Genomic DNA, 70765 nt, shown 5'->3' on the forward strand with positions numbered 1-70765 from the left:
AGTGTGGTCTTGTGGTATCAACAGCTATTGGTGAAGTGGTGGAGGAATGCTATGTGAAAGTCTTTGAAGTAGTAGATGGAATCGGCAGGAAGTCTATTAATCATCTTTGCATTGAGTCGAAAAGGGGGTCAAGAACTCTTAGCACTTTACGTCATCCGTGTATTAATGGAGGATATCTACATCTTTAAATTTGAGATCACTCTTCGTATTCTCTGATTGATGGGGGTTGAAAATGATTTGACAGTTTGTCTTCCAATATTTCTTGGGAAAATGACATACTTACTCGTTCGAGGGAGCTACTAGTCATAGGAGCTTTCCCCTTTCGAATATTTTGATCTGGCGTGTCTCCAGAAGATAATCCTTAGGGCCTTTCCGGTCGACCCATATCATCTAATAGTGTGACGAATATTTTGATCGCTCCTTCGTATTCTCCGATCATTGGAGGTCGAAAATGATTTGACAGCTTGTCTTCCAATATTTTTTGGGAAAATGACATACTTACTCGTTCGGGGGAGCTATTGGTCATATGAGCTTTCCCCTTTCGATTATTTTGATCAGGTGTGTCTCCAAAAGATAATCTTTGGGGTCTTTCCTCTCGCCTTTTCTCTTGACTCATATCATTTAATAGTGTGATAAATAGTGTCTGGTGATACTCAACCTGAGAGGGTGACATGGGCGGCAGACCGATCAGTTGCACAGGCGCTGACATGAAGCTGGCTGGAGGAGAAGGAATCGGTTGTAACCCAGTCGACTCTTCCACTCGGGTCCCTTGCTCGGTGTGAGGGCCTATCAATGATACAGTCGAGTCATTCAACAAAGGACACCCGACTGTTGCTTGCTACCATTGCACTAATCTCTGTGCTCGAGCGGTTATTAGCAGCTCCAAGTCTTTTTGCGACAAAGTAACTATAGTGAATTGTCCAATCTCTTCCATTTTCACATTTTAGCTTCAGGCGAAGTTTCCACAGACGGTGTCAAATTTAATCCTATCTAAAATTGGGGAAAATGGTGCGTTGGGTAGGTGACTTTGCTATTGACTATGAGAAGACTTTTGAACTGAAAGCAGAGGGCACCGAGCGATCCTAGGTATAAAAGAGGAAAATAGAGAGAAGAAAACATTAGCAACCGAGCTAGGGAGAGGTCCCCAGTGCAGGCACAGTAACACTCAAGTCAAACAGGTGGTGGAGAAGAAAAATAATGCAATGAACAGTAGAAAGGAACAATGAACTTTGAGTGCGTAAGGTTGGGTAGCGTACCTGCACCTTTAGGAGGAGACCCCTTATATAGTGTCAATTTTTCTTTATGCACAAATATCAATGCATTTCCAAAAAAGGATCGATCATTCTAACACTTTGACATTTTTTCAAAAATAGATCTACCACCCCAGCACTTTACAGGGTGATAGCTTCCATTGTAAAGACTGCATAGCGAATATTCCCTTGATTCTTTGATAACCATTACACAAAAACGTCAAAAAAGAACATTAGGTATTGGGTTGGTGGACCATTAATATGCTCTAATGGTAAGTCGACCGAGTCACCTCTATCACTCGATTAGACCTCGTTGCATATAGGGTCGAGTCAGCTAAAAAATAATGACCCTCTCAAGGACTCAACCTTCGCTTGACCTCTGTGGTCGACCAAAGAGCCCGATCTAGCCATGTCCATAGCATGTCCGATTGGATCGTAGATCCAATCTGTTACACCACTCGGTCGAGATACGTGCCCATGTGATCCCCTAGTGACCCAAAGGACTCGACTCTGAATAACACTGAAAGAACTCGAGGTTTCATCGACCCAGAAGGGCTCGAGATTAGATCGGATCGGCTAGACCACTCGGTCGAAATATGTGACCATGCTAACCCCAAATGTTGACCCCTACTTAACTTTGACGATCACATCATCCAACTTTCATGATTTTATCTTTAACTTTAGGATTGTCTTATTTACCATATCAATAAATATGATAATAATAAATATAGAAATAATTTTAAATATAGTTACGATTGTAATTAAATATGATGAACCATCAGTAATTAAATTAATTCTAGACTATTATCTTTATCGCCATTAAACTTAGTGCTTTAGGGGGATAGAGTGAATTTGGTGCTAACTTGAAAGTCCGACTTTGAAGCAAGAAAAAAAGGCCTCGCATTCATGTCGCATCATGCGAGAGGTGTGGATACTGATCAAATCGTTGAAGACTGAGTTGAAAGTCTGTACTTGCTAAACATCTCATTTGAGGCCTAAGACGTCAACGCCAATTTTGACTAATAAATGCGACTAATAAGAGAAAGAAAGAGCTCGGAACTAGGGAAGAGGATCATGCCAATTTTGACTGATCTCTAATGTCAACGTCGATCCCATGTTGACTTTGAATGTAACTTGTCAACATAGAGATCCGTACGTAAAGTCGTCGTGGCAGAATTCGAGTTGCTTGAGATGGCAAACAGTTGACCGAGTCAATGCATGTTCGGATTGAATCAGAGTAATTAATTAATTATATATATATATATATATATATATATATATATATATATATATATATATAGTCGTGGCGGAATTCGAGTTGCTTGAGATGCAAACAGTTGACCGAGTCAATGCATGTCCGGATTGAATCAGAGTAATTATATATATATATATATATATATATATATATATATATATATATATATATATTGTCAAAAAAGGAATGTAATAGTAATGCTGAGTCCACACGCTTCTGTTACCCTCGCGGAACGGAACCGAATCCAGGAAGGAAGGCGGCAAGAAAAGGAAGATTATTTCTTAATTAGGAAATTAGTTGCCTAATTAATCGGTAAGTATCTTCCTTCTCCTATAAAACCCCTCCCCTGTTCTTTACGCTTTCACGACACGAATCGCAAGCTCTGATTACTTTGATCGACTCGATCATGGCTCTCTTCAACGCGCAGTGGCTCGGCTCTCTCTTCAGCTCCGACGCCGGCGAGGGCAAGGCGTCCATCGGCGGCGGATGGTCGGGAAAGAAGGGTTCTGTTAAAGCGGAGGAGAGCGAGAAGTCCGGCGGCGCGGCGGCGAAGGGGAATACTGGCCGTAACGACAATCTGCAGAAGAAGTGGCGGTTTGCTATGGAATTCGACGGCCTTAATTGCTTCGAAACTATTGTTTCCAAGTGAATAATGGATTTATTAAACAGATGGTTGTTTTATTAATTTGATTAGCGACGAGTAGAGAGGCTCCTACCTATTCTCTTCTTCTTCTTTTTTTTTTTTTCTGTTTTTTTTCCTTTTTTATTTTCCGTTTCATAGGACAGATCATATATTGGAAGAAACTGTGAATTTTGTAGCTACGACAAACTCTTATCTTTGTTGTTTAAACAAAATTAAACTAGTTAATGATTTCTGAAAAGGATTTAAACGCTGGAGTATTGGATTGATCAGTCCAAAATTACTGAATTGTTGTAGTTTGTTAAAGTTACTGAATTTTTATAACCGTATTATAACTAGAATTCAAGAATAATTTTCTCATAATCTCACCAGCAGATGCTCAAATTGACTATAATTTTATGCCAAACATAGTATGTTGTACGCCGGACATAATAACTATTATCCTAAGGAGATTATTGATTTGACTGATAACGCTACCCTGGAAATAAAAGGGAAGATAACCCTAATTCGAAAAAAAAATTAACAAAAAATGAAAAAAATCTTCGAAACCTGGACCACCAAGAGGCAAACACCACAGCATGAAGATCAAATCCGATCTCTAACTATCTTTAAAGTTTTGTCATTATCCTGCTCAAAGATACACAGAACAGTTAGGCAATTAGATTCAAGACAAGGACCTTCATCTTATCCACATCTACATTAATAGTACTTTGGATCTAATTGTTGAAGTGAAAGTGATATTAGAGTGGGAAACAAAATGAATACAACACCCGATATATCGAACAAAATTGAGGGAAAAGAGATAGTAGTTCCACTATTCGATTCATGTGCAGTAACCACTACAGTTGGTCAAGAAACAACGAGACTATATCAGAGACTCAAAGCACTTGGAGGTTTTGAAACATGACAGACCACATTTTGGTAAGTGATGGAGAAAAAAAAGCTTCAAACATGCAATATACAGCAATTATCACTGATGCAGAGTTAACCATGACGAACTTTGATAGAATTAGGACGTATTGAGCTTTCAGAAGGGATCAAACAGCGATGCAAATGGTTTGCCGGTAGACAGGACTCCAAACTTAGACTCGTGCCTTCTATAAATTTAGGGTCCTCGCATCTGTACTTCCCATCAGGCCCAATGCCGAACCCTTTGGGATCGGCAAAAATGTTTTCCAATAGCTGGCTCCATGGAGGGAGTGGACTTGAATCTGCAAACTCCACAGTATCTTCAATGACTGCATCAACCTTTTTCTCAATGATTTTCAACTCAGCTGCACTTGCAAGTTCCTTATCAAGAATGTATTTTCTCAAGGCTGTTATAGGATCTCTTGCAGCATAACTTGCTTTCTCGTCTGCAAGGGATTTAGTCATTCAAATTGTAGTTGGTATGAAAATTTATTAGGAGGCGAAAAGCAATAGAATTGCAAGTAATCGATTGAAACTATTGCTAAAGGAGAAGAATTAAAGAGTCAGAAGTCTAACAAGTTCAAAATTTCAGTCAAAGTGCAGCATCAGCCACTATAAAGTGCCTAGTGTGACAATGTAATCTAATCCCAAACTGAAGCTTTGGTTCGGTTACCTTGGCATATATTTGAGATAGGGTCCAAAACTCATGGCATAAACATTCAATAAAGAAGATGGCTCATCTTTTCAGCATGTCAGAAAAAAATAGTATAATTGAAGTTCCTAAAGTGTTACAAAACCAAATTAACTCTTTGGTGAAACACAAACATTCAAGTTAATGACATTGCACCTACAGTTGCACCGAAAAGGGAGTCAAATTGACCCATATCTACAAGAGAAACTCAAGGGAAATGGGCGGAAGTGAGAAATTTTAGGAAAACAAAAACCTTCATCAATAGGAAAAGAACAGTTCCAATAATGCGATAAAGAAGACACAATCAGATCAAATGTTACAAATAAGTGCACACATAAATCAATATTGGATACAAGGAGAAGCCTAGCGATTTCTTTAATGGTAAAGGAACATAATTAACAATAGGAAAGTAATTCCCCATAATTCTCAGCAAGCCCTTTACTCTAAATACCATCAATATAGTAATTACAAGTTTGAAGCTCTTTTCATTCCAGTATGGTGCAAGAGTAGTTGTAAGTTAAGTCAGGAGACAAGATAATTCATATTGAACTCTCTATTTAACTCTAAGATTGCGAACACAAATTTTCTGAACTCATCTTTCACACATTATTGTTACAGAATCTCACTACTTATCCAGTTTAACATTCTTTTGAAACATCTAAGCAGTATTCTACTAAGTGGCTACTGTTATGCAGGTGCTCAGAAAAGTTCATCGACAAATGTAGTTCTCACAAATATGTTCAACAGTTGGTATAGACAAAGAATCCAAACACAGAAAAAAAAAGTGTAATGACTATATAGTGTTGCACACAGAAAAGAGAGTAGCAATCTCACCTGGCTTCCGGAGCTCATCAGGATCAGCTAGAGAGTGCCCTCTAAATCGGTATGTTTCACATTCAACAAGCGTGGGTCCTTCACCCCTTCTCGCCCGTGCAATTGCTTCTATTGCCACCTCCCGCACCTTCAATACATCCATGCCATCAACATGCACCCCGGGCATGCCAAAAGCCGGTCCCTTCTTCCATATCTCCGGGTCAGAAGTTGCTCGGAGGTGGGGCATTCCTATTGCCCACAGATTGTTTTCAACAACAAACACTATAGGCAGCTTCCATAGCTCAAGCTGAGCCATGTTGAGACACTCAAAGAATTGGCCATTGTTACATGTTCCATCGCCAAAGAAGGCGACGGTAACATCGAGCCTGTTTGGGGTAGATTCCTTGAGGACCTCGTGGCAGTACTTGGAAGAGAAAGCAGCTCCGGTAGCCACAGGAATGCCTTCTCCGATGAAGGTGAAGCCGCCAAGGAGGTTGTGTTGCGCAGAAAACATGTGCATGGAGCCACCTTGGCCACGGCAGCATCCGGTGGCCTTGCCAAAGAGCTCGGCCATGACAGCGCGAGGCGGCACACCTTTGCTAACGGCGTGGACGTGATCACAGTAAGTACTCACAACACTGTCCCGGGCCTCAAGGAGCTTGATGAAGCCGGTGGAGACGGCCTCCTGTCCATTGTAGAGGTGGACGAAGCCGAACATCTTGCCCCGGTAGTACATTTGTGCACACATATCTTCGAAGACGCGCCCCAAAACCATGTCTTCGTACAGCACCAATGATTCATCCCGGCTCACCACTGCCTGCGATTCGGATCAAACAATGTCAGATCCAAACATGCTCTTCGAAAGGCTGCTACTCTAAAAACGGCAAGAGCACAAAAATCGCACTTGAGAATTCGATATTGAAAAAGATTGGATTTTGAGGCGCATTTCTCCCAACAATTCCAATAATTTGGTGAATTGTCCAATAAAAAGGGCGACGGAATATACGTGACGGAAGAGGGAGTTGTCGGAGGCAGCGAGGGGCTGCTGGGTGTTGTCTACGGCATCGGAGGGGGCGGCGAAGAGAGGCCGGTGGCCAATGGTATGCGGTCTGAGGCCGGCTGAGCTGCGGAGCGGAGAGGAAGTTGGAGGAAGGCTTCTCGGCGCCGGAACGAGCAGCAGGAAGAGAGGGCGAGGGAATTCCGAGGGCGGAGAAAGCCAACGTTTTTCTCTTCTTCCTTTGTTGTGTCTCTGCAGCAGCTGGTGCACTATCGGGACAAGGAGGGAGGCGAAGGCGTGGGCGGAAGCAATCGGAAGAATTGAATCGACCTGGAAAGGAGCAAAAGTTGACGAAGGCCCATCTAATAGGCCTGCAGCCCAATAACACCTTTTTTTAACAGGATTGATTAATCATTATATAACATCAAAACAATAATCGTATTTTTAATACTTTTAAAAATATTGACGTAATAGATATATCATTTGTTCGCCAAATTATTGTTTCGAACAGAATTGTTCTTCAAAAGATTTTAATTTAATTATTCAAAAAAATTGAAGGTCAGTTCGACGAAGAAAATAATAACCGTAATGGAACTAAAACAAGCAAGCAAACAACGAATGCCACAGTATATATTTTTAGCAAAAATGTATAATAATATTCGACGAATACAAGCCATGACTAAGTTTATTGTAAAAGCATCCGATATCTAGGCAGTAACCTGAAGACCTTGCCACACGAGCGCAACTGGAGTAGGAACCCACTGTGCTCCTGAGCAATGCTGCACGCCTGCTTAACATAGAATCCACATCACGCTAACTATAAACAGAGAGTTGTATTCTTGGAATGAATCTTCTTATCAAAAGAATAAAACCATATCGCTTCTCGGAATCAATGATGGCGATGGCGTAAAGTTGTAGTGGAACAGTCGATCTATCAAGTTAGTCCAAGAATCAAAGATCAAGGTCCACCGGAACATACAATAAATTGAATTTTAGTAGATGAGTCCACTGGTGAACGACGATGACTCTTCCACAAAATCACACAGGTTGGCTTGTGGAAACTTGCTCTTTATGTTTTTTATTTCCTCAGCACCCTCGTTTTTATCCCTATTTTAAGTTAGAGCTAAAAGAATTCATACATCTCCCTAATGATATGATATTATCCACTTTGAACATAAACTCTCCCCTATTCCTAAGCCTCCTATTTTTTATTAGGTCAAAAAAATTCACATATTTCCATAATAATATGATATTATTCACTTTAAACCTAAACCCTCATGAATTTATTTTTAAATTCTATCCAAAAAGTCTCATATATCTTCATCTTTTAAAGAATTCACAATCTCCATATGATACTATCCACTTTTAGCTTAAGTTCTTATGTATTTATTTTTAAGCTTATCCACAAGGTCTCCATACCAATAGATATATCTTCACCTTTCAAACCATAATCTTTTCCATACCATGACCTTTTCCATGAATTTTTAATGTGGGAATTCCCAACATTTTCCTATCACTCTTCTTCTTTAATTTTTGTTTAGATCTTATTCTTCAATTTGACTTTTTCAATTTTGATGGTGGGATGGGAGACTCAATCGAGTGCGTAGCAATAAATTGACTTATAAATCATCTAAAAACCAAAATGAAATTCCAGATATTTACACAATAATCTCTAAAACTACCTACTCCTTGAGACGTTAGTTCCGAAGTAAATAATAATAAATAAATAAATAATCCAGAATAGCAATTACCTGGAACATCATTCATTGTCGGCTCCCTCGAAATTCTTGTATTCCATTTTGAGTTCATGAGTTCCTTGATTAGGTCCTCTCTTGTTGTAGACACAAATCTCATTTAATATCTCTTTCAGGAATTGCTGTTCAAAATAGAATATACTACTCAGAAAAACAACCCAATGGGAAGGAGAAACTGAAAAAATATCAGTGCTATCATCAAATGTCCTGTTTAGTCATGCAGGCATGCCAAACACAAGATGGATCAACAGAACCATCTATCATCGTTGATATATTAAAATAACTTTAAGCAAGGTACAAGGCAAGAGACAGATATTAGCTATCAATTCCCTGTAGGTCTACAACATTATGCAACATGAACTATCTGAAGCACTCTGGATGGATTTTGCTGTGATCTAGAAAAAATAGATCGGTCAACAATCACCAACCAAAGAACTGGAGTACCATGTAAGAAGCATTTAGGCTTGGTTCTGGATAAAATCATAAAATCAATGAAGTTAGTAGTACCTCAGGTTGGTCAGTCTCTTGAACCAGTTGCTTCAGTGCCCAATTTGGTTGCTTTTCAAAAAGTTTAAAGAGAATGTTCACCAATTCTTGTTTATCCCTGCGTATCCGTTTTGCATCCAATCCTTTGGACGGGGTTAGTTTTTTCTTGTCCTGTCAAAGCATCATATGTGAAGGAATGACAACTTTTAGGCATATAAAGTGATCAGAAATTTTTTTGTGACAGAAACATTTGAATATAGGCAACTGACCCAGTGTAGTACTTCATACAATGAATCAGATTTTGAAGAATGAAATTATAGTATGAATGCAAGAGAATAGAGAAAGTAGCTAACGTATTAAAACACAGTCTTACTGAGTTTCTAATGGAAAATAACAGGAATCAGGCAACACATATAGAGTATTAAGTCTCAGGTGTACAGAAGAGGAGAAATCACCGTCCAACATTTGTCAAAGTCTAGACATGTTATATGGTAAACCAAAGCTTGTATACGAACCAATAAACAAATAAAGAATGGCACATCACCTATATGAACCAATAAACAAAGTCTAAACATGTTATAGAGTATTTGAGTCTCAGATGTACGAAAGAGGGGAGAAATCACAATCCAACAATTGTTAAAATCCAAACATATGAAATGGTAAACCAAAAGCAATGTAACAATACAATAAACGAATAATGAATGAAATATCAGACGAAGTGGCAGGTTTCCAAAGTTAGTTAACACAGAAGAATAAAGCTACCTTCGAACCAGATGGAACTAGACCAACCATACCAGGCATTGGCCTCATTAGCACACCATGATCATTGTCAATTACCTTAAATTTTGGAGGGGAAAAAGTAAGGGATTAGCTTCAAATTAAAAGAAAGGAGACATAGAATGAGATGACTAGGCAAGAATTAAATGCAAGAACCTGGACTTGTCTAGTTTTGACCATAGCTTTGTTCGTCCTTTCACGACATAATTTACCATAATCCCCAAAATTTTCACTGTGAGGTTCCATGTCAAATTTGTGCTCTACCTTTCCCTCTAGTGAGAACTTTCCTACATTAACAATTATTTTTGTGATGAGACTCAGTCAAATATGCATGTGATGACACTAGACAAAAAAAAATGTCACATATGTACGAGCATGCCACTACTATATTAGCATGCTTCACTAGTTCCTAATGTTTGCAAAAAAATGATTCTAAAAGACATTAGAGCTCTTGAAAGCAGTATTATTTTGTAGTGCCACCAGAGAATCTTGAAAGCAGTAGTATTTTGTAGTGCCACCAGAGAATTCGCATGTAGGGCTTCATTCCGACAAAAAAATGTTATGGGTTTGTGCAACAAGAACTAAAAGACATGCTAACACATGCTTACCTTGGTTTGATTCAGAAAAAACACACATTGGAACAAAATCTTTGAACATATTCAGCGTGTAACTCTTGGGTGTATTAGCAGAATCAGTTTGAGCCATTTCCATCTTAAACTGCAAAGTGAAACACAACGTTACTCTAAAAAGGGCTACAAAAGTTTCCCAGGATGTAGATTACCTACCTAGATTGGCAATGCCAAAAAAATAACCATTAATGATCATGGAATCACATGTAAGAAAAACATAAAGAAGAACAAAAAATTTGGCTTTAAGTACTCCAACGAAAGAGTATAATCTGGTTTTCCCGGTCTACATGTATTGGAGCACAAGTGTGTCTGTGCAAGATGCCTGATGAATAGAAACTTTCCAAGTTTCCATAACAAATTGACAAGAATAAAAATGGCATACAACATTGTTCGAAATATAAATAGATCAAGTTGATGAGGAATCCTTACTCCTATGAATCTTAGGAAAAGATGATTAAGAGAAGAAACAATTTTTTTTTGGAGACATCAAATCCATTTTAAGGCATAAAATCTAGATATCATTTGTTCAACAAAATACAAAGGATTTTGAACTTGAATATTATTGACCTGTAAAAAATTTATGATACCCCCTAAATAATTATTGTGGTGAGTTTTAGCACAAAATGAATTATATGATCAACAAATCAATGAGATAAAAGAGTGTCATAATTTAGTTACTAGTGTTAAGAGAGTCAACACCATTAGGAGAGCAACAAATGATATTTCGTAGACCTATAAGTTTACACCATGCACTAACTCTAGACAAATATCTTTTCATATAATTACTAGATGAACTAATTATGCATATCCAAGATAAGTCTTGTGTCATTCTAATGAAGTCCCACATGGAGAACTATGAGCTAACAAAGAAAGTCATAGTATAAAATGCATGACCTATTACTAGCTTGGGCATTGGCATTTTTAGTCAATGGTTGGCATAACAAGTTAGTGGGGTCAATGCTCTCATAGATGGATTACGAAAATTGGTACCAAAACCAATCTAATCATGCATAATGAGTCGATTGAAAATGATCGCTTACCTGTTGGCACTAGATACCATTGGATCAATTAGCAATATTTTGGATTGTGAGTTGGACATGGGTCTTGATGAGAAAGTCAAACCCATAAGGCATTGTGACACCTCAATTTACTCTTACATGATGAATTATGGGTTAATGGAGAGTAGTCATAGGCTAAGATGAATAGGCACAAGTATTTTGGCTAATGGTTGGGATAAATAAATTAACGAATTAGTCCTCTCATTCAAATTAATAAATAACCTTGAATTGTGGGGCTCAATCTCCTCTTAGTTATGAGCAATTTGTATATGACTATTTCTTCTCCAACAGCATAGCATTTAGCGAGCATAAGTCTAGAGAGATTTTGCAATCAAATGAGATTTGTGCACCTATACCTTCAATTTATTATATGGATCCACATTAATTGCATTCCGCTTGTTATGAACGTGAATATAAATTTTAAAACAAAACTGTATAGTAATTAGAGTGATTTTGCAATCAAATGAGATTTCTACATGTATACCTTCAATTTGTTTAAGTGATCCATGATCATTGCAGTATGCTTGTTATGACTACGTATATCAATTAAATTATTGTTCTCGTGAATTTATTGTAAATTTTCAGATTATCTTACACACCTCCCATTTTTCATAAGTTCCGTGTGGTATATTCTTTGTCGTTAAGTTACTCAACTATAAGGATAGCCCTATTCTTATAAATGGAAAAAAGAAAGAAACGCAAATTTATCAAACTGTAACTTCTAATTTCAATTCCTTGAGCTAATTTCAAGACAATGAAATCGGGAAACCTAATTCCAGATTTTTTTTTTCAGAACCCTAGTCCTAGGCGGCGTGCTAAGCAGTGCACGAAGGGGGAAAAATAAGGAGGAAGTGATACATAAAATGGAAATTTACTTACCTGGAGTGAGGAGGGATCGTCAGGATGGAGGGGGTCGAGGGAGAGGACGACCTTAGCAACGACGGGGTTGGGGGAGGTGGAGGATCCGGCGGCGGACGATTGCCACGACCTCGACACGACTGGTGGGCACTTCATCAGCCACACCGATCGCTCCGCCCTCGCAGTCTCCAGCGGGATCCTGCCGTCCTCCATCGATCTGTCGCCACTGTCGGGTGGTGGCCGCGATGAGGTTGAAATGAGAACGCCTCGATTCGGGGCAAATATCCTTCCAATAATATCCTTATTCCATCTGTCACCGCTTTCACTCAGTCTGAGTACAGCACCAGTTTAAGTTCTTTTAATTTGGACAAAGAGTCTTTGACCTTCCTCTTTTATGAAGTAGTATTTTATCCTTTTATATTTTAAAAATAATATTTAATTATTTTAATTAAAGTTAAATATGGAAAAATAAAAGATAATTATATCTTTCTGTTTTTGACTTTTTTTATAATTTTAACAAAAAAAAACATATTAAATTTATTAATAATTTACTTCCACTTTTATTTCTTTTATGATCTCTGAATTAATTTTAAATAATTTAAAGTCCTAATTGATATTGAACGTGTATGATTATTGATTTACTAATTAAAATCAATAAATTATGTATAACATTTAATAATATATAAAGATTAATATTTATTTATATGAATAAAATAAAATAAAATAGTTTAAAATACTTATTTTCAGTGTCCGACTGTGAAGCCTTCAAATATAATGTATGATAATTATTTTTTCACTTCCCCATAAAATTAAAATTTTAGATCCACCTCTGTCCATGATTATATGAGATTCCGTGAAAATAGGTGAAAGTATAATTTTCTTTTATTACATGAAGGTAAATATTCTTTGTCTTCTTCGAGCTCTTTTACTTTTTCATGCATGCACACGAGCCTCACATCTCAGTTCATCATTGATTTGATGGTCAGAGATAGCAACATTGGTAATGTCAACTCTCAACTGACGAGCTTTACTTTGTATGACACTGAGAGCAGATGTACTGACAAACCAACATCAATCATAGATCCGAGCGAGTGATGAAGGGCACCATTACTAGATGCTACTATATTTTCTTTATCCTTTTATGTATATTTTTATTTCTGTGTATATAATTGATCTAATTAATTAATAATTAAAGAGTCGGCCCTGAAAATATATGTAATTATTTTCTATATAATTCAATATTTTTTCCTCTTAATATTATCAAAAAATAATATCAAAAACATAATAACACAATTGTTTTTTATAATTTTTTTCACATTTCACTTTGGTAAAAAAAATTTAAATAAGGGATAAAATGTAACTTGATAGAAAGTAGAAGGATTAAAGGTATTTTTCCTTTTTAATTTAAGTTATAATTGAAATTATGATAACAAAATTTAGTATAATTACAATGATAAATTTGAAAAAAAAAATAAATCTAAATTTATAAATATTGCAAAAAAAAATCCGTATAGTATTTACTAAATACTATGGCTCCGTTGGTTGGTGGGATAGAATTAATGGTGTTAGAGATTAATGATGTGATAGTGAAAATTTGGTAGTTGGGATATGATTAATGATATAGACATTAATGGTGTGATAAATAATCATTAGCTCTTCCAAAGGATTATTTATCGTACCATTAATCCCTATCCCACCAACTCAATTAATCCCTATCACATAAATCAAACGGAGCCATATATATAAGGAATGATATGCTATACCTCCCTCATGAGCCTATAGTATTTTTTTTTATTTTCACTTTCTTTTCTTTGACCTAAATACTAAACCTTACATCCTAAATTGTAAATCCTACAAAACTCATACGAAGGGTTCACGAGTAGATGTGCAAAGAATTATAAGTTTTATTAGATGGAATCATAAGAGACTATTTTTTAAAAATAGTCTTCATTTTATTCAAAATTTTTGGTCAATAAAAAAACCTATTTAATTGAATAAAACACCTTCAAATTGATTAATAAATAATTAGTATATAACAATCCATATCCATCAATTCGGTCTGAATAAAACATATTGGTAATCCTCTGATACCTTCGACGGATGAGCAACTAGTGAACTAAAAAAGATGTTGATTGAGATCGCTGAATGCCAAGGAAAGGAGATTCGAGTACGCTAAGCTTGATAGGGAAAAAAATAGAGAAGAAGAAAGTTAGATGCTTAGGCATTATCACTCCAATGCTTAAATAAGTTTCAACGAGAGATGTGAAGAAAAACGGAGGAGATGAACAGTTGTATAGTTAGAGATCTAAGCATTAAAGGGAGTGTTCCATCATATCTACTAGTATGATAGAGATCAAGATATAGGGATGACAATCCATGTGCTTTGACAACCCATATGTTGTGTCAGCGTAGGCTTCATCCTCCATAATGGAGCTCATAAGGCCCTTGGGTCATGCGATAATTGGGTTGGAGGTTGAAGGTCTACTAAATGGAAGAGCGCCGAACTACCAAGGATAAGCGGAGATAAGCAAGGCAGGCTCAGTCGATGTGAGTGGTGTGCCCTGCTTGATTGGATTGACCTGGGAATGTCGAGGTACTTTGCTCAGTAAGACAGACCAGGGAGACGTGGAGAGTGTTCGATCAGTGTGATTAACTCGGGAGAGGTGGAGCACGTCTAGTTGGTGGGAGAGGCGGAGCACGTTTGGTCGCTGGGACGATGGGACCGACTGGAGAGAGTCAGAGCACGTCCGATCGGTGGGACTGATTGAGGAGAAACAAAGCGTGCCCGATCGGTGGGATTGACTAGAGAAAAATGAAGCATGTCTATGTGGGACTCACTAGGGAGAGGCGGTGTGGGTCCAATTGATGGAACCGATCAAGGAAAAGTGAAGTAAAAAGTTCATCCAATCAGGATTGAAAAGGACTATCCAAGTGGATTTGTCCTTCATTGATTTATGTGACTTCGATGTCCATATTCACCATATTATGTATAATAAATTTTTCAACTTTTTATGTATGTAATGTATCGAAATTATTAAATTATATAGGATAATTTTAAAATGATCAAATCACATACCTCTTCTTATTTTATCCTTAATTAATTGACTGATAAAAAAAACAGTCGAATCGATTTTTTGTTTGAAAATCAATCGACTGATTTTTTTACCAGTCAAATCAATTTCTCTCTATGATGAAATTTTTGAACAAATCAGTCGATTGATTTATTTTTTTAAAAAATTGATTTTAGATAAATCGGTTAATGGATCAAACGACCTTTGATTGATATAAAATTAATTCCTATATGTTCGGATAATTCTCCTGATTATATTCATGACCTCAAACATTAATTTAATCTAATATATTGAGAGCAATGATTTTTTTTAACATTAATTAAATTTTTTGAATACATTCATGTTCAAAAAATTATTGTTCTTTAAAATTTAAGGGCGTGGATATAATTAGAAGAACTAACCGAATACATAAGAGCTAGTTTCATATATATCCGAGGTCATTTTGTCCATTAGTCAATTTTGGGCAAAATCGATTGATGGACCAAACATCCTCGGATTAATATGAAACTAGCTCTTATATATTTATCTAATTCTCCTTATTATATTTATGCTCTCAAATATCAATTTAACCATAATATATTAAGAGGAGTGATTTTTTGAGGACGAATTAAATTTTTTAAACACATTCATGTTCAAAAAATCATTGTTTTTAATATATAGGGTTAAAATAATATTTGAGAGTATGAATATAATCAGGAGAATTAAAAGAACACATAGGAGCTAGTTTTATGTCAATCTGAGGTTATTTGGTCCTATTGGTGTAATTATCCCATGGTCAAAGTTGATCAGTTTAGCTCAAACTTGAGTTTTGATGTTTGACAATTTATGGAGATTGCAGGTGTAATTGTCCATTAGAGAGAATGTTGGTGTAAGTCTCCTCTAGTCAAAGGTTGATTAGTTTGAAGTGAGAGAGAGTAATCAAGTAGGTCAAGGTTGACCAGATACTTGACTGGGAAAGTCTTAACTGGAGGTTAGGCAAGGGTAAGACCAACGGGATGGTTAACAGAAGAAAAAAAATTCGTTGGTGCGGTTAGCACTAACGGTTTAACTTAGATTTTAATTAATGACAAAGTAAGTTAAGTTAGGTTTGTTGTGATCTAATGATCTAACTGAATGTGCATGAGAAGTCCAGATAGGTCGACGGACTGACCAGATATCTAGTAAGAAATCCAGCTAGGTCAACGGGTTGACCGGATAGCTGGTAGGAAGTCTAGATAGGTTGACGGACAAACCGAATATCTGGCATGAAGTCTAGCTAGGTCAATGGGCTAACCGGATAGTTGGCACAAAGTCCAGACAGGGTCGACGAGCTAACCAGATGTCTGGCAGGATGGTAAGTTAAGGTAAGTCACTGGAGGAGAGTGACTTGGTGAGGATGCGTTCCCCATTTGAGGGAACTGTAGGCGTCGATCCAACTTAAATCCATTTTAAAAATCTAAGTTGAGATCGTGACTAGATTCTGGTCTCGATGAGACAGAATCTAATTACTATTCATTTGTTATACTGTGCTAACTTTGTTTTGCAGAATAGTATAAATTTTATTGCCTCGGACTAACCTTTTCTTATACTGTGCTAACTTTGTTTTGCAGGGTAGTATAAATTTTATTACCTCGGACTAACATTTTGTTGCAGAAAAAAGAGTTGCTGGAAAAGGGGGGTCCGGACACCCGGATCCTCCCAGAAGGGATCCGAGCGCCCGAAATGCAAAAATTTATCTCGTCGCGACATGGAGCACACTGATTGGTTGGGTCGACGTCACAGTCTAGACGCCCCGGAAGGGATTCGGGTGCCCGGAGCTACCTATATAAGGAACCCTCTACCTGGAGCAAAGACAACTTCCTTCTACGATTGCTCTATTGCGCACCGTTTCTACGATGCTACGAAGCTCCTCCGACAATCTATAACTCAATTTCTTTTTCCTTGTTGTCGGTATTCTTTTCATAATTCTTGTACTAAATCATGCAATACTTTTGCGAATTATTAGTGATTGCCCAACGAAAGCACTCTCATGTGCAGGCCTTGGAGTAGGAGTCAACGAAAGATCTGAACCAAGTAAAATTGATTTTGTTAGCGTTGTATTTAATTTTCTATTTCCGCTGCTTACTCGATAACGAATTTTCGATGATCACTATTCATCCCCCCTTCTAGCGAACTTTACGATCCAACAAAATCAAGTGGGTCGTTGACTGAACACTTGGTGTGGAAAGTCCTAGCGAGTGAAGCTAGACAGATAGAAAGTCCTAGTGAGTGAAGTCAGACAGTTGGAAAGTCTTGGTGAGTGAAGCCGGGTAGTGAGGAAAATCTTGATAAGTGAAGCCAGGTAGATGGAAAGTCTCGGTGAGTGAAGCTAGATAGTTGGAAAGTTCTAATAAGTAAAGCCAGACAGTTGGAAAGTCTTGGTGAGTGAAGTCAGACAGAAAGCCCTGGTGAGTAAAGTCAGGTAGTTGAAAAGTCTTAGTGAGTAAAGTCAAGCGGATCGAAAATCTTAGCGAGTGAAGCTAGCTAGTGAAAAGTCCCGGTGAGTGAAGCCGGGCAGTTGAAAAATTCTAGTGAGTGAAGCTAGCAAGTGAAAAGTCTCGGTGAGTGAAGTCAGACATTGAAAAATCTAGGTAGGTCAAAGGTTGACTAGACATCTGACGTTTAGAAGTCCAAGTGGGTCATGGAGGACTAGACACTTGGCACGAGGAGAAAAGTCCAAGTAGGTCAAATGATTGACCGAACACTTGGTGAAGAAGTCTCAGCAGGTCAAGGGTGATCGAATGCTAGGTAATAAGGAGTCCCAATAGGTCAAGGTTGATCAAATGTTGGGCAAAGAATCCTAGGACTCAAGTTTAAGAGCTAGGGTTGTCAAATCGATTAGGATAATTTATTTGGTAGAGCTTAATCGATTAAGCACTATGCTTAATCGCTTAGAGTCGCAATTGAACAGTGAGGTGTTGAATCGCTTAGGGTAAGTGATTTAGTAGGCCTTAAGCGATCAAGGTGATCGCTTAAAATCCTTTCTGTGAAGAAACAGAAAAGTGTTAAAGCTATTACGTTAATTGCTTCAACTGTGGCAAGTGATTAAGCAGGGAAGTTTAATCACTTACAGCCATTCTCACGATCGAATAGAAGGGTGCCTAATCGCTTAGGGTAAGTGATTAAGCATGACTTAAGCGATTAGGCTAATCGCTTAAAGTTGGAAATATAGTCATTTTATAGGTTCTAAGCAGGTTGATGTTGTGGTAATCACTTAAGATTTGCTTAAGCGATTAAGGCGCCCAAGGTAACCCTAGAAACGGATTTTTCATGATCGTTTTCTATAGAGCTTTACATGACCAATTATTGAAATTTGGGGGAGACAAGTGCTACATTTCCCACCTTCAAGAGGCATTCTAAGGCAAGAAAAGCTCAAGCAAATCAAGGTTTAAAGTGCTAAGTCATGTTTTGATTAGTATTTGTGTTTATTTCCTTGTTTCGAATTGTATTCTTGTTCTTAAGCTTATACGAGGTTTCTCCGCCTTCGTATTATTTCCGAGAATTAGCTCTTTCATAGTATATGTGTAAGAGAGGATCGGATCCTTGAATTACTTACTTCAAGGAGGTGAATACCAAGTAAATTCTCGTGTTAACATTGGAAAGTTCTTCGCTTCAAGTATTCCATTGCAACTCATCTTCATTGAAGCGAGCGAGCTATCTCACTTCTCTAGCTCCCTTTGGTCCCAACAGGTCCATCAGTCAGTTTTGGGCAAAATTGATTGATGGACCAAACATTCTCAGATTGACATAAAACCGGTTCCTATGTGTTCGTCTAGTTCTTCTGATTATATCCATGCCCTCAAATATCAATTTGACTTAATATATTGAGAGTAGTGATTTTTTGAACACGAATGTGTTTAAAAATTTTAATTCGTATTTAAAAAATTAATGCTCATAATATATTGGGTCAAATTGATATTTTAGGGTATGACAACTAACCGAACATATAAGAGCTAATTTCATGTCAATTCGAGGTTGTTTGGTCCATAAGTCATTTTAGGACAAAATTGGCTGACGGACCAAATATTCTTGGATTGATATGAAATCAGCTCCTATGTATTTGTCTATATCTCTTGATATTTATACCCTTAAACATTAATTTGACCCAATATATTAAGAGCGGTGATTTTTTATCACGAATTTAATTTTTCGAACATATTCGTATTTAAAAATCATTGCTCTTAATATATTTAGGCAAATTAATATTTGAGTGTATGAATATAATCAGAAAAATTAGACAAAAAACAAAGGAATTGGTTTTAATATCAATCCAAGGTCGTTTGGTCCATCAATTGATTTTGTCCAAAAATATCCGATGGACCAAATAATTTTGAATTAACATGAAACTATCTCCTATGTATTCAGTTAGTTGTTCTAATTATATTCATACTCAATATATTAAGAACACTAATTTTTTAATATAAATATATTTAAAAATTTTAATTTGTATTTAAAAAGTCATTATTCTTAAAATATTAGGCCAAATTGATATTTGAGATAATAGATATAATCAAAAATTATATAAGAACTAATTTCATGTCAATCAGAGATCATTTGATCCATCAACTAATTTTACTCAAAATTAATTTTAATAAAAAATAAATCAGACGACTGATTTGATTTACTTAAAATTTTAACATTTCAACCCACAGAATAAAAATATCGGTTGATTAGAAATAAAATAAAAAATATAGGTATGTGATTTAGTATTTAAATTATCATTTACTTTTTACTTATACGGTTTGGTAAAAAAAAAAAAAAAAAGAAAAAAAAAGCTGTAAATCTTTTCGCTTCCACATGCCATGCCATTGTGTGTCAATGCACAACTGTTTTCTCATGTTTCCTGGTGCGTCATCACAAAGTTTGATACAGCATGCTTCCGAGTATCAAAGCAGCCCTCCTCTAACTAAAATATAACCGAAGGAAAATCCTATGAACATATTTTCCACTGGTTTTGCCATAGGCGTCCGTTCTTTTCCGATGAAATCTCCGGTTAAAATTATATATAGTTGTATGTGCAACCGGAAATTAACGACGCCGGGGCTCCTCCAAAAGAAGGAAGACAACTCTTCACATGACCTCCAAGGCCTCCTCTGGGACGCAGTGGCTCCTGTCGGCGTTGGCCGCCGCCGACCGCTTGAAGAACTTGATGCAGTCTTCCACGGCCTCGCTGCGGTACGAGTCAGGTGCCAGCTGGAGCCGCTGCCGTGCGGCCGCCTCCTCCAGCATTTCTCGTCGCCGGCCCTTGGAGACGACTGACGAAATCATGAGCTTGAACACCGCCTCCCGGAAGCGCTCCAGGATGGACGCCGGCGCTGGCATCGGCAGAGGCTTCCGCCATAGCCGCGGCATGCACTGCGAGGCGTGCCTTCTTCCGTACTCGCTCTCTTCCATCTGCATTTCGTCTTGCTCCGGCAACGCTGTCTCATGCCCGGCATCAGCTATATATATACACGTATGATGGATGATTGAATTGGAGGTAACAATTAAGTGATGTGAATGGAGGGTAAGAATGTTGATAAATATTTCATTATCTCGAGAGTAATTAGTTATCTTACCGATTAGAAGGAATTTGAATAAAAACTTAAAACTGTCTCACTATAACAATTTGGAAAAACATTAGCCATAGAAGCAAAGTCAAATTAGATACTCTCCAATACTTTTTTATTTAAGAAAAAAAAAAAACACATGCTGAGGTGATTAATAAATCCTTAAGCACTAACTGAATCATATGGAAATTAATTTAATGCGATTAGGTTTGCTCATGATAAAAGAAGTACCAATTGGTGAAGAATCAAGGGAGTAGCGAGTTGATAATCCCCCTCACTCTCATCATTGCACATGATTCTCATATGATTCCACATGCCCGAACGGTTTTGGGAAATGCTGATTATCATTTAATATAGATTTTGTGATTGATTGATGAAGAAAATAAGAAGATTAACTTAAGTGGAGCGGCGAGGCACATGGGCGCACGTGAGCCTTTAAATCAATACAATTCTCATGGTAATGCCCAAGTCTAGTGCTCAAACCAAACGCTTCTCTATTATATTCATTCACTGTTTATCTCTTCCTCTTCCTCTTCCTCTTCCTCTTCCTCGTCGATTACTTTCCTCCCACCAAATAAACGCACACTAAATCATGCAGATTATCTTATGATACTCCCCCTCTCAAAAAGAATATGAATGAATCTCATATAAACAGATCAATCCAAGTCATTGGAGACTGAAAGAGAGAGTATATATATTCCTTGTGTTAATGTACAAACTCAAGTCCTCACAAGCTACTGTCCGTAAATTGTTGTTGTTATGACCTGATGTCTTATAGTATTTAAACAGGTTAAACTGAATTGAACAAAAAGAGATTGGAAAAAAAGAAAGTTCACTATGATAAGTACAGGTCTTGCCGTAAATTGGCAATCAACAAAGAAATGCACTTGCACTCTATATATTCAGTAACTATTACCCTACGCTATCCCATTGGGACACATGATTTCCCTAACAATCATTAGGAGGAGAACACATTTAGTTAAAAATCAAGGCGCAAAGAGATGGAGATTTTCGAACTAACCTCCCTGTCATTTTGTTTAATTAGATTCTGTATCTTCTGGACGGTGGCTCCAAAATCAACTGTTTCTCACATGCCACTATCTACGTTGAACCCAGATCCGGTCCAGCCAGACCCGGATCCTCTTCCCTTTGACAAGAGCATGTTGCCCTTTGCTCTTCCAGAGTTAATGACTCTCTTCTTATCTTTCATTTCAGTAACTCGTTGATTCTTTTCGTCGGATGATGCTGGCCTGCTGCTACTAGCTGCAGCATTTGCATCAGCAACTCTAGCGGGTGCTGATTGATTCGCTGCAGTTGGGAGTCCTGCAGCATTACTAGGTGTCTGCTGTATGATTTTTCCATCCTGGCATTGCATCATGACGGAAAATTCAAAAAACCAATGCATTATAATGAGGATGCTCTTGAAATGTAGAAAATTTTAAAAATAAGGACAATATCGCAGGTTTTAGTTAGGTCGATAAACCATATGTATCAAGAATAGAAATCAGGAACTGCTGATATATCCTGACAATATCAGTATGTACTTTTTCTAAAAAGAACAAAATCATGAAGGGTCAGGAACGAAGCCATACTGGAGCATCAGAAGATATTCTGCTGGGGTTGAGAGCTTCCAATCGTCTTTTTAGCTCCTCCAATCTTAAAAACTGAGTGCTGGTGCTTTCTTGGACCTATTCATTGTGCATCAAGATGATTAAAAAAAAAAAAGAATAGTTGAAGCAAATATGTCAATCTGAACTAGAAAGAAAGAGAATAAACAGTACCAACTGGTTCAGATCATCACAAATCTTCAGCTTGATTGCCTCCTCGTTTTTAACAGCTTGAGCTGCAGCTTCCCAAGCCTAAGATGCTGAACTTAGTTTATCCTTGAAGGATGTTTAATACTAGAAAGTAACTATGAGAAACCTTTCCCATCTTTTAAGCGCAAGTTAACTCTTAACATTGGAAATTTCTAAACAGTTGACTATCATATGAGCATGAGCACGGGGACCAGAAAAAGAAAACGGAACTGCATGAAACCTCTGGAACCAACAATAATCAGTATTGAGGTCAATTAAAATGATAGGTTTTGAACTACTTATTCTTTTGACTTTCTAACAAATCTGACCATTGAGAATTGTATTTGTACTATATCAGATTACTCCTCGCTAGTTGGCTTGCAAGAGGTGTAAAAATTCTATCTACATAGTTGAACCACTAATGATACAAATTAACATCCCAATTAAGTTGTATTGTTTCCTCTTCAGATGAAATGTTAGAAGTAAAATTAACTAATACTAGGACTGCTCATCCTCAAAGGAGACTCCTTAGCACCATTCTCTCCTTTCTCAACGGTAGCAAACCTCCAAAGATCTTAGAACGTTTCTGCAGGATGGCATTGGAGACCATTGATGATGGAGTAGTAATGGTAAAAGTTTGAGATGACACGTTATCATTGTACAAGGACAACTATGTTTGAGTGTGCGCGACATAAGATTGGCATCAAGGTCTTAACTATGGATAATGCATGGTCAGCAACAGTTACCACAAAGGTAAAATCCTCTGCTCGAGACAGGATAGGGAGTGGGAAGAAAACATCTCTAGGTTATTTCGATGCAACAAGGACTCAGTGCCATTTGTTTATCAAGGCCTTCATCTCTCTGCAATACAACTCAAATAGGAAAACTGACTTCAATTTATATTGAAAGTAGTAATAATAATATATTAAAAAATAATTGGACAGACAGGTTGCCCCTTTGTAAATAAGAAAATTATCTGTTGCAAGAAGAACACAGTTAGTGAATAGTGTCCATACAGTAGTGCTTTCTTATATGCTCAATATGCCAAAATGTGTCATAAAGGAAACAGATCAAACCAGGGCTTCCCTTGGATAGGTTAATCAACTGCCCAAGGTATCAACTGCTTGGTGGCTTGGTCCCAGCTATCCAGTGCCAAAGATGAAGGTGGGCTATGTATCAAAGTTAATTCACACTCACAACATTGGTTTGAGAAACATATGGTGGTGAAGATTAGCTTCAGATAGTAGCATGGCACAGTCAGAAATAGTAGCCACACTCCATCCTTGCTCCAGGACGTACCAATGGATTGCATCTCAACCAACTGATTCCTGGCTATGGATTATCAAACAAATCATTATCAGTAGAGATTCACCATCATGTCAATTCTGCAGATTTGAGATGCAGTCAGGAAAGTTAACCAGGTTTGGTTTTGGAAAATTGTGCTAACAGTTCAGAGAATTGACATTACTGAACTGCAAAACTTGCTTATCACGATTAACCCACATAATGTAAACCAGATCTGACTGAATAGGAAGGCTCAGCAAGTGGCATATTTGAGTTTGTGAGCTCCAGAGTTATGGTGGATGGCAGGAACAGTACGAGTAAACCAAATGGTCAGAGCTCATACAACTGCAGAAAGAACACAATTCAGATAACCAATGAGGACGATGTAACTCTACCATAGAAACTGATAGCCACGTACTATAGAGATTTTCCTTTTGCAAGATATGGGAGCAGCAGAACTACAATACCAGCTACCTCAGTTGAGGCGTTCTATAACCCATTACTACAGTGCCGTACACCCAACCTGAACAAAATGGAAAAGAGGAAATCCAGGAGGGGAGGTATTGTGTAATATATCTACCTGCCTGAGGTAATTTTCTATAAGTTTTGTTACAAAATACTGAAATAGTAACTGGACAATGCAATATTATTAGCTAGATGGCATAGTCTATATGTTCACTCATCCCTATCTTTGTGTAACTATATATAGTATCTATTATATGACCAGAAAAGTTTCCTTCCCAGGAAAAGACTGCTCGTCTTAATTAAAGACCTGCTATTAAAGTAAATCTAATCTGAATCATAGGCCCTTTGAATGTTTAGCAGACAATTGAAATTTGTGGCTGTTAAGCATTGAAAAAGACAGATAATATAAGGAATCATTAAACCAAAGTTTTTCTAGAAATTATTGGTAACCACCTTGATCCCAATGAAGATAAAAAGTAAATTATATATAATACAAGACACACCAAGGCCCTAAATAAAAGAGTAAGATTGAATTTGACAGGGGAACAAAAATACTTCTATTTGACTTTGATCTCCCATGAAAATAGAACACTCACATAGGCAGATTAGTTTAATAAGCAGGAAGCACAATTACAAAAGTGTTGCACTTCAGTTGAAATTAAACTAACCTTTTTTGCTTGTTCTTCCTTAAGTTTAGCTGCATGTATCTTCTCAGCAGATAATTCAATCTTCTTGCGCAAATGCTCAAGTGCTTAAAGACAACAATTTTAAGCAATAAAACATACGAGAAGACTTAATTTAGAAGCTAAGTTACAAGAATGAATAACTCCTGTCCTAGATAATCTGGAAATGAAAGAACCTGCTTTCTTTGACCCAGCTGTAAGTTTCAACTCCAAAGTAAGATTCTCAAATTCACGTTCTACTTCTCGTATCTTTGAATAGTTTTCTTGGATATACCTGAGAAATAAGACAAATGTTTAACCACAGCAGGGCCCTCCAAGAAATTTACTGAAGAAACAGAGAAATAATACTGAAAGGGACAGCTGAAAGTGTTGCTTCATTGAAAACACAATGCAAACCAAACTCATGTCTAAGATAAAATATGGCAGGAACACCTGACATGTGGAACTACTAGTCTTCAGATAACTTCAATTGATTTAGTGGAACATTGTTCAAAATGGCACTCATGTTTGTTTAATTTTAACCGTTGATTAACAATATGAAACTAGGAACGATTCTAGGCATAACACACAGCATATCATTCATTTGAAAGGCTCTAGGAGCAGTACTATTTGCAAAGGCATAGTATCATATGTTGCATATCATCAATTCAAGAGGCCTTCGTTTCATTGTTTTTCAGAAAATCTACATTCAAAACAAAATTCCTTGAATATTGAGTTATCCAATACTTTAATTGTCACCCACAATGTGGCATTTAAACTGTCATCCACAAGTATTCAGTTGACCTTTTGAATTGTCTTAGAGGTTTATAATATATTCATCTTAGCAGAGGTTATGATCAATTCATCTTGAATCCTTAAACACTGACACACATGACAATTCCAAATGTGACCTATCTTTTTTGCCTTGAATCATCATCATCATCATCAAATCTTACTTTTCCCAAATATTTAGGTCTGCTATATAAATATTGACCCTTCAACTGTACCTTGAATGTTGAATAAAAAAAAAGAAAACCAATCTATCAAAAAACAGAAGGGGAAAAAACAGCAAAAGGTCCACATTCCCATTGTCTAATCTGAAGTTACCCAAATTCACATTGACCTTTAGATTACTCTAGACAAACAAATATTTGGGTTCTATTGATTCCCCATAAGTTCATAACCTCTTTTCACCAGGAAAAACTTCAACAGCACGCAAAGTGGCAACCCTTGATTACCTCCGATTTTTTATTTTAAAAATTTTCCACCCAAGACTTTGACTTCCTCAACAACGTTCTATCAACTCCCTATTTGACTTCAGGCGAAAGAACCTACACAAATGCCTCAATTTTTTGCCCTTCTTCTAGAATCTATATCACATTCCTTGAAAATTCCTCCCCAATTCTGAAATTCATTGAAAATACAACCAATCTTCTGGAATCTAAAGGTTTAAAGAAATGTTTCAGATTGATTCGGGATACCTCTTCAACTGGAGTTTCTCCGCCTCAATGATCTGTAATGTTAGCGATCTTGATTATCGAGGATTGTCAAATCAAGATCAATCGATGAATGAAGATAAATCTGAAGGAAAATATAGAATACCCTCTCGGTGTAGGCAATAACGGGGGACTCTCTGGTGATGCCGTCGGGTCCGATCTCAATCAGAAGAGAAGGGTGAGGGGCTGCAGTAGGAAGCGGAGGAGATGCCATTGGATCTTGTGGCGGAGGAGACGCCATTGATTTGATTTGGAGGCGGGTGCAGAGAAGCGAAGGCTCGTTTCTCCTCAGTGGAGCACTCGAGATCCGAGGACATTAACGTAATAATCCCTCCTATCCAATTATTTTATTTTATTTATTTAGATAAAATTGCAAGTTTCGCATATACTTCGCTTTTTTTCTCCCCTCCGAGTTTAGAATATTACATTTACCATTTATATTTTATAAAATAAAAAACAATCGCGTACTATGTCGTTAGGGATGTAAATGAACCAATCTATTCGTGAGCTATTCGAAACTCGATTCGATAAAAATTGGTTTGAATTTGTTTAATAAGGCTCGTTAATATAAACAAATCAAGCTCAAGCTTCATAATATTCGACTCGTTAGCTCGTGAACATGTTTGTTAGTGAATTAACTTTTAAATAAAAAAATAATAATTTTGATATTGAATTTATAGATTTTACACTCTACTTATACAAAATATAGACAAATGTATTAAATTTGATCATGTTCGAGAGTCGAATCGACGGGCACTGGGGACGTGGCGCTCTATGTTGTCTACGGGTGGCCTCCAAGATGACGTGGACCTCCGGCGAACCTGCAACAAAGCCGAGCCGGGAAGGGGTTCCCGGCGACGACCCTCTGACGCTCAAGTCAGGCGATGACGAGATGAAGTAGAGGCAGAGTAACGAGACTATAGCTACAGTGAAGAATCGCGCAGACTTCTGTCAAAGTCTGGGGGCCCTTATATAGGATCCCGGGGAGGCGCATGCACGCTTCTCGAGACGTGCACGCTTCCCAAAGCATACCTCAGAATGGTCGTGTCAGAAAAGTGTGTCTGACGCCATACCGCAACCATCCGAGCATATCTCTGACATGACAGTGGAACCTTCCACCTTACGATTCTCTGTTCGGTCCAGCCGCCGACCATGCTGTCCGTCGGCGGCACCTGGCTCGAGAAGGATATCACCAGCTGTCTGCCTCCTTTGTCCTCTTTTGCGCCTTTTGTCTGTTTCCGGGCCGAGCGGGAGGGCCGCTTGGCCACCCCGACGATCGGGCGTAAAGGCATGTCGGACCGAGTGGGAAGGCCCCTCGGGCACATGCTTGGACGGGAATGCGACCTTAGTTGATCTATAGCTCAACAGAGCGGACGAGCCACTCGGCGCAGCAACTCCTCGATACGAGCAAATTATGAGCGTCGGAAGCTCGATCTGTGGTCGAGCAATCTTTGCTCCAGCCCTGGCGCTATCCTGGCTGAGCAGCCAAGGGACCTCTCCAATCGGCAAGACCCTTAGGTTGACCCTCTTGACTTTGACCCCACGTGTCGTTGACCACTGCCCATGTGGGTCCCCCTATGTTTACCACCGGATCACGTGCCTTCCCTTCAAGTCTAGCCGAAGGAGATCGCAAGTCCGACTGACTGGACTGTTAGCTTGGTGGTGTGACAATCGCTCTGCCACTGACGAAAATGTCCCTCCGCTCGGGCACCATGGAGGTGAACACCGCCGCTCGGCAACCTATCCCCTGGAACTTCAAAAGTTTTGATTTGTCGCTGATTGTCTCGCCGGTCCAATGGCGGTCAATGCTGACGTCTTTAGGATTCCCTCAGAATTCGCGTAAATCCTTGCCATTAAGGCTGAGCACGCGGTCACGGCTGCGTAATGGGGCTCATTAAATACGATCCTGTGAGCGGGCGAAGCGTGGCGAGGCCGCTGTCATTGCATGATCGGACGATGTGACCTTTGCTTTTTGAATTTGACGGTGAGATATGGTCCTCGAGTCTTGTGACCTGAATCCAACGGCCTGGCGGAACCGAGCCCCGTCTGTATAAAGCCCTCATCACCTTCCTCCGCTGCCCATCTTCATGCTTATGCGTTCGAAGGCCTTCATCTACATTCGGTACTCTGGTGAACTCGTTCCTCAGCATTCCGGCAACTCCTCTTCTTCTTCGATCACCCTTTTCCCTGTAAGGCTTCTCCGCTCCTTGTCTCTTTGTTCTTTCGCGTTTTTCTTTACACTCTAGTGGTGTTTGTGCCCCTTAGGCACTGTCCCAATCATCTCATCCATCGACCCCTCCGTTTCTCTTTGGCTTTTGCCTTTCCTACTGTTCCAGCGATGGCTAGTCCTTCTCAGCCTTTGGAACTTGCTCCTGGCCCATGGTACACGACCATGGAGTTACGGTTCAACGCGCGTGACGCAGAGAGCCTGACCAATGACCTCGACCTTTCTTCTGATTTTGAACTAGTTCTGGCTTCGCCTTCCGACCGGCCACACATGTCGCCAAGCGGCACAATTTGCTTCTTCCGAGAGCAGTTTGTGGTCGGGCTGCGATTTCCTATCCACCCCTTTATCCTCGAAGTCTGTAACTTCTTTCGCATTCCGCTCGCCCAGCTCGTCCCTAATTCCTTTCGCCTCTTGTGTGGGGTCGTGGTGTTATTCAAAATCCACGACATACCTCTCCGTCCTGAGGTTTTTTACTACTTTTATTATCCCAAGCAGTCCGAGCTGGGCACATATTTGTTCTAGTCTTGAATCAGCTTAGTCTTTTTCGATAAGATTCCTTCCTTTAATAAACACTGGAAAAATTATTTCTTCTTCCTGCAACTTCCCGAACTGCCTCCCTTCCGAACAAAGTGGCAGGTCGGGCTTCCTACTCCTCCCGTGTTGAAGAGATATAAGACCTGACCAGACTATCTTCAAGTAGCAAATATGCTAGCCGGCCTGAAACTCGATATCCACAAGCTGCTACCAGAGGGGGTGATGTACATGTTTGGCCTGAGTCCGATTCGAACGAAGATCCCGACCAACTTTGGTAAGGAATTTACTTGTGTCTTTACTTTGAGTCTAACTGATTTTCTTCCTTTTCTTTCGCAGCAAACATCGTGATAGAGTCCGTGTTGTTCGGCATCCTGAAGAAGAAGGCAGCCGCGATCGAGGCGGCAGCGGCCAAAGAAATGGAGTGACTCGACATTGCTCCGGTCGGCTCTCGTGAGGGTGAAAGCGAGGCGGATGTTGGGGAGTCCGCCGCTCAGACCTCTCCTGTGGAGGTGGTAGGCGAAGCAACTTCAAGCCGACAGCCTACCGCTCGGGGCGATGACTCTGAGCCAGAGGATGATCTTCCCCTATCCAGATGAAAGCAATGCAGGACAGGGACGCCTATGCTTTCGGCCACTTCAGTGGTACAAGCGTCCGAACAGACGGGCACGCTCTCCCCAGAGAAAATGTCCCATCTGTCGAGGCCCTCCCCTCCAATCGGACCCCCTACCAGCTGGATCTGCCAGCTGACCCTATCGCGGCGCAGCCAGTCAGTTCCTTGCCTCCAGCGTGTCAAAGGATTTGTCGCTTGGCCATACTTTTTGCGTCGTCCGACCAACCATCTGGTCCTTCAGCGTCCGCTCATACAATGTCAGGTGGGCGCTGCACAATAAAGGCCATTCTGCACCTTCCCACGGAGACCTACATGGCAGAATCTGAGCGCCTGACAACCCCTGAACACGTTATCACCATCAGAGGTCCGCTCGCCAAAGTATGGGAGGACGCCCACGCCCGTGTCGCCACAATGCCTCCCTGTCTGTTGGCCAATAGTTACCTGCAGCACGCCACCGATGTAAGTTTTCTGTCCATACTCATTCGCGTTTTTTTTTTACGATCGACACTGAACAACTCTTTATTTGTTAGAACTGGGTGGAAAGCATAGCCATCACCATTCGTATGGCGATGTTAGAGGAAGAGCTGAAGAAGCTCAAAATTTCTGGCAGGCCATCCTCCTCTCAGGCACCATCATACGCCGAGCTGCAGAAGGAGCTGGCCAAGACTAAGGAACTGTTGGAGGCCGAGCGGAAGAAATCGGCTAATCAGGCAAACCTGCTGAGCCAGTTCGAAAAGCAGGTCCAAGCCTTCGACCACAAGATAGAGCTAGCGACTACTGAGAGGAATATTGTCATCGCCGATCTGGACGCGAAGAACGTCGTTGCCCGAGCCCTGGAGCAGCGGGTGATGGAATTGGCCGACCTACTGGACGTCGAGAAAAAAGGCCGCTTGGCGGAGGTGGTGGCTCTCAAGGACGAAATGAAGGCCCTCGAGGCCTCGCGCGCTGCGCTCAAGGAGTATCAAGAGGCCGAGTCGAGCCGCTTTGCCATAATGAGGCAGAGCTATATCCGCTCGGATGAATTTGTTCAGAAGGTCTGCAATCATCTCGTCCTCGCCTTCGAGGTGGCCATCACTGCCACGGCGGATCATCTAAAGGCCAAGGGTCACCTCCCGGAGTCCTTTTCCATCCCCGTCCGGGAACACGCTGCGCTTCTCACTACCATACCAAAACATGTTTTTAACTACCTTGAGTGAAGTGTCTTTGTAATTTTGCCGCCCAGTCGGAAAACCTTATTTTGAATGGAATTTTACTTTTTTTATTCTGTTAGCTTGTTTTCCCTGGTCGGCGCACATCACCGTGTGGCCCGAGCGGGTGCTTTGCTAGAGGGTCATTTTTCCTTCTTTTGGTATTTATGGTCGTCGCTCGACGGTCTTCAGGCCAGGGGGTTTATAGTCGCCGGTTCGACTCTAGAGTTTAACGTCGTCGCTCGACAGTCTTCAGGCTGGGGGGTTTATAGTCGCCGGTTCGACTCTAGAGTTTAACGTCGTCGATCGACGGTCTTCAGACCGGGGGGTTTATAGTCGTCGGTTCAACTCTAGAGTTTAACGTTGCCGCTCAACAGTCTTCAAGCCGGGGATTTATAGTCGCCGGTTCGACTCTAGAGTTTAACGTTGCCGCTCGACGGTTTGATGGAGCGTAGCCGTTCAGTGCGAACTTGTTATACCCTTGTGTTTCATGATTTCATTCCTGCAGTCAAAGGGTACCAAAGAATGGAAATACACATAACTGATTACATTGGCATACCTTTTACCCAGCCCGGTACGGCTGAAGATGTATAGCGCTCCATGGTCGTTCTAGTTGCCGTCCGTCTTCATCTTCCAGGTAGTAGGCGCTTGATCGGAGCTTCTCGATGACCTTGAAGGACCCAGCCCAAGGAGCCTCCAGCTTGCTCACATCGCCGACCGACTTCACCTTCTTCCATACAAAGTCGCCGACCTGGAATGCCCTGGGAATCACTCGCCTGTTGTAATTCTGCTTCATTCTCTGCCGGTACGCCATTAGCCGGGCGACTGCTTTAGCTCGCACCTCGTTTATCAAGTCCAGCTCTAGCTGCCTCCGTTCGGCGTTACTCGCGTCGTACTATTGCACCCAATCAGATTCTACTCCGACCTCCATGGGAACGACAGCCTCCCCTCCGTACACCAGGTGGAAAGGCGTAACCCCCGTTCCCTCCTTAGGGGTAGTGCGGATCACCCATAATACGCCTGGGAGCTCATCTACCCAGTTGTCTCTGACATGGTCGAGCCAAACTCGAAGAATCCTAAAGATCTCCCGATTAGCGCCTTCATCCTGCCCGTTGTTTTGCGAATAGGCCACGGAGGTGAAGTACTGCTAAATACCGTACCCCTCGCACCATTCTCGGAGCTGCCGTCCGACGAATTGCCGCCTATTGTTAGACACGAGCCGACATGAGATGCCGAACCGACATATTATGTGCTGCCAGATGAACTTTTGGACCATCTGCTCGGTTATTTTTGCCAGTGCCTCGACCGTAACCCATTTGGAGAAATAGTCCACCGCCACGAGCAAAAACTTTCGTTGCCCGGTTGCCATAGGGAATGGTCCCACAATGTCCATGCCCTACTAGTCGAACGAGTAGGATACTGTAGACGCCTTCATTTCCTCCATTGGTCGATGGGCGAAATTGTGATACTTCTGACAGGACAGGCAAGTAGTGACGGTCCGAGCAGCATCTTCCTGGAGAGTCGGCCAAAAGTACTCGGCCAACAGAATCTTCCTTGCCAGCGAGCGACCGCCCGGATGTCCTCCGCAGGATCCTTGATGCACTTCCTGTAAAATATATTCTGCATCTTCCGAGCTGACACATCTTAGCAGCGGTATGGAAAAAGCCTTTTTGTAAAGCCGTCCCCCGATGAGGGTGAACCGACCAACTCTCTTTCTCAGCAACTGAGATTCTCCCTGATCGAACGGCGTAGCTCCCGATCGCAAAAATTCCACTATGGCCGTCCTCCAGTCGCTCGGATATGCGAGGCCATTCATCCTGTCAATGTGAGCTACTAAGGATACCCACTCGATCGGTTGTTGGATGACGATCGGTGATATCGAGCTCGCAAGTTTGGCCAATTCATCCTCCATCTGGTTATTCGCTCGGGGAAGTTTCTGCAGACTGGCTTCATCGAAGTTGGCCTTGAGCTTTTCGAAGGCCTCCGCGTACATCTTCAGCCTTGCGTTGTTTATCTCGAAGGCTCCCGAGAGCTGCTGAGCGACCAACTGTGAGTCTGAATAAATTAGAACCTTATTGGCTCCTACGTGTCGAGCGGCCTGCAAACCAGCTATGAGGGCCTCATACTCCGCCTCATTATTAGTAGCGTAGTAGTCCAGCCGAACGGACAGATGCATACACTCTTCTTGTGGTGAAATTAACAGAATGCCGATGCCGCTTCCCTGCCTCGTGGATGACCCGTCCACATATATCTTCCAAGTGGCTTCGGGCTCGGGGTTTTGCACTTCGGTGACGAAGTCTGCCAATAATTGGGCTTTAATGGCTATCCAGGGTTGATACTGTATGTCGAACTCACTGAGGTCTGTTGTCCACTTGATCAATCGTCCAGACGCCTCGGGATTAAGAAGTACTCTTCCCAAAGGGTTGTTCGTCATGACAACAATTGTGTGTGCGAGAAAGTAGGGCCGGAGTCTCCGGGCGGCGAGAACCAATGAGAAGGCAAGCTTCTCGAGACCAGTACTGTAGCGGGATTCAGCATCCTTTAAAATGTGACTCAGAAAATACACTGACTGTTCTTCGTAGTCCGACCTGTTGGTGCAACCTTAGGTCAAGGTTGACCTGGTTGACCTGACTCGAGTTGACCTGACTCGAGTTGTATTTTGATGTTTGACGAAAACAGAAGAGTTGTATTTTAATAGAAGATTGTGGGTGCAACCCGTGTGGTCAAGGTTGACCTGGTTGACCCGAGGTGAGTTGACCTGACTCAGAAAAGTCCAAGCAGGGAGCTTGGCATGAGAAAAGTCCAAGTAGGGAGTTTGGCATGGTGAAAAGTCCAAGCAGAGAGTTTGGCATGGTGAAAAGTCCAAGTATGGAGACTTGGCACGGAGAAGTCCAAGTATGGAAGCTTGGCATATGGGAAGTCGGAGAGGGCTCGGTAGCTCGTTCTCCGGACTGTGGTCAGAGAGGGCTCGGTAGCTCATTCTCCGAACTGTGGTCAGAGAGGGCTCGGTAGCTCGTTCTCTGGACCGGATGTGGAAAGTCCTGGTGAGTCAAGCCAGGCAGACGGAAAAGTCCTGGTGAGTGAAGCCAGGCAGATTGGAAATCCTGGTGAGTGAAGCCAGGTGAAAATCCTAGTGAGTGAAGCTAGGTGAAAGTGAAAGTCCTGGTGTGTGAAGCCAGACAATTGGTGAAAGTCCTGGTGAGTGAAGCCAGGCAGTGGGAAAGTCCTGGTGAGTGAAGCCAGGCAGTTGGTGAAAGTCCTGGTGAGTGAAGCCAGGCAAGGGAAAGTCCTGGTGAGTGAAGCCAGGCAGTTTGGAAGTCATGGTGAGTGAAGCCAGGCAAGGAAAAATCCAGATGGATCAAGGGTGATCGGACATCTGGTGTTGAGAAGGTCAAGTAGGTCAAGGGAGTGACCGGATACTTGACACGAAGAGAAAAGTCCAAGTGGGTCAAAGGGATTGACCGGACACTTGGTGGGGAGTCTTAGCAAGTCAAGGGAGTGACCAGATACTAAGTATGAAATACCAATAGGTCAAGGTTGACCGGATATTGGTGTGGAAGGCTTGGGACTTGGTTTGGGCAAAAACCAAGCTCTGGATCGATCAGTGGATCGATCCAGTGATACACTGGGTATCTGGATCGATCTGGTGACCGATCGATAACCAAATAGAAGGAAGGTGATCGGTTCTTGGACCGATCAGAGAAAGCTCGGATCGGTCCCTGGACCGATCAGGATGAAGCTGGACCGATCAGGAGCATGCCTGATCGGTCCAGACCTTAAGCACAGAAAGGTCACCGATCAGGGCTTAGCCTGATCGGTCCCCATGACCGATCAGGAGCTCTGTGGACCGATCAAGATGGAGCCTGATCGGTCCAGAACTATCCGTTGTGAGTAACAACGGCTATCTCCGCCTTCTTCGCTGTCCTCTTTGCGTGCAGGTTATAAAAGGAGATCGAGGCTTCTCTGCTCCTGCTAACTTTTACTGCTTCATCTTCTTCTTGCTGAGCTTTGGTGTTGTGTTTGAGCTTTGCTGAGCTCCCTACTCCACTGAAGCTTCGAGTGAGCTTCTCGGCTGGTCAGCTGCTGCTGTTCTTCTGTGAAGTTGCTGCTTCATCAACGGAAACCAGTCGAAGGCAAGCTTGTTTGTTTTTACATTCATATTGTTGCCTCTTCTTGTATTTCTTGTACACTCTGATCTTGCTTTTGCAAGAAAGTATTGTGGCGAGGTTTCTCCACCCAGAAGGAGTTTGTTTTAGTCGGTTCTCCGGGGACTCATCCACCGACGGATTGGTAGGCTTCGTCCACCTTACGGACACGCCGAGGAGTAGGAGTTTCATCTCCGAACCTCGTTACATCGACGCGTATTGAGGTTTGATTTCTTGTCTTCGTTTCTTGTTTTTATTTCCGCTGCGCTAACCCTAATTTGTAGAAAGAAACGCGAACGATTTTGGGGTCGGCTATTCACACCCCCCTCTCTAGCCGCGATCATCGATCCTAACACGACCGTACTAATGCCGAGCCAACAACATGTTTGGTTGAGGATAAGTAGATGCGGAATGGCTTGCCGATAGTCGGCTTAGCTAATACAGGTAAAGAGTTCAGATAAATCTTCAATTCTTCGAAGGCCCGGTCATATTCTTCATCCCAATGGAACTTGGTGGCTCGGCGCAGAATCTTGAAAAAGGGCAAGCTCCGATTGACCGTTTTGGATATGAACCGTGAAAGGGTCGTTATCTGACCGGTAAAGCATTGTACTTCCTTCAGATTTCTGGGAGGTGGTATGTCTTGTAGTGCCTTCACTTTGTTGGGATTTGCCTCTATGCCCCACTCGGTGACGATATAGCCCAAAAAGCGACCGCTCTTCGCTACGAACAGACACTTCTGGGGATTCAGCTTGATTCCGTATATCCTCAGTGTATGGAAGGTCTCCTCTATATCTGCAAAAAGGTCGGCTGCTCGGAGTGATTCAATAAGTATGTCATCGACATATACCTCCAAGTTCCGTCCGATCTGCTTCCGGAACACCTTGTTCATGAGCCACTGATATGTAGCCCCGACGTTCTTTAGTCCGAACAGCATCACATTGTAGCAGTAGATGCCATCTGCCGTGATGAAACTTACCTTCTCCTGATCACCTCTGGCGAGCGGGACTTGGTGGTATCCCTGATAGGCATCCATCATGCATATTAGTTCACACCCAGCGGTGGAGTCCACTATTTGGTCGATTCGGGGCAGAGGATAAAAGTCTTTTGGACATGCCTAATTCAGATCCCGGAAGTCGATGCAGACCCTCCACTTGTTACTTGGTTTGGAGACTAGCACCACATTTGCAAGCCAGCTCGGGAATTGCACCTCCCGTATATGATCGAACTCTAGAAGCTTCTCGACTTTCGCTCGGATGATGACGTTCTGCTTGACACTGAAGTCCCTCTTCCTCTGCTTCACGGGTCGTGCGTCCGGTCGGATATGGAGCTCATGCTACGCGACGCTAGGCGAGATGTTCGGTAGCTCGTGTGTTGACCACACAAAGACGTCGTGGTTGCACCGCAAGCACTTGATCAACTCTTCCTTCCGGCCCGCCTCCAGGTCGGATGCAATGAATGGGGTGGCCTCCGGTCGGCTCGTCTGGATCTACACCTCCTCCTTTTCTTCATAAGCTAAAGTCAGAGGCTTTTCGTTTATGGTGTTTACCTCTAGGCGCGGCGCTTTCAGAGCAGACCTCGATTATGCTCGGATCATCTCCACATAGCATCGCGGGGCGGGCAGCTGATCTCCTCGGACTCCTCCCACCTCGTTCTCCACGGGGAACTTGATCTTTTGACAAAAAGTGTAAATGACCGCTCGGAACTCATTGAGAGCCGGCCGCCCCAGTATCACATTGTAGGCGGAGGGGGTATCGACCACAATGAAGTTTGTGGTCCGCGTCCTCCGCAGCGGCTCTTCTCCTAGCGAGATGGCCAACCGGGTTTGCTCGACCGACAAAACCTCATTGCCAGTAAATCCGTATAGCAGGGTTGTCATGGGCAGCAACTTGACTCGGTCAATTTGCAGTTGATCGAACGCATTCTTAAAAATAATGTTGACCGAGCTACCTGTATCAATGAATATGCGGTGAATAGTGTAATTTGCTATTACCGCTCGAATGATGAGTGCGTCGTCATGCGATACTTCTACTCCTTCAAGGTCTTTGGGTCCGAAGCTGATCTCAGGGCCCTGCGCCCACTTCTGACTGCAGCCTACTGCATAGATCCTTAACTGTCGAGCGTGTGACTTTCTGGCCCGGTTTAAGTCACCGCCTGTTGGTCCACCAGCAATGATACTGATCTCGCCCCCGAGCAGTGTTGCTCCTGTTTTCTTCCTCCCGAGAGGATGGTCTCATTCGGTCATACGAGACTCGGGGATTGACCCTCGGTTGATGATGATGCTGCCGTTCGGGTGACTCCCTAGCCACCCGCCGCTCGGTACTCTGGTGTCGATGGTGTCGATGGGGTGAAGGTGATCGGGGTCGATAGCTTCTCGGCGCCGGGTGAGCAATCAAGTCGAGACTCCGACAATCGCGGGTGTTGTGGGTGGCTGACTGGTGAAGTGAACAAAACATGAGAGTCCATACCTTTCATTTTTGCTTGGGTCGATCGGTTGCCACATGTTGGACAGCGTGCGACCTTGTTTCCTGATGAGGGCGCGTTCCCTCAGCACGGGACCCTCTTGGTGGCTGATGGCTGGCCGGTGACCTCCGCTCTGTCGGAGCTGAAGGCTCGGATGGAGCTTCTTTCCTCCTGGCCGCTTGAGCTTCTTCCTCGTTGATATATTCGTTTGCCTTCTTCAGCATGTGGTCGTAGTCGCGAGGCGGCTTTCGGATGAACGAGCGGAAGAAATCCTCGTCGACTAAGCCCTGAGTGAAGGCATGCATCATTGTCTCGGATGAGACCGTAGGGATATCCATGGCTGTCTGGTTGAAGCGCTGGATGTAAGCTCGGAGGGTCTCTCTCGACCCTTGCTTCATAGAAAATAAGCTGACGCTGGTCTTCTGATAGTGTCGGCTGCCAGCGAAGTGGTGGAGGAATGTCATCCGGAAGTCTTTGAAGCTCCGAATTGACCCATCCAACAGTCGAGATGGTCGTCTGGTCAGTAACACCATTGTACTCTCCAATTGCCAGAGGGGCATAGTGCTTCGGGAGTGGATCCTGCAGAATCGCCTCTGAGAACTGGCGATTGATTCGCTTGGGCGAAGCATTGGTCTGAGGCGCCTTGCCCTTCTTAACGTCCTGAGCGGGAGCCTCATCGGATGACCCTTGGTTGGCTTGGGCGAGTTCAGAGGGAGTTTGGAATAGAGCCCGATGGAATGGGATTGGAGCGGGTGACACCTCTCCTAGCGTGCCGGTTTGCCCCTTATTATGCGCCTAGGTAGAAAACTGCTCTGGTCAGTCTTCCAACGCCGCTCGGCCGCCGGATGCCGAGGTGGCTTGCTGCACAAGCCGTTCGGCTTGCGCCTTCTATTGCTGCTTCACTATCTTTGCCGCTCGCGCCTGGATGAGCGAGTCGAGTTCTTCGGGAGAGAGCAACACGGTGTGTGAACGTCCAGCTTCCTCCATCTTCTCGACTCGGATTCAAGTGCGTTCCTACATACGGCGCCAATTTGATCCTGTCCAAGAGTCGAGTCGACGGGCGCTGGGGACGTGGCGCTCTATGCTGTCTACGGGTGGTCTCCAAGATGACGTGGACCTCCGGCGAACCTGCAAAAAAGCCGAGCCGGGAAGGGGTTCCTGGCGACGACCCTCCGACGCTCAAGTCAGGCGATGGTGAGATGAAGTAGAGGCAGAGTAACGAGACTATAGCTACAGTGAAGAATCGTGCATACCTCCGTCGAAGTATGGGGGGTCTTATATAGGATCCTGGGGAGGCGCGTGCACGCTTCCCAAAGCATACCTCAGAATAGTCATGTTAGAAAAGTGTGTCTGACGACATACCGCAACCGTCCGAGCATATCTCTGACATGAGAGTGGAACCTTCCACCGTACGATTCTCTGTTCGGTCCAACTGCCGACCATGCTGTTCGTCGGCGACACCTAGCTCGAGAAGGATATCACCAGCTGTTTGCCTCCTTTGTTCTCTTTTGCACCTTTTGTCTGTTCCGGGCCGAGCGGGAGGGCCGCTCTGCCACTCCGGCGATCGGGCGTAAAGGCGTGTCGGACCGAGCGGGAAGGCCCCTCGGGCACATACTCGGACGGGAATGCGACCTTAGTTGATCTGTAGCTCAGCCGAGCGGACGGGCCGCTCAGTGCAGCAACTCCTCGATACGAGCAAATCATGAGCATCGGAAGCCCGACCCGTGGTCGAGCTATCTTTGCGCCAGCCCTGGCGCTATTCTGGCCGAGCGACCAAGAGACTTCTCCGATCGACAAGCCCCTTAGGTTGACCCTCTTGACTTTGACCCCCACGTGTCGTTGACCACTGGCCATGTGGGTCCCCCTATACTTACCACCGGATCAAAATTCATTTATTAAAATAAAATTATAAATTTTAATAAGAATATTATAATTTTCTCTAAACATATAATTTAATTTTTAATAAATATTTAAATTTATAATTTATATTTATTAACTTGTTTAGGTTCGATAAAAACTCGAATAAGTTTGCAAGTCATGGATATATTCATTAAATAAAGCTCGAGCTCGGCTGGATTATAAATAAGTTAAACTCAAACATTCAAGAGTTCGGCTCGGCTCGACTCGATTACACTGTCAACTTTTGTTTATTGCTCACTCATTACTTCAAGGGTAAATATTTAAAATGGAAAATATTTTGATGTCTCTTGCAAGATTACATTATTCATGATTCCTCTTCATCTGCTCCACGATCCTCTTCGAGATGCAGTAGGATACGGATTGAATAGTGATCATCGGATTCACCCCGATGGCCGTCGGAATCACACTCCCGTCGCATACAAACAACCCCGCCGCCTCCCAACTCTCCCCCTTCTCGTCCACCCCTCCGTCGTCCTCCGTCGCCCCCATCCTGCAACTCCCCATCTGATGCGCCGAGCACAACATGCTCCAAACATCCTCCCTCGCGGTCGGCCCGCTGGCGACTCCCACCGTGTCTAAGAACTCCTCCAGCTCTTCTTCTTTCACCCCCTTGCACTTCATCTTTTGCCCGTCGCTTCTATGCGTCCCGACCTGTTAAACCAAAATTTGATCTTTAGTATTTGTTTGATCAAAATTTGATCTTTTGATCGACTACGGAATTAATTACCTCGACGGCGCCGGCGGCGACCAAGATTCTAAGAGCCATCCTTAAGCCACCCTTTAGTTTCTCCTTGTCGGGCTCGTTCAGTTCGTACGTGATTCGCTTCTCCGCTTGGATTTCTCCTGAGCCTCGATCTCGAACGAGGGCGAAGAGGTGCGCGGTGCGACCGTAGCGCAGCATGCTCTGTTTCATGGCTTGGCCCGATACCCACGGGAACACGGTGGAGAAGGACGCCGGCCCAAGAGCCGGCGTCTCTAAGATCACTCCTGGCTTCACCTTGTGCAGCGACGTGATGATCCCGCCTTCGAAGATCTTGCCTTTGAGATCGGTTACGGATTCCGGGAAGTAACCCCAAGCGAGCGCCACCGGGTGGAGGTGAAGGTTCTTACCGATGTGGCGGTTGGTGAGACCGCTCGCCGCCATTAATGGCGGCGTGAAGAGGGCCCCGCAGGCCGCGACCGTCACCTTAGCTTTGAATTTGAGATTTTTGGTGATGGCCTCATTCATGCTCGCCGCTATCAATCCCAAACATCTCTTCTTCTTGCTCCCTTTCTTGCCCTTTTCAAGGATGAATCGTTCGGCTTTGCATGCAGAGACGACGACTGCGCCGTGGTTGACAGCGTCGACCAGCCAAGTCGTGTCTGTGCCGCGCTTCTCGCCGGCCCTGCAACCGAAGCAGCAGCTGCCGCAGAAGTGATCGCTCGGCGAGTTCCTTGCCACCGGAACGACTTCGAGACCGAGATGTTTGCATCCTTTTCGGAGAACTTGATTCTGGAATCCCTCGCGGACGCAGTTCTCCGTGACTCCGAGCCTCTCACAAACGGCGTCCATGGTGGACTCGTACTCTGCGCTCGCGAATAGAGGAAGCCTGTGCTCCTCCGCCCACTCCCTGAGCACGCCCGGTGGCGTCCGGATGCAGGCGGACCAGTTCACCGCCGTGCCACCCCCCACCGTCGATCCGGCCAAAAGCATCACGTTCCCATCGTCGGAGCTCATGGTTCCACCGGACTCGTACAACTGCGCCATGGAAGGGCCTTCAAGGCCGGTGTAATCTTTTGACGTGTAGTACTCGCCTTTCTCTATCACCACGACCTTGTGGCCGGCCGCCGCCAGAACCGCTGCCGCGACGCCGCCTCCGCAACCGGAACCCACGATGACAGCGTCGCACTCGACTGTGAAATCGTGGGAGGATTCAGTGACTCTTAAACCCTTTTGGATCAGAGATTGAAGGAGAGAGGAGTCTGTTTTGTGCATGGTTTCTATGATTCCTTTCTCCAGCGGCCTCTCTGTCTCAGATTCTTCCGATGACTCCTCAGTTGAGACATTAACATTGCTGTATCCAATTGCATTCCATGTTAGATTCTGCGAGTCTTCATCGGTCTGTAGATATAAAAAACTGATCATTATTCATAACTATCAATGAAATCCGGACTATCTTAAATAAAAAAATTGATGAATTAATTAGTACCAGAGAGTAGAAGGTGAAATGGCTGAAGACCTTGAGAAGCACGAAGGCCATTCTAAGAAATGTAAGATGCTTCTGCCTGTTCCATTTCTTCAGGACTTGTTCTCTATTTTCTGAAGCCATTTCTGAGAACTTTTGGACGAAGGGGAAACTGGAACACAAGCACAGAGTTCCACAGAGGAGTAGCGTTCCCAGTCTCGTAGCAAGGAGAAATAGAACCAGCTTAACCAGCACAATGGCCTTCGCTGGGCTTCTCTTCACCAGGAGCTCTGCAACCTGCACCTCCCACACAATCAAAAGTGATCCATCTGAACTAAGAATACTAAAGAAAATGGTCAAAATCAATCAGTTTCAGGTCGAATAAATGTAGACAGAAAATAAGTTGCAACTGACGTTAATTGAATAATAGTCAGAGAGGAGAGCAAAAAAACAAGAAAAAAGAAATGAGCGGATTTAACACTAAAGAACACAGAAAAGAACAAACTAAGAGGAAAATTAAGTGTGAGTAATAAAAAACAGAGAGAAAAGTTTCAGTGACTCGGAGAAATTATAATAAAAAAGTGAGAATGGTCAAAGTCGATGGAAGAGAGAGAGATTAGCACGGAAAAGATCGTTTTAACACTGTTAAAGACTGTTGAATTAATATAAAAATATATTGATCTATATAGAACAGAGAAGAGCTGAAGTACAATGGAAATATCTTGCTCTATTTCCATAGACAATATACAGTTCAATAAATAAATAAATAATAATACTAATAATAGGAGGAGGAGGAGGAGGAGGAAGGAGAAGAATTAAGGACCTCGTCCGGGACAGGGGCCTCGCCGCCGGAGGCATGACAGAAGGCCTCGATCGACTTCCGACGGGCTTGATCCTCTTTGACCTCTTTGCCTCCAGCGACGACGTGATCGGCGGCCTTCTCCGGATCCATGGGAGGGATAAGGGCCTCGCACATCGCAGAAAGCACCCCCACCTGCGCCGCCGAGAAACCGTGGTCGTAGTCACCCTTCCGCCGCCCTCCCTTCAGAAGCAGGTTGCCGCCGTTGACCTTGCCCTTGCCTCCTTCCTTCTTCTTCTCCATTCTCGGCATCGAATCGAAGACTCGTTAGATTCACTTATTGTCAGTGACGTCTTGTTCGTTGTTATATATAGAAAGGAGGAGAAAGCCTTCTCTACTTCTTTAAATGCCCCTGAAATTTCATTGCTGCATCAAATACTATAGAACACCTAATTAAATTACGGGGGCATTTTTATTCTACAATTCCATTGATTTACGATATTCAAATGATTATCGACTCCGTTAATTCCGTATGGACACCGGAAGCGACCTTTTCTTCTATAATTTGTTAATTCAAAGAGAAATACTATAAAATAAGAAAAACATCACATTTTAAAAAGGACTACTCTAGTTGATTAGTCATCAGATGACTAGTAATTTATTTATTATATATTTAATTAGGTTGTTGATATTTATAAATTTAATTAAGAGATAGTGGCAAATAATACATTCTTATGTGATATTTTCGACCTCATGATTCCGATTATGGCTAGCAAATTGGCGGAGAGTGCAATTATATTGAAAGTCGTTATTCAAAAGGACGCGTAGAAGTCAGTGGACTTTTTCATCCTTTCTATATGGCTAAAATAAATATACTTATATTATTTTATTATCTTACTGTGTTGTATTAATCTGGATCTCCTGCTTCTAAACTAAAATTATGTTAGTATTCTTTTTATATTCTAAAAAAAATTATAAATTATATTAGTAATTTTTTTTAATTATTTTTGATCATTTCCGAGCGCTGAGTCGACGGACGCTGGGGACGTGGCACGCTCCGCTATCTCCGACTGGTGGTATAGCTCTCCGACGAACCTACAAGGAAGCCGAGCCGGGAGGGGTTCCCCGGCGACGACCCTCCGACGCTTAAGTCAGGCAACGAGAGAGGCAGCGTAACGAAGTTACAGTAGAGATGTGTGCATATATATCTTCGTCGACGTCTGGGGATCCTTATATAAGGCCCCGGGGAAATGCGGGCATGCTTCCCGATGTGTGCACGCTTCCCCAAACTTACCTTAACGAGCCTGTGTCAGAAAAGTACCTCTGGCGCCATTCCGCAATCGTCCGAGCATATCCCGGATGTGACGGTGGAAACTTCCATCGTATGATCCTGTGTACGGTTCGGCCGCCAACTCTGTTTTTTGTGGGCGGCAGGTGTCTCGAGAATGATGTTATCCCCTGTCTCCTTTGTCCTCTTGCGTCCCCTGTCTGTTCCAGGACCGAGCGGGTCGGCCGCTCGGCAGGCATATTACTCTTGTCGCCGGTTACACTACAAAAAAATTGGACATTAAGATCGAAATATTAGCAGCGATTGATGAAACAGTTGTAAAAGCAAACCCAATAGAATCGGTCATGTGTAACCGCTCTTAAAACCGCTTCAATTGAGTTTTTTTGAAGCGGTTGGTAAATCGTTGCTATTGGACACATATAGAACCGGTTATTAGAACCGTTCCTATAAGTTTGTTTTAGAAACGGTTCTAAACCGCTTCTAAAGGTTACATATGAGATTAATAAAAAAAATATGCTCGCATCTCATATTATTTTCACAATTCCAGGAAACCTTTCTATTTCGACGACCCTCTTTGTTCCAGCGATCTTCTCTTTTTCTATCGACCATCTATGTTCCAGCAATCCTCTCTATTCTAGCGACCCATCAGATTAATTGCACCCAAACATCATCCTTCGACATTCACATCATAAATCGCCTTTGATTTTATTTCTAGAGGTAATTTCTTGGTTTAGTTTTCGTATGGTGACAATGTTTTTATATGTTAATGATGATAAAATTATAATCGATTAGGGTTTAATTTGTGTTGGCCAGTAGATTTGTAAATTTTTTCAATGAATCCCTTAATTTAATTTGTCTTTTTTACAAGTTATTCGTATTATTTTTCAAGTTTATTATTGTAGTTTGCTTACAGCGTATCTATGATGCTAAGCTTCATTTTCTCTATGTGTAAAGATGAAAAAAAGATATTTTAAAAGATATTCATGTTCCGGATGGTATGTTATCTGATATCTCAAAGTGTGTGGATGTTGGACGTTATAGGATTATGGGCTTGAAAAGACATGATTGTCATATTATGATGGAATAATTCCTTCCAATTGCTTTTCGTCGCGTGTTATCAAAAAAGGTAACTGCTCCACTTATTATTTTTGTGTGAATATTTTAGAACAGTGTGTGCAAAGACCCTACAAGAAGAAGAATTACAGAAGGCTGAAGAAGGAGTTATTTTGGTTTTATGTCAATTAGAGAGAATATTTCCACCATCTTTTTTCACAATAATGGTTTATTTGGTGGTACATTTAGCGTATGAAGCAATAATTGTTGGGCATGTACATTATCGGTGGATATACCCAATAGAAAGATATCTAGGGAAACTTAAACATTTTGTTAAAAATAAAGCACGACCAGATGCCGACATTGCAGAGACATAGTTAGTAGATGAATATGTTGTGTTTTGTTCTCGTTATGTATATGGTAATAGCTCATTAAACAATCTCGGAACAGATGTTATGTGTTGTGTTTTGTTCGCGCCATCAATGACACACAATTAAGGCATGCCGTTAATAATAGTTTTTACGACATGCCTAATAAAGTACGCTACATATAGTATTATATTTGTACAAATGATGGCGTATAGAAAAAGTATGCTGTTAATAATCTTTTCTACTTCTTGCAGAGTGCGTTGTTAAAATTTAATATTAATGATTTATAGAGTATGTTGTTAATATTATTATACTTATATAAATGATGATGTAAAAAATATATGTTATGACTAATTATTATTAAAATATTAATAATATGTAAAGCGCGGACAACAATGTGCAAAGCGCGGGCGGTTAATAATCTTCCAAATTTTTAAAAATTTTAAATTCCTAAATCCTACCCAAATCCCTAATTATTTTTCTCTAGAACCCTTCTCCGCCAAAACCCACCCTCCGCGACCTAACCTCCTCCGACAAAACCATCCACGAAAAACCTCTTCCGCCTAAACTCTCATCTGCGCCGCCCACACCTAGGATTAGTCTATTCGTATAGTGCTAGCGAAGCCGCCCTTGCGCTGATGTTCGAGCTCGTTCGCCTGTGGCGGTGTGGTTGCTCCTCGGCGCCTTGGGTCCCCGTCAAGCTCCTCTCTTCCATTCTTTTGCGCTCATCGCACTTCGTGAGCGCAACATCTCCCATAACTAAAGAGGACGAGCATAGGAGACCGAAGAGGGAATGGCGCACCCTCCCCCCATTTGTGCCTCCTATGATGGCACTGCGATCAGGAAAGAGCTATCCGACCTCCGACCTCCCGCAGCGACCAAATCCATGAAGGCCTTGAAGTGGGTCCGCCGCTGCTGCCAGAGATCCCGATGTCCCTTGTCCAGAAGCTCTTCCGGCTGAGACATGTCACCCACCCTCCTCCAGTTTAATCAAATACCTAACTTAATTTGTAAACTTATATTTCCCGGCTGAAAGACTTGCCTTTGTTGCAGGTCCGAAAAAGGGCATCTTTTGAAATTGAACCTCGTAAATGCTGATCATCCATAACAGGGCCGATTTAAAAGGGTTAGTATTGTTAACTTCTCAATTCATATTCTGTTAGTTTTCATTGCTAAAGAATTCATTCTTTTAACTTATGTTCCTTCTCTATGAATCTTCATCTATTTTAATATTGTAAAAGGAAATAGATTTCAAGCTGTATGAGAGTGGAACATGTTCTCTATTCAATGAGACCCATGTTTATGTGATTGTTAGCATAATTATAGGTTGGCTATGATAATCTAGATACCTGTTTAATTTGTCCTGGATTAGGTTGCTTGATATCTGCATTGGTGGCGTTAGCATGATAACATAAGCATACCTTGTCTTTAATAAAAATGGAAACTTTTCTTCTAATTTTGTTCCATGGTTCATGCTATCAGATGGAATCATACTTTCTTACTGGTTAAAGACTGGGTTAACTTCTATCAAATCGCATAATTTGGATTGTTGCAACATAACAAATTCAGGGTTGGCCGCAATAACAAGTAAGACTTTTAATAGGCTTGCATTATTTCCTAATACAATGCTTTTTTATTCATTGTGTACAGTAATATTTTGGAAGTTATGATAATGTTTGTTTCAAAATAGACACCAAGTTTACTTGTGGTTATAAACTTGTGCATATGTATGCAATAATTATCTTTATCAGATGTTTCCTAGCTTGTATAAATTACCTCCTTGCCAAAATTCAAAAGCAACATTTTAGTTTTTATTTTGATGAAATTAAAGTGTAGGAGAATATTGTGGAAGCTCAAATGTGAAAATATAATCCCAGTTAGTTTTAGTATGTTGTGGAAATATAATTCAAAAGCAACATGACAGATGAAATTAAAGTGTAGGAGAACATTTTTAGTATGTGTTGATGGAATTGAAAGAAGACTTGAGCAGGAGAAATAGAAGAGTCATGATGAAAGAAGACTTGATTATACATGTACTACTTTACATCTATCTAATAATTAATTCATTTCATTTCATTTTCTCTTTTGATAACTAATTCCACTGAAGTTGTTTTGCCTAGTATATATGGTGGTTTGCGTGATGGAAGAAGCACATGCATGATCCATTTGATTATTTATAAACCATTAAATAAGTTGTTTATAAATTGAAAATGGAGTTGGTTCAAGCTATGTAGAACTGGTTGATGCAGTGGAATTGTTGTGGTCTCATTTGGTGGTGTATAACTGGTTGATGTTGATTATTAGGTGCCGTGAATAGATGTGGAAAAGAGGTGGAGTTTGTTTTGCTCGGCTTTGTGATTTTGGTGTCTGGTGTTTGCTTATTACTATGGTGTTGAAGGGGGTTTTGGATTCTTGATACGTTGCTGGATTTTATTATTGGAGAGTGGTGGTGTATAGAATGGGAAAATAGTTGTGTTGGTTGAACGCGGAGCATGTTATTTTCTTTGATGGGATTCATTTCCTTTTGTTTTGTGGAAGTTGTGGGCTGGTGTTGGAGGTGGGGAGGAGCACGCTATTTTTGGATGGTTCCATGATGTGGAGAGGTTTTGAGATGGCTGATGGATTTCTAATTCATGGATAAATCTCATTTAATTTTTCATATCTACTATGGAACTTTGTACAGAAAGTATAAGGGAACATGAAGAGGCAGGGAGGTTGCAAAGTTGGCTTCTAAATTTTGGAGAAGTTCGGGACCTTAACTGGTTTAATTTTCTTTAATGTAAAGTTGTATATGAGTGGGTACTATTTCTTTGAGTTCAGGTTTGTTAGGATCTGTTGATATTATTTCTGAGGTTATTGTAAAGTAGTTAGGGTCTTTGTAATAAGCGTCGTAGAAGGTCAGGTTTTTGTTCCCTTCTAGTAAGGTTTTTTCTCTTTTATATTTTTTTTTGAAAAAAAAAAGTTGTGTAGACATGCTCATGGAAGACAACACTAGTGACTCAGTATCTTGCTGAGGCAGGATGCACAACAAGAGGGAAAATAGAATCTGTTTAGGCACAATTCTCAATTGTAATTAGGCATAAGCTATTGTTATATTCAAAATAAAATTTGTTTATCTAATTCATGCAATTTTTCATACCTCTTACACTTAATTCAACATTTTTAATTTGGTACAAGTTTTTGTTAAATATTTTTTTCATTATATATTGAAATATGCTGATAGAATATACTTTGGTGGTTCTATTGAAGGTTTCTATTGATGGTTGGAGCAAATGTCTTTTTGTGCTTGAAGCAAATGTCTTTTGTCGTTTGGAGCACATGCCTTTTGTTGCTTGGAGCATATGTCTTTTGATTTTTTTTTTGGTGGAGAAAATTTGTTATTGAAGGTTGTATATCTTTTGGAGATTGAAGAAAATATTATGTTTGTGTTATAGTGTGGAGTTAAATGTTATATGTTATGAATATTTTGAAATGAAATACAAATTGTATGTGTTGATTTTGTAATCCAATTTATATTTATGCGTTATGGAAATAAATTAGGTTTGTGAAATGAAATATGAATATTGTCAATTGGTTTAATTTGAGCATTTGATTTGGAATTCTACAGGTACAATAGAAAATAGGATTTTTTTTTTTTTTGTAAAATTGATAATTCAATAATAGTAGCGGTTTTAACCGTTCCTATAACTAGACTTCTAGAATCGGTTATAACTGCTTCTAAAGGGCAGTTTTTTAGATTGAAAAATTCTATAGAGGTAGCCATTAATCGCTTCTGTAGATATCCATCAGGATCAGTCATTAACCGCTTCTATAGGTATTCATCAGGATCGGTCATTAATCGCTTCTATAGGTATGCATCAGGATCGGTCATTAACCGTTTCTATAGGTATCCATCAAGATCGATCATAAACCGCTTCTATAGGTACCCATCAGAATCGGCTCTTAGTCATGAACCACCAGTCAGCTTTACCGCATCTGTTGGCTTTAGCGTCACCAACATCCGCAACGGTTTTTTATCGGTGCAATAGATTTAGCAGCGGTTGAAAACCGTTGCTATAGGTGTCTTAAAACCGCTTCTAAAAGTTTATTTTTTTTGTAGTGTTATAGTCATCGGTCCGATCGGGATACCTCCCGGCCGTATGCTCGGATGATATTGCCCTACCTCTGTTGCCTGGTGCCCGGCCGAACGGACATTCCGTTCGGCCTTGAAACCTTTTTGCCTTGGAGCATCGGAAACCCGACCCCCCTAGTCGGGTTGTCTTTCATTCGGTTCGGGGCATTCACTACAGGTCGGCCTGCAATGCCCGGTCGGTAGGCCTGCTTCTTCCGGTCGGCCTATCTCCGGGTTGACTCTCCTGACCTTCGACCTCCACATGTCGTTGACCTTCCACCAACGAGGGTCCCCCGTCCTTGTCACCGGATCACATGCCTTCCCTTTTAGTCTAGTCGAAGGAGGCGCCAAGTCCGACTGACTGGACCGCCGGTCGGCCTGAATGAAACCGCCCTGCCATTCTGGAATGTTCCTCTGCCCGTCCGATCGGCTCCTTCCGAGCGCTGGGTTTACTTCCGCGTTGACGGTCAATGCTGACGCCCTTTGGATCTCCTCGGGATTCATGCAAATCCTCTCCATTAAGACCGAGCACGCATGCCGTAATGGCGCTCATTAAATGCGCCCTTATGGCATGATGCCACGTGGTGCCTTTGCTGGCGTCATCGTACGGCTCGGCGGTGTGTCCGATGGGACATCGGCGGTTTGAAATGAACGGCCCGATGGGGGCCTCGGTTCCTGTGACCTGCATCGGACGGTCGAGACCGATCGGGCCCGACCTTATAAAGTCGTCGCCTCCTTCCTCCGCCGCATTTCTGCCTCCGCGTTCCTCCGTCTTTATTCGGTGCTTCGACGTTCCGACGACCCTGCTTCTCCGTTTTCCGACGATTCTCTGCCGCCTTCCTTTGATCCCCAGTTTCTTCGTAAGGTTCCTCCTCTTCTCTTTTCTATTTTCCTCGTCTTCTTTGTCGAGTTCCCGTCTTCTGGTCATTGTTTCTCCCATCTTCTGCTTGCCGTGTGTCTTTTTCCATTCTCTCGGTTTTTGCTTTTTTGCCCGATCGGATAATGGCCAGTTCATCTCGCCCCATAGATCCCGCTTTAGGTCCTTGGTATACTACCATGGAGCCTCTCTTCGACCGGCGTGGCGCCGAGGCTCTGCTCGATGGTCTTGATATTCCGTCTGACATCGAACTTATTCTACCCTCACCAACCACTCTGCCTCACAAATCGCCGATATGAGTTGTCTGTTTTTTCCGCGACCAATTCATAGCCAGTCTGCGGTTTCCTCTTCACCCCTTCTTCATCGATGTTTGCAACTTCTTTGGTCTTCCGCTCGCCCAACTAGTTCCCAATACTTTCTGCCTTTTGTGTGGAGTGGTTGTACTATTCAAGATACACCGCATCCCTCTCCGACCGGAAGTTTTTTACTACTTTTATTATCCCAAGCAATCCTAGCTGAGCACCTATCTATTCCAAGCTCGGCCCGGTCTAGTCTTTTTTGATAAACTCCCCTTCTCCAATAAACACTGGAAGGAGTACTACTTTTATTTGCGTTTCCTCGAGCGGGCTTCCTTCTGAACCAAATGGCAGGTCGGACACCCTACTTCCCCTAAGTTAAAAAGATTCAAAACCCGACCGGACTATCTCGAGGCCGCGAACGTGCTTGCCGGTCTGAAGCTCGATATCAACAAGCTTCTGCCTGAAGGCGTGCTGTACATATTCGGCCTGAGTCCGAGTCGCACTCCACTTCCGAGCAGCTTTGGTAGGAATTTCCCTTGCACATGTACTTTGAGTGCTAACTGATTTTCTTCTTTTTCCTTTGCAGCAAATATCGTCATGGAGTCCGTGATGCAAGGGATTTTGAAGAGGAAAGCCGAGGCGATCGAGGCGGCCGCCGCTAAAGAGATGGAGCGACTGGGCATCGCTCCGGTCGGCTCTCACGAGGGTGAGAGCGACACACACGCAGAAGAGTCGGCCGCTCAGGCTTCCCCCGTGGAGGTGACGGGAGGCAACACTTCAAACAGGGAGCTAGCCGCGCAAGAGGAAGGCTCCGGTCAGGAAGACGAGCAGCCACTCAGACAAAAGAGACGCCGGACAGAGACGTCGCTGCGATCAGCTACTTCCGCAGTTCGTGTATCCGAGCGGGCGAGATCCGATTCTCGCGGTAAAACTCCAATGGTGGAGGCAATATCCTCCGATCGGACTCCGTCTCAGTTGAATCTACCCGCCATCCCTATTGAGGCTGTGCCGGTCAGCGCTCTTCCGCCTGCCCCCCGCCGGGTCCAGCGCTCGGCTATTTTGTCCAAGTTCTCCGCCCCGGCCTCTGCTCCCTCCGCATCTGCTCATACGTCCCCTGGCCAGAGCTGCACCGTTAGGGCCACCCTACACCTTCCCACTGAGGAGCTTTTGCCCGAGTCTGATCCGCCAACCACGCCTGAGCACATGATCACCATGAAGGGGCCCCTCGCCGAGATGTGGGTCGACGCTCGGGCACGTGTCGCGATGATTCCACTCGGCAATCTGGCCAACAGCCATATGCAGCAGGCCACTGGGGTAAGTATGTTTTCTTTGAAGTCTTCTACGCACTTTCTTCGATCGGCTATTAATAATCTTGTTTATGTCAGAGGTGGGTAGAGGAGATCACTGTTTCCAATCGTCTGGCCATGGTGGATGCGGAGCTCAAGAGGCAGAAGAGCTTGGGCGGTGCGCCCTCCCAGGGTCCCTCATACGCCGAGCTGCAAAAAGAGCTCAAGAAGACCCAAGACTTGTTGGAGACTGAGCGAAAGAAGACGACCGACCAGGCCCATACTCTGGCTGAACTCGAACGACAGGTCAAATCATTGGACCGGAAAATAAGCCTGGCAACCGATCGGAAGAAAACGGCTATAGCCGATTTGGAGAAGAAAAACGTCGAGGCCCGTGGCCTGGAGCAACGAGTCAAAGAGCTGATGGAGCAGCTGGACGGTGAGAAGGCGAGCCGCTCGGCCGAGGCGATTAAACATAAGGATGAACTGAAGACTTTGCAGGAGTCTCTCGAAGCTTCCCCAGCCACGTTCAAGGAGTACCAGGAGGCTGAACCGAGCCGGTTCATCGTGCTGAGGCAAAACTACATCCGCTCAAACGAGTTCGCTGAGAAGGTTTGCAACCGGATGGCCGAGGCCTTTGAACTGGCGATCACTGCCACGTCAGATTACTTGAAGGCCAAGGGTCTCCTCCCAACTTCAGCGGAAATTCCCGCTCGGGAACATGCGACGCTTATTACAACCATTCCCAAGCATATCTTTAATTATTTTGAGTGAATGTGTTTTCAGGAATGATTTCGATCGACGTGCCTATCACGTGGCACCTGTAACCCTTAAACGCTAATATTAAATGAATGCCCACTCTTGCTGTGTTATCCTCTTATTTCGTGTTCTTTTTGATTATGCCGACCGGTTACTAGACCTTTTACCCGCAGGGAATTTCTTAACCTCTTTGCTTTACCGATCGATCAAACGCCCATCCATCTTGCCTAGGATTTCTATGAGCTTTTCGCTCTAAGTGTTTTTCTTTGCCTCGCCGATCGGCCAAAAAGGCCACCCCACCGTGGATTTCCATGAGTTTTTCGGTGTTTTCCTTTACCGCGCCGATCGGTCAACGAATTTTCATTCTTTCATGGACTCTATGCCAATGCGTCGTTGAAGTAATTCGACGCGATGCTGCCTCATCTGGGGAGTTTATAGTTGCCAGTCCGACTCTAGAGTTTAACGTCGGAGCTCGACGGTCTTCAAGCCGGGGGGTTTATAGTCGCCGGTCTGACTCTAGAGTTTAACGTCGCCGCTCGACGGTCTTCAAGCCGGGGGGTTTATAGTCGCCGGTCCGACTCTAGAGTTTAACGTCGCCGCTCGACGGTCTTCAAGCCGGGGGGTTTATAGTCGCCGGTCTGACTTTAGAGTTTAACGTCGCCGCTCGACGGTCTTCAAGCCGGGGGGTTTATAGTCGCCGGTCCGACTCTAGGGTTTAACGTCGGAGCTCGACGGTCTTCAAGCCGGGGGGTTTATAGTCGCCGGTCCGACTCTAGGGTTTAACGTCGGAGCTCGACGGTCTTCAAGCCGGGGGGTTTATAGTCGTCAGTCCGACTTTAGGGTTTAACGTCGGAGCTCGACGGTCTTCAAGCCGGGGGGTTTATAGTCGCCGGTCCGACTCTAGGGTTTAACGTCGGAGCTCGACGGTCTTCAATGATGAGCTTATAGCTCAAATAATATACTCCCGGCCTACCGGCACGAGTTCCTCTCCATCAAGCATTTGGCTCGGATAATACACTCTCGGCCGAACGGCTCGGGGTCTTCGCCATCGAGCATTGGGCTCGGATAATATACTCCCGGCCGAACGGCACAAGGTCTTTGCCATCGAGCATTGGGCTCGGATAATATACTCCCGCCCGAACGGCACGAGGTTTTCGCCATCGAGCATTGGGCTCGGATAATATACTCCCGACCGAACGGCACGAGGTCTTCGCCATCGAGCATTGGGCTCGGATAATATACTCCCGCCCGAACGGCACGAGGTCTTCGCCATCGAGCATTGGGCCCGGATAATATACTCCCGACCGAACGGCGCGGGGTCTTCGCCATCGAGCATTGGGCTCGGATAATACACTCTCGGCCGAACGGCTCGGGGTCTTCGCCATCGAGCATTGGGCTCGGATAATATACTCCCGGCCGAACGACACTGGGTCTTCGCCATCGAGCATTGGGCCGGGATAATATACTCCCGGCCGAACAGCGCAGGGTCTTCACCATCAAGCATTGGGCTCGGATAATATACTCCCGCCCGAACGACACGGGGTCTCTACCACGGCATCATTCTACTACTCGCTTGATGCGCCAGAATCATGCCTTTGTTCTTATAGCTTTCATTCTTGCAACCAAATAATACATCCGAACAGAATATTCAAAATATATTATATCAGCGCACCTCTTATCCAGCCCGATAGGGTTGGAGGTGGTTTGCGCTCCACGGCCTCTCTAGCCTTCGTCCATCCTCATCTTCCAAGTAATAAGCTCCCGATCGGAGCTTCTCGATGACTTTGAACGGTCCCGCCCAGGGAGCCTCCAACTTGCCTACATCCCCGACCGGCTTCACTTTCTTCCAGACAAAGTCGCCCACCTGGAATGCTCGAGGAATCACGCGACGGTTGTAGTTCTGCTTCATTCTCTGCCTGTAAGCCATCAGTCGGACGGACGCCTTGGCTCGCTGCTCGTCGATCAAGTCTAATTCTAGCTGCCTCCGCTCGGCATTATCTTCGTCGTAGTTCTGGATCCGGGTAGACTCTACGCCGACTTCGACTGGGACGACCGCCTCGCCTCCATACACCGGATGGAAAGGTGTTACTCCCGTTCCCTCTTTAGGGGTCGTGCAGATGGCCCATAAGACTCCCGACAGCTCGTCCACCCAGCTCCCTCCCATGTGGTCGAGCCGAGCCCGAAGAATTCGGAGTATCTCCTGGTTGGCTACTTCGGCTTGACATTGCTTTGGGGATACACCACCGACGTGAAGTGCTGCTCAATGCCATATCCCTTGCACCATTCCTCAAGCTGATTTCCGACGAACTGTCGTCCGTTGTCCGACACGAGCTTGTTGGTTGCTACTCGGAAAACCTAGAGATTCCACTGTACAAAAATTTTGTACAAAGCTCTGAACCTTTTCCTAGCTACCATATGTTCTTTTAAATTAAATTTTGGATCGCCTGCGGAACTTAACACGTTTGATCCAAAACTTAATTTATTTGTTCCTTTTGGTTTTGACTTGGATCTCCTGCGGAACTTAACACGTTCGACCCAAATCACCTTAAGTTATTAATTCCATTAAATATTAATTTCCATAATTGGTTCCCAGTACTGACGTGGCGAGGTACATGGCCTTCTTGGATATGGGAGCAACCACCACCGACTAGACAAAACCTTTTATGGAAAGCTAATATTTAATTTCCTAAAATAACTTTAGGTTAACCGAAAGGAACAATCAAATCACAAGAAAAAGAAATAAACATAAGAACACTACATCAAAAATAAATTCGAAATACTAGAATCGTAAGCCTCTTGCATTTGGTATTATTTCCAAAAATAACTAGTATGATGCGGAAAGGAAAAATTACTAGTTATACCTTCTAGAAAGACCTCTTGATCTTCTACCGTATTCCTCTTCTAACCTCGGACGTTGTGTGGGCAACGATCTTCCGAGATGAGAAACCACCAATGCACCTTCTTCTCCTCCTAGCTAGGTTCGGTCAAAACAAAAGAGCTTCACCAAGGATGAAGAAAAAACCACCAACCAAGCTCCAAGGGATGCAAGCTTTCTCTCCTTCTTCTTCTTCTTCTACAAGTAGTATCCGACCACCACAAGAGCTCAAGCAAGAGGAAGGATTCGGCCACCACAAAGAGGAAGAGAGGGAGAGAGGTTGGCAGGCCACAACACCAAGGAAAAGAGGGAGAGAATAATAGAGGTTGTAACCCATGAAGGCACCCCAACCCCTTCTTTTATATTCCTTGGCTTTGGCAAATAAGGAAATTTATTTATAATAAAATTTCCTTAACTTTCCTTGACAACAATTAATTAAGAAAAATTAAATAAAATTTCCTAATTAATTGTATGTGGCCGGCAACCTCATGTAGAGCAAATAAGATAATTTTTAATCAACAATTAAAATTTCCTTATTTGTCTTTGGAAATTTAAAAAAAATAAAATTTCCCTTTAAAATCCCTTCATGGTTGATAAATTTTTTTTTTTATAATTTTAATATTTCAACATGTGAATCATTTTCAAAGAGAAAAAATAAAATATCTTTCCAATCTACAAATAAGGAAAGAGATCTAATCTCTTTTTTTAATCTTTTGTAGATCCTTTTAAGAGAGATATTTCAATTTTAATTCTCTTTAATAAATTATATCTTCCACATAATAAAAATTAAAAATTAAAATTCTTTTTAATTTAATGGGGGCCGACCACCTAAGCTTGGGTTCAAGCTAGCTTGGCCGGCCCCCTTATCATGGGTATGAAGGTGAGTATAGGTGGGTATAGTACTCTATAAATAAGAGGCTACGATAGGGACCGAGAGGAGGAATTGGTTTTGGTCTCCCGATAAAATTAAGCATCCCGTGTTTGCCCCGAACACACAACTTAATTTTATCAATAATAATTCATTCCACTAGAGAACTATTATTGAACTACCGCACCAATCCCAAATTACATTTTGGGCTCCTTCTTATTATGAGTGTGTTAGTCTCCCTGTGTTTAAGATATCGAATGTCCACTAATTAAGTGAGTTACTGACAACTCATTTAATTAATGTCTTAGTCTAAGAGTAGTACCACTCAACCTTATCATCATGTCGGACTAAGTCCACTTGCAGGGTTTAACATGACAATCCTTATGAGCTCCTCTTGGGAACATTATCAACCTAGTATCTCTAGGACACAGCTTCCTTCTATAATCAACAACACACACTATAAGTGATATCATTTCCCAACTTATCGGGCTTATTGATTCATCGAACTAAATCTCACCCTTAGATAAATTAAAGAAATAAATATCAAATACATGTGCTTGTTATTATATTAGGATTAAGAGCACACACTTCCATAATAACTGAGGTCTTTGTTTCTTTATAAAGTCAGTATAAAAGAAACTACCTCTAATGGTCCTACTCAATATACTCTAAGTGTACTAGTGTAATTATATAGTTAAGATAAACTAATTCCTAATTACACTACGACCTTCCAATGGTTTGTTCCTTTCCATTTTGGTCGTGAGCTATTGTTTATAATTTATAAGGTACTGATAACATCATCTTCTGCATGTGACACCACATACTATGTTATCTACAATATAAATTAATTGAACAACTACATTTATCATAAATGTAGACATTTGATCAATGTGATTCTTATTTCTAGATAAATGTTTATACCAAAAGCTAGGCTTTTAGTATACATCCTAACAATCTCCCACTTATACTAAAAGACTAAGCTGCTATATCTGCTTCCATACATCTGATTCCTAACCCTTCAACATGCCATCAAAAGCTCTTGCCTTAAGGATCTTAGTGAAAGGATCTATAGGTCATCACCTGATGCAATCTAGGCGGCAACAACTTCTCCTCGTTTATACGATTTCTCGTATTGGGTGGTACTTGCGCTCTATTGTGTTTACTTGCCTTATAGACTTATGGTTTCTTTGAGTTTGCTACTGCACCAATATTATTATAATAAATTGTAATAATCTTTGGTCAAACCAGAAATCATATCTAAGTCTATCTTGAGGTTATTGAGTCATTAGCTTTTATGGCTACCTCAGAGGCTTGCCATATACTAAGCTTCTATGGTGGAGTCCAGAAAAACACCTATGCTTATCACTCTTCCATAGTTATGACTTTACCTCCTAAAGTAAACACAAAACCCCGAGGTTGACTTACTGTTGTCCCTTTCCAATTGGATGTTAAAATCCATGCAACCCACAGGGAACAAATTATCTGCCTTATAAGCTAGCATATAATCTCTGGTGTCTCCAAGGTACTTCAATATATGCTTTACTGCAGATCAATGTCCTTGTCCAGAGTTGCTTTGATATCTACTAACTATGCCCACGGCAAAATAGATATCCAGTCTCGTACACAGCATTACATACATTAGGCTTCCCACAGCCGAAGCCTAAGGAACTGCCTTTATGTCTTTTATCTCCTTTGATGTCTACGGAGACATTTCTTTAGATAAAGTTACTCCATGCTAAAAAAAAAAAAATAAGAAACCTTTCTTGGAGTTTTGCATGCTTAAAACGAGCAAGGATTTTTATTTTTTATTTTTCAATTTATGAAGCTTGGGATAAGTAAAATATTCTTTTCTTGCGATCCCTTATTACTTTGATCTCAAGAATACATACATTCTCCCAAGTCCTTTATATCGAATTGTTTGGACAACCATACCCTTACTTCTGACAATATTTTGATATTGTTTCCAACTACCAAAAATGTTATCTACGTATAGTACAAGAAATATCACCACGTTTCCATCACACCTTTTGTATACACAAGACTTATCCGGTTACTAAATAAATCCATAGGTCTGGATTACTTTGATAAACCAGATGTTCCAAGACCTTGAAGCTTTGCCTCAGTCCATAGACTGATTGAGCTTGCACACAAAATGCTTTTAGCCCTTTGCAATGAACCCTTCTGGTTGCTTTATATGGATGCTTTCTTCAAGACTTCCATTAAGGAATGCTGTCTTGACATCCACTTGCCAAATAGATAAAAGAATCCGGATAGACTTAATCATGGCTACCAGTGAAAAAGTTTCCTTTTTCATCAAGCCTTGCTTTGAAAGTTTCTACCTTCCTGTCTAACCCTCTTTTCCTATTATAGACCTTTTTACACCCAAAGGCTTTTACACCATTTGGTGGTTCTACAAGCTTCCAGATTTTATTAGAATATATATTCTAATTCTATTATTCATTACTCTTTGCCAAGATGCTGCATCTTTATCTTGGAGTGTTTCGTCATATGTCCGGAGATCGGGTTCATGTCTTCTAGGGATCGGGTCCAAAAACTCTCCCAAAACATGAATCTTTTTAGGTTGCCTAACAACCCTCCCACTACGACGAGACACTTTCTGTAATTGTGTATCATTTGTGATACGTGTTGCAGTTTCTTGTGATATTTCATCTTGTACAGTTGGTACTAGGTTAGACATGTCCTTTATTATTTCCTTAAGAACAAATCTACTTATGGGCACGTGATTTATTACATAGTCCTTTTCTAAAAATCGGTCATTAATGCTAACAATGACCTTCTAATTTTTAAGACTATAATCCTACTTTCATTTCTCTAGGATAACCCACAAACAAGTGAATTCCTGTCCAACTTATCATTATCTCTCTTCAGCATATGTGCTGGACTACCCGAATCCGAATATGCTTCAAAATAGGCTTACGCTTATTCAGCAATTCTATATGAGTAGAGAGTTCTGACTTTGGAAGGTACTATGTTCACTTCCGTTTCCAGAGTATATCCTTAAAATGAATTTGGTAATTTTCCAAATAACTCATCATTAATCTACTTATTTCTATAAGAGTCCTATACCTTCCTTTTTTCTACACCATTCTGTTGGGGTGTACCAAGTGCAATTAGTTGGGATTGAATCCCTACTTCTGATAAGTGACTCCTAAATTCTCCCAAAAAGGTACTTGCCACTACGATCTCACCGTAGTGACTTGATACTTTTACTTTGTGTTTTCTCCGCATCAGCCTTGTACTTTTTGAACTAATCAAAAACACTTAGTCTTGCGGCACATCAAGTAAATGTATTTGTATCTTGAATAGTTGTCTATAAAATAGACGAAATATTCGATACTACCTCTTGTTTGGATAGTCATAGGATCACACAAATCAGAATGAACCAATTCCAACATATCTTTGGCTCCATACCCCCTTAAAAGCTTCTTGGTTATTTTTCCTTCCAAGTAAGACTCGCAGGTTGGAAAGATTTCCACTACTAATGAACCCAAAAGTTCATCAGCTACCAATGAATCCTACTCAAGTTAATATAACCTAGCCTTAGATGCCAAAGATATAATTGGTTCATTTCCGAAGGTTGCTTCCTCTTAAAGTTAGAAGATGTGTTATAATTTCCATTTATTGCATCGTGGGAGTTATTGGATTATAAATTATCAACCAACATACCAGAATAAATAACTTCTCTATTTTTCTTGATAACAGCTTTGTTATCAAAATAGACACAATATCTATTCTAGAATAGTTTAGAAACTGAAATCAGGTTCTTTCTAAACTTCGTACGTAAAGATAATTTCTAATAATCCATATTTTTTTCCTATTAAAGGATAAACATCTCCCACTATAACAGCTGCCACTTTTACAGCAGTGCCCATGTGGACGGTGTTTTTATTTTCATTTAGTTGTCGGGTTTCCTGGAACCCTGCAATGAATTGCGGTCATGATTAATGACATCTGTATCTACACTCCAGGTTCTGGTAGATAACACCACTAAACATGTTTCAACTAATGAATTAAATACACATATATTGTTCTTTAGTTCTAAAAAGACAGACTACCTTAATGTCCAAGTCCTATTTTCAATTTTTACAATCGGGACTACTAAGTCTTTTCTATAGTATAACAACTAGGGAATTGACAAACATTTTAAATCCTAAGAATCATAAAAATATTTGGTCAAGATCAATTCCTTAAAATCCCCATGAATTTTGTATGCCACGATAGTGTGGACGTATACAAAAACAAAGAAGAGATTTTATCCATTAATTTTATTATCTCGTCAACTTTACTTTATGACGAATAAAATTAATAGTTGATCTTTCTTTGATTAAATATTTGGTCAAAACTTTTGAATTTAAAATAACATTGATTCCTCAAACAATATTATTTAAATTCACCAACACCTCAAACACCGTGAATTTTGCATGCCACGATAGTGTGGTCGTATACAAAATTAAACATTTGTAAGAGGAGGGGTTTACCCATTAATTATCTTGTCAATAAATCTTTATGACAAATAAAATTACCTCAAACACCGTGAATTTTGTATGCCACGATAGTGTGGACATATACAAAATCAAACATTTGTAAGAGGGGGTTTTAATTTTATTATCTTGTCAACTTATTTATTTGACAAATCAATAGTTGGTTTTCTTCGGTCACACAAATAATAGCAGTGACTCCGATGGGGAGGATACTATTAGACGTGCCTAAGTGTATACCATTACTTGATACTAAGTCCGTTAATAAGATTGTGTCCCTTCCGATGGGGAAGATCACACGCTCTTAATTAACTTCCTATAGTCATCCAAAATGGAAGTTTAAGCTAGTGATCCGCAAACAAGCTCATCCGATATGGAGGAAGGCACTCAGAGCCAACGCGCAAGCTTGTTGCATCACTTATAAACCAGTAATGGAGACCGTGGAATTTATTTAAAATAAATCCCTCTCCCACTTAGTTATTTAAAGTGAGGAATTTTGACTATGTTAGCCTACTTAGCATGCATACTAACAAGCACACACAACACAACATAAAAAGCAATAAATAGAAAAACTAATTTTCAACTATTATGGCTTTTATCTATTGCTGTCCTCCGTGTGTCGCCAACCCTAGCTGCTGCCATCTTTGGCCACCGCCACCGGGTCTAGTTGTCGCATCCATCTTGCTCCTTGTTCCGCTGCGCCTCTGATCCTCAAAAGGTTCCACGCCTTGCAAGATTCGATCCGCGACATAAATAGAATTTTACATTTTTCGATCCTATATTCCTCGAAGGAATGTACATGTAAACTAGATCGAACATAAAATAAAATTTACATCCATCGATCCTATATTCCATAAAAGGAATGTACATGTAACTAGATCAAAAAATAAAATCCTAATAAAACTAAATACAGCTCCTGCTGTATTTTATAATACAATCATGCACACACAATAAAATGCCCTTGACATGTCCAAGGGTCCCATCACACACATAATAACTATAAGCCATAATAGTTGGATCCTGCATCCACAAAGTTAGCACATCCTACTATTAACCTGCCTAAATTATGTATGACATGTGCATAATTAAACTAATACCAAATACACAGAGGCAAAAACCTAGCTCTGATACCAATTGTTGGTTGCTACTCGAAAAATCTAGAGGTTCCACTGTACAAAAATTTTGTACAAAGCTCTGAACCTTTTCCTAGCTACCATATGTTCTTTTAAATTAAATTTTGGATCGCCTGCGGAACTTAACACGTTTGATCCAAAACTTAATTTATTTGTTCCTTTTGGGTTTGACTTGGATCTCCTGCGGAACTTAACACGTTCGACCCAAATCACCTTAAGTTATTAATTCCATTAAATATTAATTTCCATAATTGGTTCCCAGTACTGACGTGGCGAGGCACATGACCTTCTTGGATATGGGAGCAACCACCACCGACTAGACAAAACCTTTTATGGAAAGCTAATATTTAATTTCCTAAAATAACTTTAGGTTAACCGAAAGGAACAATCAAATCACAAGGAAAAGAAATAAACATAAGAACACTACATCGAAAATAAATTCGAAATACTAGAATCGTAAGCCTCTTGTATTTGGTATTATTTCCAAAAATAACTAGTATGATGCGGAAAGGAAAAATTACTAGTTATACCTTCTAGAAAGACCTCTTGATCTTCTACCGTATTCCTCTTCTAACCTCGGACGTTGTGTGGGCAACGATCTTCCGAGATGAGAAACCACCAATGCACCTTCTTCTCCTCCTAGCTAGGTTCGGCCAAAACAAAAGAGCTTCACCAAGGATGAAGAAAAAACCACCAACCAAGCTCCAAGGGATGCAAGTTTTCTCTCCTTCTTCTTCTTCTTCTCCAAGTAGTATCCGGCCACCACAAGAGCTCCAAGCAAGAGGAACGATTCGTCCACCACAAAGAGGAAGAGAGGGAGAGAGGTTGGCCGGCCACAACACCAAGGAAAAGAGGGAGAGAATAATAGAGGTTGTAACCCATGAAGGCACCCCAACCCCTTCTTTTATATTCCTTGACTTTGGCAAATAAGGAAATTTATTTATAATAAAATTTCCTTAACTTTCCTTGACAACAATTAATTAAGAAAAATTAAATAAAATTTTCTAATTAATTGTATGTGGTCGGCCACCTCATGTAGAGCAAATAAGATAATTTTTAATCAACAATTAAAACTTCCTTATTTGTCTTTGGAAATTTTAAAAAATAAAATTTCCCTTTAAAATCCCTTCATGGTTGATAAAAAGAAATTTCTGTAATTTTAATTTTTCAACATGTGAATAATTTTCAAAGAGAAAAAATAAAATATCTTTCCAATCTACAAATAAGGAAAGAAATCTAATCTCTTTCTTTAATCTTTTGTAGATCCTTTTAAGAGAGATATTTTAATTTTAATTCTCTTTAATAAATTATATCTTCCACATAATAAAAATTAAAAATTAAAATTCTTTTTAATTTAATGGGGGCCGACCACCTAAGCTTGGGTTCAAGCTAGGGCCGGCCACCCATGAATCAAGGCTTGGCCGGCCCTAGCTTGAACCACAAGCTAGCTTGGCCGACCCCCTTATCATGGGTATGAAGGTGGGTATAGGTAGGTATAGTACTCTATAAATAAGAGGCTACGATAGGGACCGAGAGGAGGAATTGGTTTTGGTCTCCCGATAAAATTAAGCATCCCGTGTTTGCGCCGAACACACAACTTAATTTTATCAATAATAATTCATTCCACTAGAGAACTATTATTGAACTACCGCACCAATCCCAAATTACATTTTGGGCTCCTTCTTATTATGAGTGTGTTAGTCTCCCTGTGTTTAAGATATCGAATGTCCACTAATTAAGTGAGTTACTGACAACTCATTTAATTAATGTCTTAGTCTAAGAGTAGTACCACTCAACCTTATCATCATGTCGGACTAAGTCCACCTGCAGGGTTTAACATGACAATCCTTATGAGCTCCTCTTGGGGACATTATCAACCTAGTATCTCTAGGACACAGTTTCTTCTATAATCAACAACACACACTATAAGTGATATCATTTCCCAACTTATCGGGCTTATTGATTCATCGAACTAAATCTCACCCTTTGATAAATTAAAGAAATAAATATCAAATACATGTGTTTGTTATTATATTAGGATTAAGAGCACACACTTCCATAATAACTGTGGTTTTTGTTTCTTTATAAAGTCAGTATAAAAGAAACTACCTCTAATGGTTCTACTCAATATACTCTAAGTGTACTAGTGTAATTATATAGTTAAGATAAACTAATACCTAATTACACTACGACCTTCCAATGGTTTGTTCCTTTCCATTTTGGTCGTGAGCTACTGTTTATAATTTATAAGGTACTGATAACATCATCTTCTGCATGTGACACCACATACTATGTTATCTACAATATAAATTAATTGAACAACTACATTTATCATAAATGTAGACATTTGACCAATGTGATTCTTATTTGTAGATAAATGTTTATACCAAAAGCTAGGCTTTTAGTATACATCCTAACAGAGCCGACGCGGAATGCCGAACCGACAGATGATGTTTTGCCAGATGAATTTTTTGACCATGTGCTCGGTTATCTTGGCCAATGGCTCAGCCTCTACCCACTTGGAGAAGTAATCTACTGCCACCAATAGAAACTTTCTTTGCCCGGTCGCCATAGGGATGGGTCCTACGATGTCCATGCCCCACTGGTCGAACGGGCAAGACACGGTGAACGCTTTCATTTCCTCCGTCGGCTTATGCGATAAATTATGGTACTTCTGACAGGAGAGACACGTTGCGATGGTCCGAGCGGCGTCCTCATGTAGCGTTGGCCAAAAGTATCCGGCCAGCAGGATCTTCCTAGCCAAAGATCTGCCGCCCGGATGACCTCCGCAAGATCCTTGGTGTACCTCCTGGAGAATGTACTCTGCGTCTTCTGAGCTGACGCATTTTAGCAGTGGTCGGGAGAAAACCTTTTTGTAAAGCTGATCTCCGATGAGAGTGAACCGGCCGACCCTCCTCCTTAGTAGCTGAGCTTCATCCCGATCGGACGGTGAGGCCCCTGAGCACATAAACTCCATGATGGCTGTTCTCCAATCACTTGGAAATGTGAGGACGTGGCGGCGACGGTCAGGAAGACGAGCAGCCACTCAGACAAAAGAGACGCCGGACAGAGACGTCGCTGTGATCAGCTACTTCCGCAGTTTGTGTATCCGAGCGGGCGGGATCCGATTCTCGCGGTAAAACTCCAATGGTGGAGGCAATATCCTCCGATCAGACTTTGTCTCAGTTGAATCTGCCCGCCATCCCTATTGAGGCTGTGCCGGTCAGCGCTCTTCCGCCTGCCCCCCGCCGGGTCCAGCGCTCGGCTATTTTGTCCAAGTTCTCCGCCCCGGCCTCTGCTCCCTCCGCATCTGCTCACACGTCCCCTGGCCAGAGCCGCACCGTTAGGGCCACCCTGCACCTTCCCACCGAGGAGCTTTTGCCCGAGTCCGATCGGCCAACCGCGCCTGAGCACATGATCACCATGAAGGGGCCCCTCGCCGAGATGTGGGCCGACGCTCGGGCACGTGTCGCGATGATTCCACTCGGCAATCTGGCCAACAGCCATATGCAGCAGGCCACTGGGGTAAGTATGTTTTCTTTGAAGTCTTCTACGCACTTTCTCCGATCGGCTATTAATAATCTTGTTTATGTCAGAGGTGGGTAGAGGAGATCACTGTTTCCAATCGTCTGGCCATAGTGGACGCGGAGCTCAAGAGGCTGAAGAGCTCAGGCGGTGCGCCCTCCCAGGGTCCCTCATACGCCGAGCTGCAAAAAGAGCTCAAGAAGACCCAAGACTTGTTGGAGGCTGAGCGAAAGAAGACGGCCGACCAGGCCCATACTCTGGCCGAACTCGAATGACAGGTCAAGTCACTGGACCGGAAAATAATCCTGGCAACCGATCGGAAGAAAACGGCTATAGCCGATCTGGAGAAGAAAAACGTCGAGGCCCGGAGCCTGGAGCAACGAGTCAAAGAGCTGATCGAGCAGTTGGACGGTGAGAAGAGGACGCAAGAGGCAAACCCTAGAGTCGAGCGGCGACGTTAAACTCTAGAGTCGGATCGGCGACTATAAACCCCCCGGCTTGAAGATCGTCGAGCGACGACGTTAAACTTTAGAGTCGGACCGGCGACTATAAATCCCCCGGCTTGAAGACCGTCGAGCGGCGACGTTAAACTCTAGAGTCGGACCGGCGACTATAAACCCCCCGGCTTGAAGACCGAGCGCTGTCCGAGCACTGAGTCGACGGACACTGGGGACGTGGCACGCTCCGCTATCTTCGACTGGTGGTGTAGCTTTCCGACGAACCTGCAAGGAAGCCGAGTTGGGAGGGGTTCCCCGGCGACGGCCCTCCGACGCTCAAGTCAGGCAACGAGAGAGGCAGCGTAACGAGGCTACAGTAGAGATGTGTGCATACCTTCGTCGACGTCTGGGGTCCTTATATAAGGCTCCGGGGAAACGCGGGCATGCTTCCCGATGCGTGCACGTTTTCCCAAACTTACCTTAATGAGCCTGTGTCAGAAAAGTACCTATGGCGCCATTCCGCAATCGTCCGAGCATATCCCGGATGTGACGGTGGAAGCTTCCACCGTATGATCCTGTGTATGGCTCGACCGCCAACTCTGTTGTTTGTCGGCGGTAGGTGTCTCGAGGATGATGTTATCCCCTGTCTCCTTTGTCCTCTTGCGTCCCCTATCTGTTCCAGGGCCGAGCGGGTCGGCCGCTCGGCAGGCATATTACTCCTATCGCCGGTTATGGTCATCGGTCCGACCGGGATACCTCCTGGCCGTATGCTCGGATGATATTGCCCTACCTCTGTTGCCTGGTGCCCGGCCGAACGGACACTCCGTTCGGCCTTGAAACCTTTTTGCCTTGGAGCATCGGAAACCCGACCCCCTTAGTCGGCTTGTCTTTTATTCGGTTCGGGGCATTCACGGCAGGTCGGCCTGCAATGCCCGGTCGGTAGGTCTGCTTCTTCCGGTCGGCCTATCTTCGGGTTGACTCTCCTGACCTTCGACCTCCACGTGTCGTTGACCTTCCACCAACGAGGGTCCCCCGTCCTTGTCACCGGATCAATTTTTATATAAAAATATATATTATCATCATTATTTTTAATTTTATATCTTAGAATTAGTGATACTATGAGAGGATAAATTTCTATAAATGTCTTATATCGACAAGGTTAGAAAATATAATTTTCTTGACTTTTTAAATTAACATCAAATATAATATTAATTCTTAGCAGTTTAATTTTGATATAAAAAAATAAATTAATTTTATTAGAGGAAGAGTTGCCCTTATAGTGTATTACTACATAAGTCTATATAGCCTTACTAAATTTAATTTATAGGTCTAAATACTTATTTTATATATTTATGTCCATCTTATACCTGATGACTAATTATAATTATTATTATTTATCATGGAAGATATTCTCACACTGTATTATTATTTTGTAATATAACGTAAGTCGTTTAGGTTAACATTTATAAAATCGGTAACAAAATAAAAAAAAAAATTTATCGCCATAATTAATATTGCATCTAGAAATTGGGCCGCAGTGGCAATTTGTTCATTTAAGAATCCCCACAGTTGGGCTTAATTAATACATGACTTTTTTATTTGTTAAATTGAAGAAGGTTGTTGTTGGGATATCCCATATTAAAAGATTTTAAAAAATTATAAATTTAGAAGAATATAAGATATATTCATTAGTGTGAGATCTTTTAGGTAGAGTTTAAAAGTAAAGTCATACATTTTAAATCTAAAATGGATAATATCATATTATTATAGAGATATGTGAACATCCTTTGACACAACAAATGATATCAAAGTCATGGTTCAAACCAAATGTCATGTGGGGTGATCTTGAACAAAGTTGTGGGAAGATCCGGAGTAAGTCAAGGTAATCGAATACTCATGAGGGAGGCTCGGAGTAAGTTAGGATAACCAAATATTTGCGGGAAAACCCGGAGAAAGTCAAGGTGATCGGATGTTTGCGGGGAGACCTTAAACATATCAAGAGTGACCGGATACTTGCGGGGAGGCCCGAAGCAGGTCAAGGTGATCGGATGCAAATACTTGTGGAGAAGACCCGAGACAGGTCAAAGTAACCGAATACTCGTAGGGAAGGCCTAGGGCAAATCAGGATAACCGGATACTTGCGGTGAGGCCTAAAGCGATCAGGGTGATCGATTATTCACAAGGAGGCCTGGAGCAGGTCGGCGTAATCAGATGTTCTCAGGGAGACAAGCAGATCAAGAATGATCGAATGCTCACGGGGAGGCCCGAAACAAGTCAAGGTGACCGGATGCATATGCTTGCAGGAAAGAGTTGAGGCAAGTCAGGGTGACTGAATTCTCACAGGGAAAGCCCGGGGTACATCAGGGTGACCAAATGCTTGCGAGTAGGCCCGGAGCAAGTCAGGATGACAGGATGTTCGTGGGGAGACATAGGGAGGCTCGGAGTAGATCAGAGTGACCGGGTGTTCACGGTGTTAGTACCCCGGGATGATTTTGATGTGATCAACTTGTTGGAACCCCAAGGTTATTTTGGTGTGATCAACAAGTTAAGTTAGGTCCTGTGTGTTTCTAACCTTGTGTCTAAGTGTGCAGGAGCTTAGGAGCACAGGTAGTCGAGCGAAAGACGCAGCCAGCGAGAAGGACGACACGCGGTGCGTCCGAGGGACGAGGTGCTGCGGAAGAGTACACCAGCGGACGAGAAGGAAGCATGCGGTGGTTCCGAGTGACAAAAGCTCGAGCGGAAGATTGCTCGGCGAGCAATAGACGCAGCTAGCGAGAAGGACGACACGCGGTGCGTCCAAGGGACCAAGACTGCGGATAAGTACGTCGGCGGACGAGAAGGAAACACGCGGCGATTCTGAGGGACGAGAAGCCGGAGGGAAGCCCGCTCAAGAAGATCGGAAGTTGGGTTCGGGTGAGCCCTATTCCGGATGGTAGAGATCACCCAAGCGAGCGGAACCGGAGTTGAAGACCTGGACAGATGCGAAAAAGTCAACCGAAGTTGACTTAGGGTCTGGGGCGCCCGGAGCGAAAGACGCAGCCAGTGAGAAGGACGGCACGCGGTGCGTCCGAGGGACGAGGTGCTGCAGAAGAGTACACCGGCGGACGAGAAGGAAGCGTGCGGTGGTTCCGAGGGACGAAAGTCGGAGCGGAAGATTGCTTGGGGAGCAAGAGACGCAGCTAGCGAGAAGGACGGCACGCGGTGCGTTCGAGGGACGAAGACTGCGGATGAGTACGCCGGCGGACGAGAAGGAAACACGTGGCGATTCCGAGGGACGATAAGCCGGAGGGAAGCCCGCTCGAGAAGACTGGAAGTTGGGTTCAGGTGAGCCCTATTCCGGATGGCAGAGATCACCCAAGAGAGCGGAACCGGAGTTGAAGACCCGGACCGAGGCAAAAAAAGTCAACCAGAGTTGACTTAGGGTCCGGGGCGTCCGGAACCCTTCCGAGCGCCCGAAGATTGAATTTTGACCAGATCGAGTCAAATCTCGATCTGAACGTTAGGAGATAAAATTTATCCCCCCAAGGGCGCCCGGAACCCTTCCAGGCGCCCCGACCAAGGCTATAAATATAGCCTTGGTCCAGAAGCTCTTAATCAATTCATAACTCAAGTATTCTTTCTACACTTGTACGCTTTTCTGTAGTTTAGCTTCTGTTGTGCACTTTATTGCTGTAAAAGGCTTCTCCGCCTGAAGGAGACACTAGTGCTACGCTTTCTTGCATTAACAACCTCTCTGGTTGTAACCAAGTAAATCTCGGTGTGCATTTTACTTTTCTGATTTTATTTATTTCTTTTATTTTATGCAAGTGTTAGTTTAAGAGCTCGAGAAGAGTTGGTTTGTTTTTATTTTCATAGGGCTATTCAACCCCCCCCCCCCTTCTAGTCGGCCGCAACGGTCCTATAAGTGGTATCAGAGCCGAGGCGCTTCAGGAGGACTAACCGCAGAACGAAGAAACAAGATGGCCGGACTAAGCATCCACCCGCTGAAATACGAAGGGGACTTCGCTACCTGGAAGAATCTGACGCAGGTATTTGAATTAACTTTAACAATAGAATCTGACTTTGTAGCTCCAGAAGGTAAGGAAAAATGTCAATGGATAAAAAAGGAGCAGGCTGAATTCATGGCGAACGACAAAGCAGAATATCATCTGCTAAGCGTTCTTCCACCTCAAGAAGTCAATAGGATCGGACACTATGACTCGGCAAAGGAACTTTGGGAGAAGTTCCTCGAGCTGCACGAAGGGACGTCCGAAGCCAAGCTCGCCAGAAGAGATCTATTTCGCAATCAGCTCACCAGCCTGCGACTTGGGGAAGACGAGTCAGTCGCGCATCTACACTCGAGAATAAAAGAAATTATTACTGGACTTTCGAATCTCGGAGAAAAGGTAAGTAACCGAGATTTACTTAGGTATGCACTGAATTCCTTTCCTAGAAATACCAAATGGGCATTATTAGTAGATGCTTTTACATTTCTAAAGATTTGGAAAAAATTTCGTTAGAAGAATTCTTTTCAACATTGAAGTGCATGAGTCAAGATGTGTAGGAATGAAGGAGCCCAAGAACAACGTCGCCCTCAAAACTTCGAGAGACGAACCAAAGTCGGAATTTTCTCTCGACGACGAGGAAATGGTAATGATGGTAAGAAAATTCAAGAAACTTTGTGAATCTAGATCTACTAACCATCCGCAGGAGAAGAAGAAAAGGACGATCCGCTGCTACCACTGCGACGAAGAAGGGCACACTAAGGACAACTGCCCCAAGCTGAAGAACAAGGAGAAGGGTAAGAAGCCTATCCAAAAGCGAAAGGCTCTAAAGGCGACGTGGGACGATACGTCGTCCGAATCGGAAGTCGAGGCATTCTCCGGACTCGCACTGATGGCGA

At 42.5% G+C, this 70765-nt stretch overlaps 4 protein-coding genes and 1 long non-coding RNA gene across 7 annotated transcripts; 1 reads left to right on the plus strand and 4 right to left on the minus strand.

Moving 5' to 3' along the window:
• Positions 1–3896: 3896 nt before the first annotated feature.
• LOC121980925 (pyruvate dehydrogenase E1 component subunit alpha-3, chloroplastic-like) lies at positions 3897–7050 on the minus strand. 2 transcript variants are annotated; one of them, XM_042533205.1, is made up of 3 exons: positions 6565–7050; positions 5580–6375; positions 3897–4500 (listed from the first exon to the last, which is right to left on the minus strand). In XM_042533205.1, the coding sequence occupies exons 2-3, from the start codon at positions 6331–6333 to the stop codon at positions 4130–4132; spliced, it is 1125 nt and encodes a 374-aa protein (XP_042389139.1). In that variant the 5' UTR covers positions 6334–6375; positions 6565–7050; the 3' UTR covers positions 3897–4129. The 2 variants fall into 2 exon arrangements, with proteins under 2 accessions (XP_042389139.1, XP_042389138.1); XM_042533204.1 differs by having other exon boundaries at positions 3938–4500; positions 6463–7050.
• A 115-nt stretch (positions 7051–7165) lies between these two features.
• LOC121980926 (general transcription factor IIF subunit 2-like) lies at positions 7166–12480 on the minus strand. The gene is made up of 7 exons (XM_042533206.1): positions 12139–12480; positions 10181–10289; positions 9729–9859; positions 9558–9632; positions 8817–8966; positions 8307–8431; positions 7166–7342 (listed from the first exon to the last, which is right to left on the minus strand). The coding sequence occupies exons 1-6, from the start codon at positions 12328–12330 to the stop codon at positions 8315–8317; spliced, it is 774 nt and encodes a 257-aa protein (XP_042389140.1). The 5' UTR covers positions 12331–12480; the 3' UTR covers positions 7166–7342; positions 8307–8314.
• Positions 12481–20145: 7665 nt separating this feature from the next.
• On the minus strand, positions 20146–26775 carry LOC121980927. 2 transcript variants are annotated; one of them, XR_006111679.1, is made up of 8 exons: positions 26565–26775; positions 26444–26475; positions 25160–25257; positions 24969–25051; positions 22537–22614; positions 22348–22443; positions 21777–22118; positions 20146–20647 (listed from the first exon to the last, which is right to left on the minus strand). XR_006111679.1 is itself a non-coding variant. In XM_042533207.1 (7 exons), the coding sequence occupies exons 1-7, from the start codon at positions 26697–26699 to the stop codon at positions 21843–21845; spliced, it is 798 nt and encodes a 265-aa protein (XP_042389141.1). In that variant the 5' UTR covers positions 26700–26775; the 3' UTR covers positions 21425–21842. The 2 variants fall into 2 exon arrangements, 1 of the variants encoding a protein (XP_042389141.1); XM_042533207.1 differs by lacking the exon at positions 20146–20647 and having other exon boundaries at positions 21425–22118.
• A 12889-nt stretch (positions 26776–39664) lies between these two features.
• Positions 39665–42962, minus strand: LOC121980929 (long-chain-alcohol oxidase FAO2-like). Its single transcript, XM_042533208.1, has 4 exons — positions 42530–42962; positions 41731–42003; positions 40269–41642; positions 39665–40192 (listed from the first exon to the last, which is right to left on the minus strand). The coding sequence occupies exons 1-4, from the start codon at positions 42815–42817 to the stop codon at positions 39842–39844; spliced, it is 2286 nt and encodes a 761-aa protein (XP_042389142.1). The 5' UTR covers positions 42818–42962; the 3' UTR covers positions 39665–39841.
• Positions 42963–45705: 2743 nt separating this feature from the next.
• Positions 45706–48707, plus strand: LOC121982999. The gene is made up of 4 exons (XR_006112354.1): positions 45706–46180; positions 46268–46340; positions 46697–46801; positions 48464–48707. It is a non-coding gene; the product is annotated as an uncharacterized LOC121982999 (long non-coding RNA).
• The last annotated feature ends 22058 nt before the right edge of the window (positions 48708–70765 follow it).

The sequence above is a fragment of the Zingiber officinale genome, chromosome 5A (genome assembly GCF_018446385.1).
Source record: "Zingiber officinale cultivar Zhangliang chromosome 5A, Zo_v1.1, whole genome shotgun sequence".
NCBI lineage: Eukaryota > Viridiplantae > Streptophyta > Magnoliopsida > Zingiberales > Zingiberaceae > Zingiber > Zingiber officinale.

Bases quoted from the DNA above. Each gene is read 5' to 3' on its own strand.
- LOC121980925 (XM_042533204.1), bottom strand. From the start codon at position 6,504: ATGCGCCTCAAAATCCAATCTTTTTCAATATCGAATTCTCAA. The intron at 6,376-6,462 runs GTGCGATTTTTG...TCCGAATCGCAG, and splicing joins TTTCAATATCGAATTCTCAA to GCAGTGGTGAGCCGGGATGA. The intron at 4,501-5,579 runs GTGAGATTGCTA...AATCCCTTGCAG, and splicing joins TGATGAGCTCCGGAAGCCAG to ACGAGAAAGCAAGTTATGCT.
- LOC121980926 (XM_042533206.1), bottom strand. From the start codon at position 12,330: ATGGAGGACGGCAGGATCCCGCTGGAGACTGCGAGGGCGGAGCGATCG. The intron at 10,290-12,138 runs GTAAGTAAATTT...TTCACTTTGCAG, and splicing joins ACGATCCCTCCTCACTCCAG to TTTAAGATGGAAATGGCTCA. The intron at 8,432-8,816 runs GTACTACTAACT...TATTTTGAACAG, and splicing joins AAGAGACTGACCAACCTGAG to CAATTCCTGAAAGAGATATT.
- LOC121980927 (XM_042533207.1), bottom strand. From the start codon at position 26,699: ATGGCGTCTCCTCCGCCACAAGATCCAATGGCATCTCCTCCGCTTCCT. The intron at 25,258-26,443 runs GTATCCCGAATC...CTTATTTCTCAG, and splicing joins GAGAAACTCCAGTTGAAGAG to GTATATCCAAGAAAACTATT. The intron at 22,119-22,347 runs GTATGGCTTCGT...ATGCAATGCCAG, and splicing joins GAATATCTTCTGATGCTCCA to GATGGAAAAATCATACAGCA.
- LOC121980929 (XM_042533208.1), bottom strand. From the start codon at position 42,817: ATGCCGAGAATGGAGAAGAAGAAGGAAGGAGGCAAGGGCAAGGTCAAC. The intron at 41,643-41,730 runs GTACTAATTAAT...TTATATCTACAG, and splicing joins ATTTCACCTTCTACTCTCTG to ACCGATGAAGACTCGCAGAA. The intron at 40,193-40,268 runs GTAATTAATTCC...TTGGTTTAACAG, and splicing joins TCGCCGCCGGCGCCGTCGAG to GTCGGGACGCATAGAAGCGA.